This window comes from Erpetoichthys calabaricus, chromosome 2, assembly GCF_900747795.2.
Source record: "Erpetoichthys calabaricus chromosome 2, fErpCal1.3, whole genome shotgun sequence".
Classification (NCBI taxonomy): domain Eukaryota; kingdom Metazoa; phylum Chordata; class Cladistia; order Polypteriformes; family Polypteridae; genus Erpetoichthys; species Erpetoichthys calabaricus.
In genome coordinates this window covers 174,438,975-174,496,610 of record NC_041395.2, presented here as the reverse complement: position 1 = coordinate 174,496,610, position 57,636 = coordinate 174,438,975, and the positions used below count along the sequence as shown (strand labels likewise).

The 57,636-nt window shown below is 36.4% G+C and overlaps 3 protein-coding genes across 7 annotated transcripts in view; all 3 read left to right on the top strand.

The window, feature by feature from the left end:
• The first annotated feature begins 1,764 nt into the window (after positions 1-1,764).
• On the top strand, positions 1,765-8,263 carry LOC127526638 (coiled-coil domain-containing protein 42 like-2-like). The gene is made up of 10 exons (XM_051922568.1): positions 1,765-1,787; positions 3,843-3,962; positions 4,196-4,301; positions 4,592-4,684; positions 6,121-6,225; positions 6,406-6,606; positions 6,688-6,902; positions 7,420-7,591; positions 7,957-8,121; positions 8,210-8,263. Exons 1-10 carry the CDS (start codon positions 1,765-1,767, stop codon positions 8,261-8,263), a joined length of 1,254 nt encoding a protein of 417 aa, XP_051778528.1.
• Positions 8,264-17,242: 8,979 nt separating this feature from the next.
• LOC127526818 (protein FAM227A-like) lies at positions 17,243-44,205 on the top strand. Of its 3 annotated transcripts, none has more exons than XM_051923640.1 (12): positions 17,243-17,538; positions 23,229-23,362; positions 25,423-25,508; positions 26,503-26,602; positions 31,837-31,940; positions 32,638-32,784; positions 33,268-33,366; positions 34,989-35,093; positions 37,233-37,362; positions 42,088-42,201; positions 42,340-42,422; positions 43,568-44,205. In XM_051923640.1, the coding sequence occupies exons 1-12, from the start codon at positions 17,480-17,482 to the stop codon at positions 43,724-43,726; spliced, it is 1,320 nt and encodes a 439-aa protein (XP_051779600.1). In that variant the 5' UTR covers positions 17,243-17,479; the 3' UTR covers positions 43,727-44,205. The 3 variants fall into 3 exon arrangements, with proteins under 3 accessions (XP_051779600.1, XP_051779601.1, XP_051779602.1); XM_051923641.1 differs by having other exon boundaries at positions 17,454-17,534; positions 43,568-44,204; XM_051923642.1 differs by lacking the exon at positions 17,243-17,538 and adding an exon at positions 17,794-17,853 and having other exon boundaries at positions 43,568-44,204.
• A 7,628-nt stretch (positions 44,206-51,833) lies between these two features.
• wdr33 (WD repeat domain 33) overlaps positions 51,834-57,636 on the top strand; it is a 197,542-nt gene continuing 191,739 nt past the window's right edge. For 2 of the 3 annotated variants that reach the window (XM_028793092.2, XM_028793089.2), the window contains exon 1: positions 51,834-52,043. The gene's annotated coding sequence lies outside the window, so the exon portion shown is untranslated. The remainder of the gene's footprint in view (positions 52,044-57,636) is intronic. The other variant, XM_028793093.2, reaches the window with a different exon arrangement.

Sequence of the window (57,636 nt, the reverse complement as noted above, 5' to 3'; positions counted from 1 at the left end):
TTCTCACCTCAGCTTCCATTTTAAGTCTTCTTTTATAGTATTCATTTTGTCTCTATTTCTTCCATTGATCATTCTTTTCTTTCCTTTCCTTTAAAGCTTAGTTCATTCTGTGAAATCCTCCTAACTGATACATCATTAAATTCCTTTCCAGTTTTTGTTAAGCCCACCAAAAGCAGTTTGTAACATTTCACAGCTCTTTTTCAATTCCTGGCCTTCTTCATCATCTGGTACAACAAGCCCATTTGGTATAAGGTCTGAATAGGCCCTGTAATGGACTGGTGCCCTGATAGTCTCAGTGCTGCCATGAGATTCTCTGAGCCACCATGGCCCTGAAATGGACCAGTCAAATTTGAGAATGTTATGTTGCAATGTAATCAATAAATGTAACTGCTGTTGTATTAGTACAGTTGTTTCTGCAGTGTACACAGTCATTAAACACTTCTGAATGAAGATGACTTTATTAGTGTTAGTTGTCTAAGTCCCTACTACAGTGTAAGGGTCAATTTGTTTCTATGTGTTTCTATAGGGTTAACATGAGCAATCATGTCAAGGCAAAGGGCTACTCCACTTTGCAATGAAAGGGTTGGTAAAATTCAATCTTAATACATTAGACACAGAAACACGGTAAACATGAAGTGGCTTTGAATAAAAAAATATAAATTTTTATATAACATAAAGCAACAGCAGTGCCAATAAAAACACACTTGACTATAAAAGTCTGAGGTGTTATGTACCACCATCAACCCCATCCCCCTTCCAGACCCTTCCAGTTCACCTGCCCATAACTACATCTATGAATCTTTTTGCATGCTACTTAATTGGGAGATTCATTTCCTGATGGTACAGGTTGCCTCCTGTCTCTGGTGTACATTTTTAGGGACTGTAAGCAAACAATGTTTTTCTGGACATATTTCTAATAAGTAATATTTGTCACTAAACCAACCAGTATTGGTTCATGTGTTGCTCCTGTCACATTCAGGATATACCCTGGCCCCAGCTACATTAGACTGCATTAAGTAAGTTTGAACATGTTCTGTTAAAAATTATATCATTGTTTTTATGTATCTCAAAAATAAGCAAAAAACATGAGTTATTCTCTACCCTTGCCAAAAGTCAAGGATTTTTGATTTTTCACTGTGATGAGTTGAGTAGCTTCAACATTGAAGGACAGTTCTAATTTTCAATGCCTAATTTCCATTAGTACTTTGAATAAAATGACACTCTCAGACTCCAAGTCAGCGTCACATTAAGGGAAAGAACCTTTCTCAGCAAGATTGTGTGAGTGACAAGAAACAACCCTGGACTGAGTTCCAGTCCTGACAAATAAAATTAAAAATAAATTTTAAAAGTATAAAAATATGATACCGTTAATGATAAAGTGTACTACAATACAACACAATACACAAAACCAAATAGCATAAATATTAAAATGTTGACTGTCTTTTTATTTTAATTATCCAGTAGGTTGGAAAAGGGAAACTAAACAACTTTTTGGATAAATAGCCTTCAAACCATATAAAGAACGGTTAGAGAACACACCCTTCCATACCTGCTGATGGAAACCTACAGTATATGGGCAAAATATTGTTACTCCCCTCCATTTTTATTATTTTCACCTTGGCAATAATCTTTTATTTGTTTTTTTTTTCTTTTTGCAGATGCACATTGATGCATATCTTCATCAACTTCATAACCATATTAATATATAAACTAAATCCAAAACAAGCTCAATATCATGTGTTGCCTGAAGTATGAGTGTCCGACATGGTGAAGAATTCAATAAATAGGTACAGGGAAGTATGAAAAATCAAACAAGATACTGTATAACAGATAACAGCCATGATTCTTATGATATGTACAGTGGATGGTGTAAGAATACAGCGCATCTTTATTTTCCAAAATATTTTCGCAAACATTCTAGCAGCCAATCCACCTTGCCACTGCTACTGACTGTACTTTCGCCATAACTTTGATTAGCTTACTTTTAGGAATTCAGACCCTTTAAACGTTTCTTAACCTAAACAAATAAAGAGGTGCAAAATGAGCTGAGATATAACTTAGGATTCTCAAGTTCAGTGTCTGGAAGGCCACCAGTTACTTTTCAAACAGTTCTGTAATTAGCATCCATCTCTTTTTAATTAATACATTTTAATGAAGAGTTTTATGGCTTGTCAGTGCTCTTGCTCTGCTACACCATTTCCAAAAATGTTGATTTTAATTTTTTGAGAGGACCACCAACGTGTTGTGGACTAGAACTGATCGATATTTCTTAGATCTTAATTTTTACTTCCAAATATTTTATTGGAGATATTTCATAATGAACATATAAGTGGAAACTGATAACATGTTGGCTATCTGCATCTCACTATTGTTAAGGAATAAAGAAAGAAGGGGTCTGAATTTTAAAAAGCAAGTCAATTAAAATGAAGGCAAAATAAGTCTGTTCTATTAGCAGCAGTGGTTAGTTACTAATTGAGAAAGTGTCTAGAAGAAATGTGTACCCGTTGCAGCCCTCAAAGGGTCTGAATTTTGACATCCATGAACTAGCATTTTGTATCGCAGACCTCATTACCTCACAGTTTTGCTGAATGTAAAATGGAACTAGAAAATTATGATCAAGTATAGTATCTGATCATCAATGATCTACTTGATAATGTCTGCATCCATTGCCATTGCAAAACAGGTAACACACTGTGATTGTTTGCTTCACATCCATATTCATCACTGGATGATAACTGTCCAGTGCACTTAAACAGTAGACATCAAAAAAACTTTAAGCAAAAAGAGACAACATTACAGTAAAATGGATTGTTGTTATATACCACTTGTATTACTGATAATGTTACCAAATGTCAGAAGAATCCCTGATTATGTAAGTAGTATGCATTTTAATATGGAAACCAAGTTTACTTTAACACAACAGTTAGTGATGCCTCCTCTCAACTCCTGGAGAACTGCTGCTAATCTCTGAATGCTCTATCTGTGTGGAGTTTGCACCTGCTTCAAGCGGGTTTTCACCAGTCTTCCGCCTACTGTATTAGGTGTGGGTGGCACTACAGTAGTACTGCTGCCTCATAACAAGGAGGTTGAAATTCATGTCCCGGGTGCTCCCTGCAAGGAGTTTGCAGGTTTTCTTCTTGTCTGTGTGGGTTTCCTCCAGGTGCTCTGGCTTCCTTCCATTGTCCAAAGACATGCAGGTTAGGGGAATTGGCGATGTTAGATTGAACCTAGTGTATGTTGGATAAAGTGGGTTTGGAAGATGCAATAGGTGTTAATTAAATATTGGGTTCATTGATGACACTTTATATTGTCACAGTGTAGCCCTGCACATGAATGTGTCCATAGATGAAAAAATAGCCATTCTCTCAATGTACAGAGCAAAACTGAAATATGGATTTGCCACTCAAACATGTTCATTTGATGCTTTACCCACAGTGTTGATGTGGGGGACTATCCTTCATTACCGAGCTGCACAAGACATTGAGGATTGTGCACATGTTGTTTATGTTAAAAATGGGGAGGGTTTACCTGGCAATAATTTTCAGGTCTCAGATCATTTCATTCTGCAAATAAAGTTAGTTGTATATGGAACACTTCCCTCAAAGAAGAGAATGTTGATTAACTAAACATTGTTATGCCATATATAGGGGTGAGTGTGTCTGCACAGCATGCGCTCTCAGTACGAGAATTCTGTCTCCTTTGTCCTTCACTCATCTAAAATGGATGTCTTAATGCAAAGTCTCCTGAATCTGTGACCGTTGAGTAACACCAATGTTCCACAAACAGTGCTCTCAACTTTGTTCATTACACTTAATTCCTTGTTTTTCTCGTCTCTTTTTCAGGACTCTGCAACGTGCTTCTGGTTTGACAAACTACTGGTGGTTTAGCCCTGAAGAGATGGCTCTAGATGTGGCTGAATCTCTCAGGACATTCTATAGGGAAAATTTGCAGAATGAGCTGCGGTGAGTAGGACTAGATACATGGGCAATAAACAGTAGATTGGTTGAATGTATTCTTTTGTAATATAATGAACTCAATGTGTAAACTAGGCGGTGCCAGTTTTACATTGTATAAAAGAGTTTTGAGGTGATAACATGATAAATATGCTGCAATAAAACTATATCATTGGGGCAGCTTTCATGTACAGTACCATACATGCTGATCTCTGATGGTTTGATGGTTCTGTTTATTTCAGGAAGTCAGCAATTACAAATGATGGCTCTTTGGACCCAGTGTTTAAGCTTTTACAGAAAAAAGAGGAGGTGGCTGAAGCACAGCACAGCTTAAAAGAGCATAAAGAGGTAAACCAATGCGAAAGGACAATCACAGAAAACACTGACTGCTGTAAAATACCTTGCACATGCATTTCTACTTTCAGCTAATGCCTGACCTATTTGTGTTTTGTGTATAATATAGTAATAGAAACTGTGTAATAGAGAACCTGTTTGGGATTGAGGCTGGTAGTTCACACAACAAGAGAGGAGTCAGGCTGTAACATGCCCTGGAGGACTATGAATTGGCCATGAGACAATGGGCCACCGCTAGCAGGAGGTGTTATATCTGATATATGGTTGCTACTTATTATAAACAGGTGACAAGTGGTGGGTCTGACCATTTAAATGGCTGTTGCAGTTCAGAACAGCAGGGATATCTGGTTCTGCAAGGGGGAGTTCTGTCCCTCAGAGTAATAGACATCATTTCCTACCCAAGAAGGTGTTAGGGAATTTAACCCATAAGTGGCCTTAAGCTAGACGATAAAAGCCTCTTCTTGGTATAAATCCAGTGTGTGGAGTTGGGAGGAAAGTTTCAAGAGGCACTCACATGACACAAGGAAAATAAACCAGGGAAAAGAGAGGAAAGGAAGGAAGGAACATGCAGGAAGAGACTGAATTGCAGGGCATTAACAGATAGACAATTGAGAAACCAGCTTATACAAAAGACATCCACAAGCCAAAATAGGTAGGCCTAGAAATGCTGCCAAGTTTTGCTTCTTTGTTGAATTATTGTTTGCTTTGTACATTCCAGTCCACTAATACCTTGTAACCTTGTATTTACTATTCTTAATATAATATTATAAATTTTTAATAAACACCTCTTTTTTGTTACCATGGTCTCTTTTGACATTATTTGGGTTGGGGATGGTTCTAGTGCATCCACTATTGGTCACAACTGGTTTGAACCGGTGGTGTTCTATAAAAATATTTGGGTTGGGGATGGCTCCAGAGGACCCATTACTAGTCATAACTAGTTTGAACTGGTGGTGTTCTACCTGTATCATTTTATTTCTATAGACTCCTAAAACATGATTTATTTGGTGTGGCCAAATAATGTAGTGCCTTATGTATATTTGGAAAGGCTATTTCACTATCCCTTCCTCTAGCAAGTTAGGCAGTAGTACCCTGGGGACCTTTAAAAACTCACATTGATCTTATTTTGGATGAATTAAAATGACATGTGCTGCTGTTAAATGGCAGGTCTAGTCCAATCTGCATATGCAGCATATAGTGCCTAATGCTGCTGCCTCATGGATTCAGTTTCATGGGTTTAAATGTCCTGCCCAGTCATTGGTATTTACTTGGTATGTAGGATTAATTGGTGATTCTAGATTTCACCTGTATGAGTGTAGGTGTATTTATGACTGGACCCTGTAATTATCTGGTGGTCTGTCTAGAATTGGGTCCTGCCTTTTACCTAATGCCGGCAGGAAAGGCTTTAGACCCTTGTGACTATGAACTGGACTTCAAGTGAGTATAATGCTATTTTGCCACAATTTGACTGCATCAAACATTCATTACACAACTAGTGGAGCAAAGCTTCTCTTTTTCCTGTTCATGTGAGAGTATTGATCCTATGAACCTATTTGTATTAAAATGCTTTGCTGCTTATTGTATACAGAATATAGTGATAATGCACTGTAAGCAAGTTTTGACTTGGCTATTATTCACATGTTTAGCATCTTACAAAGGCAGGGCTGTAGTGCTCCATATATTCTCAACATGCCATCTCAAACTGGCAGATTCTGGCTTTCCCATAAATGTATGATACAATTATTTATCCTTACCTAGGAACAGTGCATTGTATTCTCTGTTGCTTCAAGTTAAACTGTCTGCTCCTCTCTAGAAATTTCGAGTGACACGCAAAGAGCTTCGAAAGAGAAGAGAAGAGCTACAGGAGAAGAAGAGGCACTTCCAGGAGAAGTGTCACAGCTTTGATGAGTTCTTGAAGGTGATCTAGTAACAGAGAGTGAGTGGGTGCCTCACAGACACAGCCCCAGAAGCATCTATGCTTTTCAAAAGATCTATAAAGCTCATCTCCCTTTCTTTCTGTCTGCCCCAATGGTCTCTTTTTCTCTCTCTCTGTGTTCTTCTAATGCCTTTTCTTTTTCGCTATCCCTCTCACCAATAGAAAAATGAGGAAATGCGTCAATGTGCCCTGCAGAGAGCATCTAAAGAGCGGGAGTTGATTGACCAAATGGAGCTACACCTGGCAGATCTACAGAACAAATCTGCTTCCTTACAAAGAGTGAAGATGCGGCTGGAGCAACATGTTGAAAAACACTCCATCTACCTGAAGTACCTGGAAGCAGTGGTGCTGGCCTCCAGAAAGGTGAGTAACACACTTCCGTTCAGAGCACTGATGGAATATTCCCACCTGTGCCATTTCATAACTCCTGAGTTCTTATTCTAGTTTCAGACAGTCAATGAGGTCATAGAGAAGCACACAAGTTTGGCAGCCATCAGGAATGAGCTATTGCAGGAGGCAGAGCAGAACCAGAGAGAACTGGAATGGGCCAGAGGGCAGCTTGAGTCAGATAAGGAGAAGAAAAGCATCATAATGGATTTGAAAAATGAGCTGGTCCAACTGCAGAAGGAGCTGGGTCAGGCCAGAGCAAATGTGCAACAGTGGGTAGGGTGCTACCATACAAAAAAACGAGCAGGCACAAAATTCTGTTTCATGCAGACTGTCCTTTGGTTTATAGTAAAGAAATGTTTAAATGAGCACACAGCTGCTAACCCAGACTGACACTGCTTACATGTCCTCTCAGATCTTCCAATATATTTAGACAGCAAATTGGGGTAAACCCACAATCAGTACATGCTGCACAGCAAACTGATGCCTTTCCCAGCCCTGTGTTTGCTACTTGTCATCTTCTAAAGTTTGATCCATCCTCAAAGAAAATTAGTTCATCTGTTCGCTCTAAACTTGAGATTGATGTATTATTTGATTTAGGCCTTCTAATTAGCATGAACAGAATAATTATATTATATTGCTATCACATTTAACAGTCACACTCTGGGCAGAGGGTAGAAAACTGATTTGCACTGCTTCCTTACTACTCCATTGGCCAAGGTTTAATTTCTGGCCTGGTAACTGTGTGGAAATTTCATGTTTTCATGGGTTTTTTTCTTGGTAATTCAGTTTCCTTCCTTATGAGAAAGACTTGCATCTTAAGTTAATAGACAAGTCCAAAATGACCGTGAGTGAACTTAAATGTCTGCACAAGTGTGCCTTGCCATGGACTGGCATCTCATTAAAGAGTGGCTCCTGCCTCACATCCAATGTTATTAGAACTGGCTTAATTTCCAAGCAGGTAAGAATTATGACATTTTCCAAATGAAAGGAGGCCATTTGGTCCACAAAAGTCTTCCTTAAATAATATCTAACATTTCATAATGTCTCATGGGACCAGATTTTATAAACCATCACTTAGCAGTTTGTTGTATTTTCTTCTCATCCTGGCCTCCATATGTCAGCCTCTACAATCGTATTTAGCTTTTCAGAAGTATTTTAAAATATTAATAATGTTAGTATGGTAAATGCTAGCTGTTATTCTAAAGTGAGTTTTTCAATAAGACTACAGTGGCACAGATTAGAGGGTGTTTAAGGGTTAATTTCTCAATAATTTTAGAAGGTATTTATTTACACAAATAACATTCTGGATTTGGTCTAAAACAGGAAACACAATGGGCTCGTGTCCAAAACAGTGCAGCAAGCCGGACCCTCATGCTAGGCACCATCAGAATGGCGACCCTCAACATGTACCGGACTATCTGTAGAGAGGCTAATGTTCCCAACAACATATCTGTTCCTGCAGATGACACCCTAGCACAGCTGGACACGGTACAGGGGCCATCCCCACCTACTTTATATCATATCTCTTTGAAAATGCTTCAGTACTTACAGTCGCTTTTTTGCTTCTAAATCTTAGATTCAAAGGTTTCTCTTGGAGCTGGCAGCCATTTGTGAGACTGTAAAGATCTAGAGCCAGACGAAGGGTTGAATTTCCATCCTGTGACAGAAGAGCAGATGACAGAAGTATCTGGACATATAAAGAGTGACCATGTGGGTATACTCTTGTACATGCATAAACAAAGGTATACATGTGTTGGATGTTTATGTGCACATGTAAATATCCAAAATATGTATGCTCTTGTAGTTACATGCCTGTTCTTTTCAGGTGTATGCATATGTGTAAATATGATTTGTATTCTCCAAATTCCTGTTTTTTTTCATAAAATCAAACAAAGATGTTTAGAACTTTCTAAATATAAATTGGATTGTGTGTGCGTGTTTTTTCCTAAGCTGTTTTACGATGATGGCATACTGTTAATTTTTCACATTCTTAAAAATTTCCATTTCTCTAAATATTTGTATACTGTTAATTTATCACATTCTTAATAATTTCCCTATCTCTCAATATTTGTTACTAAACTACTATAAATCTTTTAAGTTAAAGTCAAATATTTACCTTTTACCAAAAGCCACCTGTCTTTAAGTTGTAAGGCCCCTATCATTCTTGGGGTGTTATTTAAAACTCAAACCCTTCTAATTCCTTTCAAGTCGGGGATAGCCATGTGTGGCCTGGTATGTTTTGTGCAGTTTTGCTCTCCATATTGCAAAAAACATATGGCTGCACAGGATAAAGCTCAGAGATAAACTGCTAGATGTACAGCAGTACTACGGGGTATGTGCCACAAGTGCAGTATAAGGAAATATTAAATGAGTTATAACTTTTTTATTTAAAACAAATAAACATTAAGAGATATAATAGAAGTGTTTAAAATTGTAAAGGGAATTAGTAGGGCAGCTGTCAGCTATTACTTTAAAATGAATTCTTCAATTAAAACACAAAGAACACAGATACTAGCTGGCAAAGGTATTTCTCTAGAATAGGTTAAGTAGAAGATGGTAGTACTTTAATGATCTTCAAATCTGGACTAAATAAAAAGAGACTGACAAGCTAAATTATGTTTTAGCACTAGTATCTGATACCTGGCCAACATGAATATAGTCAAGCAGCTCTACAGGCCAACACTTTTAATGGTTAATTGTACTCCGTGCTAAAACTTTCATGGACCTTTAGCTTTGGTGACATTTAGCTTCTGATTATTAAATTTCAAGTGAAGGGTTTCTGATAATCTTGGAATATTTACAAAGTACTGACTCATAAGAATTTTCACCATGGGTCTCCTGCCATACCTTTCCAGAAAAAAGCTTTGAAGTCCTAAAAGGAATGTTTGGGGGTAACAAGTTGTATTTATTATACTTAGTCTACCCCAAATTGAACAGAAAACCCTAGGTTGTAGTTTATAGTATGAATTCAGTTTTCTCTGTCAATTAGAATGACTGTTACCATAAGATTGAGCACACATTACAAATAAACTGCTATTCAGGTTATGCATTTTTTATTTCACACATGCATCTGCTGTCCACTTATTCACCTCATTTATCAACTAATTATATATGTACAGTATTTTCTAAATTAATTTCATGTTCTTGCAAAAGTACATGCAAAGCTTCTTAATGCAGCTATGAAATGTGATCCCCTCCTAATGGTTCATGCTTCATGCTATATACGCCTGAGGCTGAAGGTGCACAAAGGTCATCCTCACCAAATGTTCAAACCACTTGGCTTGCTCCTCTTAATCTGGAGTAGAAATGACTGTTCTCTGAACTTATCCCTGTATCACTGGCTGCATTTACTTACAATGTTATCTTTACACTCAAACCTCATTACAATTGACAGGAATAGGGAAAAATATTTAAATCTCATGCTTACATGCAGAATGGAGAGAAAGACGTTTATTACATAATAGAAGCTGATAATGACCAGCACTGTACAACGGCAAACAATGTGAACAACATCCATGTAAAAAAGAAAAAATCTCATATAACTCGTATTGCATAATCCATGTGTCTGTTATCCCGTTTTTGAATACTTCCAGAATTATCAGATGAATTATAAATGGTAAATACAAATACTCCCTGGAAGGACTTTTTGAACTGAAGATTGGACTCTTGACCAATGAATGATGTGGTGGGCCTTCAACACATTGCTGTTGTACAGCATTGATTTCTAATGTATAATGAACTTCTTTCTCTCCATTCTGAATGAATACATATACATATTTTTTATTTTGGCCAACATAAAAAAAATTATCACCTTTGGGTAGAACATTCAGAAAATCACAAACACAGTTTTGGCAATGATGATCTTCATGTCGATCATATCACAGCTGATTGCACACATGGTAACATAACATCAACCAGCACCCCCTACAATGGACTAGCACTCAGTCCAGATGGTGATCCTCCTTAGCACCCAATGATTGTTGACATACGCTCCAGCTTCTGCCCAACCCTGCCCTGAAGAAGGTAAGGTCAGGTCAGGTTGGGGAGCATGCACTGGTACAGCGTATTGCAGCACCCACCACACAACGAAACAGCTCGAGATCCTGGTTGGCAAACCACCAGGCAAGCACGCAGTCCAGTCCCACCCTCCAGAAATGACCCTCTATCTGCCGCAGCCAGGTGTTACGTGGGCGTCAAATGTAATTAAATGTGTTAATACACTGCATTAAATACCTGCTTTTTAACAGCACCTTAAAATGTCATGTACTTAAAAATAGAGCACAAATAGACTTATGGTGGCTCAATAATTTTCATACACAGAAGATTCCAATTCAGACGATGTAAAAGGACATCGATTGATGTGTTGTTAATAGCTGTGGAAAGTGTTTATTTATTTTTTAAATAACAAATGGGATCCCATAAAAATAAAAACTCCAATAATAACCTAACAAGGATTTATTGCAGCAAATACAATTGTCTGTCTGATTCTTAGTAACAATACAGCAGCACTCATTTTATCAAATTAAAGACCAACGCATACTGCATGAAAAATAAAGTGAAATTACCAAAAGGGGCGGCACGGTGGCGCAATGGTAGCGCTGCTGCCTCGCAGTTAGGAGACCTGGGTTTGTTTCCCAGGTCCTCCTTGCGTGGAGTTTGCATGTTCTCCCTGTATCTGCGTGGGTTTCCTCCGGGTACTCCGGTTTCCTCCCACAGTCCAAAGACATGCAGGTTAGGTGGATTGGCAGGAAGCACCTGGACTCTAAAGACTTGGACCTTCGTCCTTTTGCATAGATATCGGGAGCACCACACACCCCTTTCCAGCTACCTCATGACCCCCCATGCTCTCCCAATCCGTCTACTGACTTCATAGGAATTGTCACCAGAGACATGAATGTCACTGCCAAGGTAAGTAAACCTCTTGACATGGTCGACACTCCCTCCGCAGACAGACACACTGCTGATGGCTGTGCCCAAGAGTTCATTAAAGACCTGGATCTTTGGTTTTTATCCAAGACCTTTTGCAAAGTCAAGGAACATGGAGCCACGTTCACCACAGTCACCAGACCCATGGGGACCGAAACAATTATCCTCATAGCCAGCCCTGTCAGTGCCAGTGGTTGCATTGAGTCATCCATGACCAGAGGAGCGTCACCTCGCGGGCACCCATCAACCACAGAGTGAATTTGCATATAAAATGTCTCCCTTACCTCGGTCGGAGCATACACTGAGACAACAGACAAGGCACCCAGAAAGTGCCATAATCTGAGTCTCATTATATGCTCATTGAAAGGAGTGACATTGGACACCATCAGAAGAAGGCAATCCGCTACAGCAACAGCTATTCCCTGAGCATGACAGCCATCAGAGCGACCAGACCAGTAATAGGTGTAACCACCTAGAGAGATCTGGCCAGTCCCAGGTCAGCGTACCTTAGAGAGTGCTGCCACTGAAATGCAGTATGTACACAACTCCTCCGACAGCAGACAAAGTTGATCAACATGCCAGAGAGACAAGAGCGGCATTCGGGGGTGACAAGTGGGGTGACCTCCCCAGGCCCCGTGCCAGGTCCACGTGTCCCATTCAAGCGGATTTGTCAATTTATTTTCTCCAGTATATACTATGTATATTTGCGATGCTTCTAAGAGGAACCCTTTTAAAATACATGTACGTCTTTGAAAACATTCCATAGTCCAAATATTAATGCACAAAATCATGTGTCGCTAATGATAACTGGCTGACATGACATCAGCGTGAGTTATGACTATGACATCCTGCATATCGAGACTCAGAATATACTGTACTTGCAATTTGGGTACTTTTCTAGAAGAAGCCCTGCTAATTTCCATATGACACCGCATTGCATTTTGCACTGTCGTGGTATTGTCATGAATTATGAATTGCACTTTTTTTTTTTTTCTTTTTATTAATTTTTATTGTAATCATTCCATACAAATAGATCAATTTATAACCAAACAAAATTGAAGACAAATCAAACCCCACCCCTGAGAAGGAGAGCTTAGCCAAAGGAGAATTGGTTAGGGCTTTTTAATAAAGCAACAATAAACAAAAGAAAGGGAGAAATAAATATATAGGTAAATAAGAAATGGAGAAGGGAATTAAATGCGGTAATAGTTATTTCTCTTATTCTAAAATAATATTGATTAGATCCTACCAGGTTTTGAAAAAAATTTTGTACAGATCCTCTAACTGAGAATTTTATTTTTTCCAATTTCAAATAATATAAAACATCGGTTTCCCACTGACTTATCAGAAGAGAGTTAGGATTCTTCCAATTTAACAAAATAAGTCTGTGTGCCAAAAGTGTAGTGAATGCAATCACCGTTTGCTTGTCCTTCTCCACTTCAAGTCCGTCTGGAAGAACACCGAACACAGCTGTTAATCGGTTAGGAGGAATTGTGATACTAAGGCTGTCTGTAAGGCACTTAAAATTTTTGGTCCAAAATGATGTTAGCTTGGTGCAGGCCCAGAACATGTGACCCAGTGAGGCAGGAGCTTGGTTGCAGTGTTCGCAGGTTGGATCTTGCCCTGGAAACATTTTGGACAGTTTTAAGCAAGACAGATGAGATATAATTTGTAGTTGAATAATTCTGTGCTTTGCGCATATGGAGCTCGAGTGAATTCTCTGCTTTGCTACCTTCCACTCCTTTTATGATATATTGATTAAGAAATCTTCTTCCCAATGTCCTCTTGAATCTTTGAAAGGTAGGGACTCTAATAGGATTTCATATAGTGTGGAAATGGTGTTTAATTCCTTGAAGTTGAGCAGTATTTTTTCCAGCATTGTGGAGGGTGTGAGGTGGGGAAAATCGGGCAATTTCTGTTTAGCAAAATTTCTAATTTGAAGATAGTGAAAGAAATGTGTAGCTGGGAGGTTGAATTTTGAACGTAATTGTTCAAAAGATGCAAATATGTTGTCTATATAAAGATCTCTGAGCATTTTAATCCCAAAACTTTTCCAGGTATTAAAAACTGGATATGTTTGCGAGGGTTGAAAGAGGTGGTTCTCTTGCAGAGGTGCCACAGATAAAAGATTTTCCATCTTAAAATGCTTTCTAAGTTGGTTCCATATTCTGAGTGAGTAAAGCACAATTGGGTTATTAGTATATTTGTGATAACTTGCATTTATTGGAGAGCAGAGCAGGGAGTATAAAGAAGTACTACAGGATTTTACTTCTATTGCGTACCAGGCCTGTGTATGTTCATATATTTGTGTCCAGGTTTTTATGGCTTGTATGTTTGCTGCCCAGTAATACAACTGAAAATTAGGTAAAGCCATGCCACCTTCTGCCTGAGGTCTTCGGATTCGTGGGTGTTTTGAGTTCCAAATGAATGAGGTTATTGTTGAATCTAACTGTTTAAAAAACGATTTATTGATATATATTGGAATGTTTTGAAATAAAAAAATAAAAAAAGAAGTTTAGGAAGGATATTCATCTTAACAACGTTAATTCTTCCGGCTAGAGTGAGATGAAGGGTTGACCTATGCAAGTCTTGCTTAATTTTTTCCATACAGACAGCAAAATTTTGTTGATAAAGAGCTTTATGTTTACTTGTGATATTTACCCCTAGGTATTTAAACTGATCTGCTATGGTAAAAGGTAGGGTTTCCAATCTAATATTATATGCTTGTGAATTCACTGGAAAGAGTATACTTTTATTCAGATAAATTTTTAGACCAGATATCTTTTGAAATTCTGTTAGTGCTGTTAAAACAGCAGGGACAGTGTTTTCTGGGTCTGATATATATAAAACCATATCATCTGCATATAGAGAAATTTTCTGTTCCAGTCCTTCTCTGACAATCCCCTTTATCTGAAAAGAATTTCGGCAGTGAACCGCCAGTGGTTCAATGGCAATTGCAAAGAGCAGTGGCAACAAGGGACATCCTTGTCTGGTACCACGTTCTAGCTTAAAGTAGTCTGAGCAAATGTTATTAACACAAACTGAAGCTTCTGGATTGGTATACAGTAGTTTGATCCATGCACAAATATTCGGGCCAAACCCAAATTTCTCCAATGCAGTGAAAAGGTAGTTCCATTCAACTATATCAAATGCTTATTCTTCGTATAATGATAGTAATATCTCTGGGGTGTTTGATTTTGCTGGTGAATATATAACATTAAACAAACGTCGAAGATTGGAAGATAGGTGTCGGCCTTTAATAAATCCAGTTTGATCCTGTGATATAACCGAGGGCAGCACTTTCTCCATCCTTCTAGCTAAAATTTTTGAGAGTATCTTAACATCATTATTCAGGAGTGAAATTGGTCTATATGATGCACATTGTAACAAGTCCTTATTTTGTTTAGGAATGACGGTGATTAATGCTTGACGAAATGTTTGAGGTAGTATTTGGTTGTCTCTAGCTTCTGTAAATGTTGCCAATAAGAGGGGAGCTAGCTGAGTGGAGAATTTCTTATAAAATTCTATGGGGTAACCATCAGGGCCTGCTGATTTCCCGCTTTGAAGTGACTTTATAGCATCTAGTAATTCTGTTAGCGTCAGAGGTTTATTCAGTTCCTCAGCACTTAAAGCATCTATTTGTGGTGTCTGTAATGTATCCAGAAATGCATTAGATTGTGTGTTATCTTCTTTGAGCTCAGTAGAATATAAGGATTTATAATAATCTTTAAATGCGTGCATTATATTTTTATGGTCAATAATTTCTTCTCCATTCGTGTTGGTGATTACTGGTATTGCATTGCGAACTTCTTGTTTGTGAATTTGTTCAGCTAAAAGCTTATTAGCTTTTTCTCCGTGTTCATAGTAATGATGTCTACACTTATAAATAAGTTGTTCAGTTTCTTTAGTTGTTAAGATATTAAGTTCTGTATGCAGGGCCTGCCATTTCCTGTGGAGAGCTTGGCTTGTTCTTCATCTATTCTAGTAATTTCGCTTCTTAGCTCTGACACTTTCTTGGTTTCTAATTTATTTCTGTGGGAAAGATATGAAATAATCTGTCCTCTTAAGAAGGCCTTTAGAGTTTCCCAGAGTGTTCCTGCAGAAACCTCTGTGGGCGTGTTTGTCTCTAGGAAGAAGCTGATTTGTTTGGATATAAATTCTGTGCAGTTCTCGTCTGGCAATAGAAGAGGGTTAAGGCGCCATCTACGAGGTGAGTGTGAGGGGCTTAATGATTTTAGCTCCAAGACTAAAGGGGCATTGTCGGAGATAACAATTGTGTCGTATTTGCATGATTTAATCGTAGGCAGGAATTGCACTTTTTTAATAGATTATTTCATTATATTTTGATAAAGTCCACGTGTTATCTTACACACATTTAGCTGAATACTGTAATGAGAAAATCTGATGTATGTTAACATTATTTTTATTAAATTCATGCGCAAGTTTATACAATCCACACATACCGGTAACAGCATTTGACGTAACCGGCCCCATGTGGGGTTGGTTAGCCCTAGGCCCCACACACCCCTAAGGCTGCCTCTGTGGAGAGACAAGACATTCCACAATTCCACACACCTACCCGGGTGGGCCCCTTCAAATTGGGACCCATGTGTTGCTGTGCAGCGGGCGATGCCGCAGCACCACACCAGTTCTCATCCTCAACAGGCCTGACCCTATTGGCTCACGGTTTTGACTCTAACGGGAATGGGGCTCCTGAGGGCTTTCCCCCATCTCCTCTATAATGCAAGCAGCCTTCTTATGGGCGTAGTAGCAGAAAGGAGTCCTACATGTCCAGTTTTCAGCATCCACTTTGAATGAGCTTGACTTAATGCCAACAGTACTGGCATAACCCTTACTCTGCACAAACATGGACTGAAAGGTAAACAGGTTAGACTCCAGTAACTCCCTCATTAAGACGTAATATTAATTCCCTTAATATCTCTTGCATTCCTTCTATGAAAGTAACAAAGCACTGTCTCATAGCAAGGACTCAGCCTCTAATTTAGCATCGTGAGCAGGACATTTCTATTGAAATAGTGGGGTATATTTGTTTTCCACCAGTCCCACTGTTCAAAAGCATATTATTTTTCCCATATATTCTATACAAAGTTTTAGAGACATGTTACCCAAAGCACACCAGTTGGAGGTTGAGCATGGCAAATACCATTGGCGTGAACAAATATTCTGTGGGGCGTAGGTGCGACAAGACACTTCAATTTTTTCTTCTCATATAACCACATAGGCTACTGAGGTAACTTAAGATACTTGTGAACATCCTTTTACCAAGCATAGGGCTTCTCTCCGATATATAAGAAAGAATGTGTTAAATGTAAAGATCGGTTGATTTCAAATGCAATATCTTTAGTCGAGATTTGGGAGTATATACTGTATTTCCTAATTTTTGCATATTCTGCACAGGTGAAGCCACATTCGACACGAGCTTTCAATTCCGTTCCCGTGCTGCATTAGATTTGCTTATATAATACGTAGCCTATCTTTTATTACATTTTAAGGTTACGTCTTTTTACGTCCATTAATTTGCTTACACAATGTACTGAAAACATTGCATGAACTGTGGATTATGCGTACGCGAACCAACTAATTGAGGGATGTTTGTCCCTTACGGTGTCCCGTATACAACTGTAGTGGAACGTTCTTTCCCAGGGAGAGGTTGTATGAGCGCTTTTACAGTACACTATATATTGACTTGACTTCCACTGAGAAGTTTTATTAACATCTCAAATTACATTTTAAATTTTCTAGAAGCAAAACTGAGCAAAGAAATCTACGTTTTATTACAGTACTATAGCCGCCCATGTTTTAGCATTCCACAAGAGGCCCACACCACCCCAACCTTCCCTCAATTCTGGTGGTCAAGGTAACCGAGGACGCTGCGCGCGTTTAGACAGACACTTTGCCGATGACACAAAGTTCCGAGTGCAGAGTCGTAGTTCAGGTGGAGACGCTTTATAACAGTAGGTAGGATTGAACTTGGGTAGCTTCGAACTTTTACACCCCGGCATATAATTTTTTTCTTTTCTTGCATGCATTAACTTTTAAGAATCCCATGTAGTACAAGGGTGTTGTACCATGTTAGCCATTATGAATGTAGTGAAAAGTCAAGCAAAATGACACCTTTTATTGGCTAACTAAAAAGAGTACAATATGCAAGCTTTCGAGGCAACTCAGGCCCCTTCTTCAGGCAAGATGTAATCATTTAAATTCTTGTAATCACAAGAATCCCATGTAAAGTGTCCAAGAGGGCGTCAGATCGAATCCCAGTGTAATCTCGTGGTACGAAATAATTTTCTTGTTTTACGATTGTAAAATTTCTTATGGTGTTCATTAATGGGCCTGTAAAATGTTTATGAACAGTTTCATTGAGAAATAAATTATATTGATTGGATCAAAATTGTTGCTTAAACAAGTAAGCGCTATTGTTTTGTATTGTTAATTAAGCCAGGAGAGCCATAGCTTAGTTTTGTGGCTGAACTTAATACTTTAAACGAATGATAATGCTTCTTGTATATGCACACAGTATATGCCTTAAACTTTTAGCACATTCTATAATTCTGCAGTTTTATCATTTCTTTGCTGATTCATTGTTCTCTGACTTGATATGTTAAAGTCATTATCTTCTTCTTCTTCTTCTTTTGGGTGCTCCCATTAGGGGTCTTCTTCCATATATATGTTAAAATCATTATATATTATGTAAATTGTCTATGATTTCTGTTTTCTACTCCTGGCCTTTTGGAAAATTGAACGCCAGACTGTATATTGACCTGTTTTTACCAATTTCTTTGGACGTCAAATTATTTTTTTTTCAAGTGTAATCTTATTTAGTTTTTCCTATTCCTTGGAACAAAACAAGTTGGAAATTTTACACGTGGCGTAAAATTCAGGCGCATTCAAGGAGCAAGTTAACTGGTGTGAAAGTTTGAGCATTTGTACCTTTTTTGGTTAGTTACTTAAGGAGTCGGTTATCAAAATTATGTTTATTAAATATTTTTGTAACATTGAATTATATTAAAAAATGACTGTGAAATTATAACACAAACATATGTTAATGGAATGCATTAAATATGTTTTTAGCAGTGCTTTACAGTGCCATGTAGTGTACAAATAGGCTTATGATTACTCAATAACTTTCATATACAGAAGATTCAAGTGAAAGCTATGTGAAAATGGCATGGAGTGATGTGGTATAGGTGTGAATGTTCTGTGACTAACTGTATTTTTTTTAATAACCAAAGTGGTCTCAAAAAGATAAAAAAAAATTAAAATGTAAAACACTTTACAGCATGATTTTTTTGAAATATCTAAATAAAAATTGAAGAATAAGTGTGCCCTATTTCAACAAAATTTGTCCTCAGGGGGCTGAGTTGTGTTATATAGACAGATATGGATATCGCAATAGGTATTACTTGCATTATATGTGTGCACCCTAAAAAAGCACTGTGAAAATGTTTAATTGACTATTTTTGTGTGTATATTAAAACAAAATCTATTTACTCATCCATTACCTGTACCAGCTTTGTCTAATTTGTGGTCACTGGGACCAGAGCCTATCCCAGAGGTATAAAACATCTTATATATAAACGTCTACACGTGGAAGTGTGTGTCTGTCTGTCTGTCCAGCCCGGAAGTACGAGGCTACAGCATGTAGCTGAAAGAGCCAGCGAGGTAGTCCCAAGTTAACGAGTAGGAAGAAGAAGGAAGTATGAGGCTACAACATGAAGCTGAAAGAAAGTGATTCCTTTGCCAAAGTGAAACTGCCAAGGAAAGACAAACGAGAGAGAAACTCGCTTAGCCACTGATAGACAAAGGGGGTGAGAACATCTGCAAAACAAAACCGCAGACTCTGCTTTCAATGTTTTTTCTGACAATTTCAATAGTTTCTAGGAGCAAGCATGGGCTTACACAGCTAGTTTTATATAATGTACTAGCTAAGCCACCTGTCTAAGATAGAGATAATAAGTAATCAATGTAGACCTCTGCAATAATGTTTGCGGTGCACCAATTATTGGAATGTCTTTTGAAATGCATGTAGGAATAAAATGTATTGCATTTGTCATTCCAACAAATGGCATATCCCAAACATTTGTAGAATGCTTGTGATGTGCCATCAGCTGGAATGACAAATGCAATGATTATGTCTCTGTATAAGCCATTTGGTATTGGACTTGTAAAAGTAGTTTTAATGTTTGTGATATGACATCTCTTGGAATTACAAGTGCAGTACAGTTTATTACTACAAAAGTTTGTGTTTCACCATATATTGCAGTGACGGAGACACAGCAACCAAACAAACATACAGCTATACAGACACACAGGCACTTAAACTTTTATTAAGGTAGATAAAGCACTTTTCACATGCTCAAAGCACTCTAGAAGTGGAGTATAAATGTTAACAAGTACTTTACAACTAGAGTATATGCAGATTATGTTTAAGGACGAACAGGGAGTCAACATGAGGTGAACTGTCAGACTTGTGGTTCAAAATTCAATGCTTTTCCATTTTTGTCTCTTTGGGAGACCAGACAAAAGCAAGGCCAGGGACTAAAGTTATTTTTTCTCCTTTACTGACATGTCAGAGATTATTGTTTACTTTTTACTTAATTGGCTTTTGGCACTCAAGCAGATTCCAGGACTTATTTCTGCCTCTTTCTGACTAGAGCAGCCCTCTCTGTCTTTACCTCCTTTGACCTGAGAAAGTAAGGTGCCTTACACAAGTGGTAAAGCCCAGATTTAGATTTAGGTGAATTATTTGCACCACAGCTAGTAAAATATAGTCAGAAACATTAGCTCAACACTGTACCAAAAAAACAACCTAATGATATTTTTGAATTATATATATACATATCATTTTTATACATTGTAATAAAACATATTTGCACCAAAATTGTATTTGCAAGAAAACGGACACATGATATCAATATGACTTTTTGTGCAACTAATTAGATTTGTATATTCATTATGCCTACGACTGTTAGTTAAAGTTTAAATAAATAACTAAATGAGGGTAATGGGTGCCCTTTCGTTGTTTTTTTCTTCTGTATTGGGTGGTCAGCACATGTGGGTCATATGGATGATGTGACAAAGGATGATGCTAGTTGACTCTCATGCCAATTCAAAAGGATCTGGTAGAACCAGATCAGCAGCACTATAGGTGAACAAGCTTATAATGGCTGTGGTATCTACAGTACATCAGTATTTTTCATCATATAAAAAGAGTTCAAACTTTCCATGAATTGCCTCTGATTATGGCATGACAACTTCCAGAAGCAGAACTACATTTAAAACCTCCATTAAAATCACTGAAGAGAAAGTCATAATAATAAATATTGTGAGAAATATTATAATTTAACAACATTGTTCATTCATGTTTGCACTTGTATTTGTAGGGATCTTTTGTATATATTGTATGAATGTTGCATGCTGTTTATACTTTTTAGCATGTCTTTTGTTAGAACTGTATTATTCTCTAACTGTTCTGAGGAGATATGCAAGTATGAATTTCATTGCACTATTTACACATGACAATAAACTTGAATTTTGATTTGACTCATCTCACTTGAGCTCCCTGGATTACCACAGAGTGGTATTGGGTCAGCTTTACCAATGAGTCCTGATATTTTAGTGATGGGTAATGAATATGATAACATTAATACAGACATTTTTGTGTGATAGAAATTGTGACATAGTGGCTAAGGCACCTGCCTTTAATATGCTGGATTGCTAGTATAATGTTCACCACTGATTTGCTATGTGATTAGGAGTAACTCACTCAACCTGCTTTGTGTTTATTTATAAATTCCAATAGATAATTACATTATGCCTTTGTACTTGTAGAAAGCTTTAGGGAAATGTTTAGGATATAAAAGAGCTCTATAGAATAAAGACTACAAAGTGGGCAGCATTATCAAATGGTACATCACCCACATGGAGGGTCTTGTTTTGGGCATCATCTCCCATATTAGCCAATAGCCTTTGCCATTTTCTAATGGCAGTTTAACCATGTAATGATAGTCTGAGAAGATCTTGTCACCATGTTCAGCACATTTTCATGTCAATACAAGTCTACACATAAATGCTGTTTCCCAGGAGTCTATATTATGTCAACACCCTATTTGTGTTTGACAATGCATTCTCATATGTGAGAGATTATGGGTGGCTGCATACTGTTTACTCCACACCTTCTCTGGGTAATAGTCTCCCCTATGGAGATGTCTTGCAGTGCTATGTTTAATGTTCCTGCGAACAAAATCTGTATTTCCAATTTTGAGGGTTTTACATTTTCTACGTCTAACCCAATTCCAATAAGTCATTACTTTCCTGTGGTTTGTAATATTTTTTACTCGCATGTTACGTGTTCTGTTTGACATTTTAATGCAAATTGAACCTCTTAATTCTGGACAAAGATATTTTGTGTTATAATAAGGAACACTCTCATCCTGCAAAGAATTTTAATTGTGGCATGAGTATGTAAAGAAGGTTTTCATTAGAAAAACATACCATGCTGTCTTTAAATATATTTTTAATATGTAGGGAAGCTTGCCTCAGTACTCTGACAAAAACATACAGATACAATTTTTAATCCTCTGATCTACGGATGATTCATGTAGCATATCCTCCCTCCAAGAATCCAGACTCCCAGCATTCTAACACTCATTTACAGTCCAGCCTGAGCATGTTGTATCATTGCTTCCACTTTTCAAAGGCAAAGTGCTTAGCTCACTGCCCCATAACATTTCCAAAAATTTCCCAATGTCTCTGCTTTGAGTGACTGTTTTTACTCAAAAGGGGCAAGTGAATTTAATAAGCTTGCTTGAACCTTTTCATTAACCTGAGGGCGCCTTTAGGTCTTAATTCTTGTAGAACTGTATGTAATAAGATACAGTACGTCTCTCCAGTGCTATTTAGTTATCCACACACTGTATTTTGGTTGTTCCTGGTTAATAACTGGCATTTCACATGCAGGTAATTAGGTAAAATGCATGCTCATATTAATGATAAATTAAGTATGTTATTTTGTTCCTGCCAACCACTGTGGTTACATAATTTAATTTCAGTGTTGAAATTCCAATAAATGTACTTAGTTTGGAAAGTCAATGTTTTAATTAGAAGGAGGTAAAAGTTAAAGAATTCTGTTACTTTTTTTTGTACATGAAATGGAATTCATACACCTATGTCCTGGTGCAGATGTGTTAGGTCTTCTAACGTATTAATTTTGAGGCTTTGGGTTTACTGTTTACATATATAGGTTTCTTTTTTTTAAATGTATTACTGTATTTTAATTTAGACACGGAAATGGTGTTTAATTATTTATATGTATTGATTTGGTTTCTTATTTGTTATCCTACAATAATGTCTGTGTATGGTTCTTTCTTACCAAAACTGCAATTCTGGAAGCAAATGAAAATCACAAAGACAAATAACTGTAATGTTTGTATTTATTATGCATAAGCATAATAAAATATATTAAAAATCAACTCTCTCCTTTCATTTTAACAATGTCATTTTTCTGTAAATGTTAGCTTATGTTGTACTGTGCATGAAATGTGTTTTGGGATGGTGTCCACATTGAAAAATGTTTGGGCTAATATAATAGAGTTCAAACTTTGTTTCCTTCTTTATAGTTCAAACTTTGTTTCCTTCTTTTGTGCAAGGATTTTCAAAACCATGGATAATATTAATGGTGTCTGTTCCCCAATTGAAATGTTTGAAGAAGATACTGATCAAAGTACATCTAGTTCTCAGAAGAGGTGGTCACATTCACTGGACAAGATTCAGCCAATTCCTGGTATGGTTGTTTACCTGCTGATTAATGCAGTCAGTATATTGTAATATTAAATAATAAGTCATCTTTCCATTTTTTTGCTGGTAGAATGATGGAAAGGTGAACATAATATCTTTGTAAAACCCAATTTTCAATTCAGTAAAGCATAATGTTCCCATTGTCAGCAGAGTTGGCTTGGCTACTGACTAGTTTTTTAGAGATAATTTAACCTATTTGCTGCTAAAAGAAATAATGGAATGGCCTTCTGGGTGGCTTTTCAACCTACAGGTGACACATGGAATGGCATTTGAATGGCAGTATTTGGTATTTGTATTCTCATTTTTCACCTTCAAGTTTTAACTAAGCCTAACGTATGTACTCTGTTCATGTTTTCTTCCACACCCCAAAGGCAACTATGTTAGCTTACCTCGTGATGTATGCATAGGTGTAGTTGTATGTGTTGGTTTGTTGCACAAAGGACTTGCTCCACATCTATTGCCTGTTCATGCCTTACTCCCCATGCTGATAGGATAGGATCTGTCTCTCTGCAACCATAAGTAAATTTGTTTAAGTAAATTCATGTAATTGAAGGATAGTTATATGTAAATATTACAGTTAAATTTAATTGTTATCATTAATTAATGAATTATAAAGTAAAAATTATTCAGTAGGAATGAGCTACAGCTTTCCTGCGACCTTGCTCAGGATACGTTTGTTTGGGAAAATATAGGTGGATAGATTATTCAATTAGAAAAGCCACATTCATTCTTTCCAGTATTCATCTGTCTGGCTTTTTCCACAAGTATTATGCAGTCCTTTTTTGAAATCTTATGTAATCATAACATTCTTAGACCCGCTTTACTTAGTTAAGGATGTTGGGGGGCAGAACAAGCACTGGGGGCAGAACAAGCACTGGGTGCGAGGCAGGGGGCAACCATGGGAAAGGAGTCATTCCTACTCAGTGCCCCCCAGCACACATACAGACACACACACACACACACACACACACACACACACACGCACACACACACAAACTTACTTTGGAATCATCAGTTAACCTAACCAGTATGTCTTTGGCATGTGGGAGAAAAACCAGAATATCTAGTAGAAAATTCATGCAGGCAGGGTGAGAATGTGCAAACTTCACACATTGATTGAGTCTGTGATATGAAAACCAGAGACTGAATTTGTGGTACAGCAGCTCTACCCATTGTGTCACCTCATCTGTATAATCATAATTCTAGTCAAAGTGCACTTTCACATCATCTACTTTTTTATTAGCACTACTGAAATTACTTCAGGTAAATATTGCAGGTTGACCACAAGGTTTCACTTTGTTTGTTCTTTGGAGTTAATATTGCTCTTTGCAGTACATTTTAGGACAGCCTAAACAGAAAGTGTAGAAAGAGAGGTGAGGCTGAGATTAATTTCTGGAGACAGCCTTGCAGGGCTCGGAAAAGACTACTGTGGCTTCCTTGAAAGAACACTTTAGACATACATACCAAAGTGATAGAAAATGTGTCTGCAGTCAACTCTTTTTATATTGAGCCAGATAAAGCAATAGACTTGAAACCTGAAACTGTAGTAACTGGCATCTGACAGCACCACCTGCTGGTGAACCCCACAATTCATAATCTGGCGATTGTCTTCTTGAGCAAAAAAACAAGAAGCATAGACACTACTAACAAAAATTGGAGTCCTCCCCAGGAACTTTTTACAGCCTGAATGTGCTTGGATTCATTGCAATTCTGAAAAATGCCTAAACAGGCATATAGCAGAAGCATACCGTTATGAGTCTAATAGTTGCTTTAATATTGTTATTGATAACTTAATTTTTAATTAGTGATAAAGTAACAATCAAACTAATTTTCCCCTCCACTAGTAAAAGTCTTAAGAAAACTGTTCTTTGTGTGGACTAAGATATACTGAGTGAGTGAGTTTTTGTGGTCTTCTCAGTGGATTCATCAGGCAGTGTGCAGGAAAGCAGATAAGACACATTCATTTTTATTTTTACATCATTCAATCCTTTTTGTGATTATAATTTATCAAGACCTTTCTACACTATTTTTTTTTCCTCTGAAAAGCATGTTTGATTGGTTCCATTGAGAAAGTAAATGAAAAAATGGCAGATCCAGAGCTGAAGCTTCATCTCTACTGTAGGCCTGTTGGGGTAAGTCATTGCAGAATACTGTTACAAAGTACAGTAAACAGTAAAACATTCAGAGTTGCTGTATTTTCACATGCACACTATCAAACACTAATTTTGGTGTGGGTGATCAAACAGTAGTTTGAAAAGTTTTAATTGCCAATAAACAGCTTCTTGCAAAATGCTTTTAGCTAGTAATACATTTTTAAAATGAAGTTATAGCTTTAGATGGGCATCATGATGGATTTCAGTGAGCAAAAAAAGATTTTTTCTGATATTAGCTAACTTAGGCTTTTTAGTTAACTTGTCACTCCCACGTGAGCACTGTTAATTATTGTTGTGTACTGAGCAATTACTTGTCATCTCATAACAAATGAATGTGAAGATTCTAAAAACAATCCCTGCAGAACATTAAGTTTATTAAAGTTCCAGTCACAGCATAGCAAACTTAATACAGACAGCATAGATAATCTATAGAATTAATACAACTGATCACTTGCAAATGTTACTTTGAATGGTCAAAGTCAAATTATCTTATATGTACATATTAGGTTATTGCTCTCAGACTGCTTCTGTTAGCAATGTAATAATGAGCCATACAAAAGTACAAAAAACAAGTGATATTTGTGATAAAATAATCACATGGGCAATGTGGATGAAAAAATGGCACCCAGGTGCAGAATATGGAAACCTAGCAACAGAGGTAACATCAGCACCAGAACAACTTGGGTAAAACCAATGGCACCTGTAAAATATAGGTCTGGCACCATACTACTACATGGTGCTGTACTATACATAAATACTGTTTTCATATCTTTAAAGTTATAAAAATAGGCAGTGTAATTTTGTTTAAAAAATCTTTTGTAATTAATGGCCAAGTTTTTGTGTCATGACAAAGAATATTAAAATGAATTTATTGTGATATGGATGTGAGAAGTAAGTTTTATCTTCAGTGTTTACTGAAGAATTCTATTTACTGCATAGCATTTAATAAGAAGCTTGCACCCTGGTTTTACAGGTGAGTCTGTATGGAGATAACAGTGGGACATTGCTGAAAACCGTGAATGTAAATAGCAATATAACTCATGAGGATAAACTTCGTGAACCTAACAGAAAAGGTATGAGTATCTGTTTACTTTACTGTGAATTGATTAATGGTTTGTTTTGTAATCCACAGTAATAATAATTGAAATAAACAGTTTTATTATTATATGTTATATTTATGCATTAATGATGAAATATCTTAGGCAACTCTAGAAAATCATTTTTAAAGCTAGTAAGAATAGTACAGGTTTGGTTCCCAAACCTCTACTGGTAAATAAACCTGCTCTTCTATGACTCTGTTAAATTCCACCAACAGTTTTTATGATTTCTGGGGTTCAAATAAATGAGGTATCCTAAATTGTCCCTAGTGCTTGGTGTGTGGCTTAGTGTGTGCCCTGTGGTGGGCTGGCACCCTACCTGGGGTTTGTTTCCTGCCTTGCGCCCTGTGTTGGCTGTGATTGGCTCCACCAGAACCCCGTGACCCTGTAGTTAGGATATAGCAGGTTGGATAATGGATGGATGGATGGAAATAAATGGGGTAATGACTGGTGCTCTGGGGCTGCATTCTAGTTTTAGTGGTGTAAGATATCTGCTCACAATTGTTAGATAGGTGACTACTGAGAAATATATTTATTTTGACTCAATATGCTATACCTTCGGGAAATCAACTTATTAGCAAGAATGTAATATTTTAGCACAATAATAAACCTGAACACACTGCAAATACAATTAAAACCTACTTGGAATTGTAATAAAGGCACAGATTAAATGGCATCCTAGCTAGGATGCTCTTTTACCTGGCCAGTAGACCATAAAGAATGGACAGCCTGGTGTGATATGAGCGCGTGTCAGCTGCCATACAGTGGGTGGTTGCTCCATCCAGGATTGGTTCTTGGCTTGTGCTCAGTGCTCCTAGGATGTTCACAGGCTCCCCACACAAAAGTCAGGCCAGACATAATAAATTGTACAAAACAGAATCAGCTATTCTAAGTATGTTCACAAGGATTTACATTGTCTTTGTTGAACAATATTATTTCTGAACTTTCTAATGATGTCACGTGTAGCATACAGTGTACCATCAGTTTGCCATTAACCTATTCTCTGGCATTTAATTCACATTTCTGGAAGAAAGTTATTATGTTCCACAGTGTAAAGCAAGATGGATTTTGTTTTTGTATGGTGGATAAAAAAATTAGCTATAGTCTACACGCCTTACCTGATATAATGTATTACTGATATTTATTTAACATGTAAACCAGCAAATGATTACCCAAATTTACTTTGACTAGAAGACTGCTAACTATCAAGTCTTCTTAGATACAGCATTTATAGTATCTGACCTTTTTATAATTTCCATCATGGCCTGAACCGGAACAGTCAGTTGTAAACTAGATTGCAGTAAAAACTTAAACAGACGTAGTTTAGTGTTTTTTCTATTTATAGTATTGCATTGGTTTATGGTTTTTAATGTTTCATATAAAATAACTTTACTGGGTAGCAATGACTACCCAGTGGCTCCTTAGTTTGACCTCTAGATAATTTTTTGTCTGCTGTGCTCCTTGTTCTGCATTAGAGCATCATAGTAAATGCCTGACTTGTACAAGACACACCACTGATCCTTTATGTACCTATCTTCTGCATAGTAGAAAATCAATATTAAGATTCTTTTCTCAGAGCAGTGTCAAAATTAAGTCAGCTGTGTAGATACATTGTAAGATACGGATCATAGGGAGTAATACACAGCGTTTTGGGGCTCTTAGAGACATTCTTATCACAGTTAGCCAGGGATTAGTGGCTGGTTGTGAGTAGCATTCCAAGACATGGGCTAAAATGTATGCTAACATCTAAGCAATACACTGTGCTTTGAAAAACATATTTACCCACTTCTTGATACCTCCTAGTTTGTATATTTGTTACAATAAATGGGTTTGAATCTTTAAAAGCCAAATATAGGGAAACAGAGTAAACATATAACACTATTGTCAAATTGTTACTTAAGGTATTTAAATAAAAATTGCCCAACACCTGTATTGCCCATGTGAAAAGGAAAGTGCCCCTTAGTTACTAAGTTGTTAGACTCATCACAGCCAGACCTGATTGCAGTCATCTGACTCTTATTATGAGAGGAAAGTAGTCACAATAACGTTTCTAGAAGAACACTATGCCTTAATCAAAGAAAATTCCAGAAAAGGTGGAGGAAAAAGTTCAAAAAAGCTCACAGTTCTGAAACTAATCAATCAGGAAAGAGATGCAAAGCCATTTCTAAGGTCTGGGACACCATATCACAGGAAAAGCAATTATCTCTAAATGGAGAACATTTATAGCAGTGGTGATTCTTTCCAGAAAAGACCAGCCTGCCAAAATTAACTCAAGAGTATAATGATGACTATTTGAAGGAGTAGTGGAAGATCTCTGAAGAACATTCCAAAAACTGCATGTGTCTTTCCCCTCAGCTACGGTTAACATTCATGAATCAATGATCAAAAAAAGCGAGAGTAAAAGTGGGATTCATGGGAAAGTAGCAAAGTGGGAAAGTAGCAAAGTAGAAACCTCTACAATCCAAGAGTAACATTAGTTCTTGTCTTGCATTTGCAAAGAAAGACCTGGATAATCTCAAGAATTTGGGAATAATGTTCTATAGACAGATGAGTCAAAGGTTCAGCTGTTTGGACAATACAGGTCCCAATGTGCCAGGTGTAAAGCTAATAAAGCATTTCACAGTAAGAACATAATATCTTCAATAAAAATGGGAGTGGTAGTGTGATGGTGTGTGGATGGTTTTCTGCCTCAGGACCTGAAAGGCTTTATTAAAAAAACCTGGAATTCTACACTTTACCAGCATATCCTTAAGGACAGTGTCTGGTCCGTGACATGAAGCTGAAGTGACATTAGGGTATACAGTGGAAAAATGACCCAAAACACAAAATCAGATCTACAACTGAATGCTCAAAATAAAAAAAAAATTAAAGGTTTGGAGATACCTAGTCATAAGTCTGACTTGAACAGATTAGAGATGCTGTGGCGGGACCTGAAACAAGCAGTTCATACTTGCAAACCAGCAGTGTACATGAATTAAAGCAGTTGTGCAATTGAGATGGGTTAAAATTTCTCAACAGCAATATGAAAAAATGATGTCAAATTATAGATAGCATCTAGTAGGGAGTATTGAAGCTATGGGGGAAATTACTTCTTCACATGGGTGAATAAAGAAACTAATAATTTCAAAACTTTACTGTGTGTTCACTTAAATTCCCTTTCTCCAATACTGTATTTTATCTAAAGGTCTGAGGACATTCATCATGTAAAATATACTACAAAATCAGAATATTGGAAAGGGGCAAAAAACATTTTCACAGCACATCATAATTGAGTCTTACATTACACATAATTCTTCCATGAGGGGGTGCCTGAATAAAAAAATCACATATTGAAGCCATCATTGTAGAACTAATTCCAGATCAAAACTACTAAAAATATTGTTTGTGAAACATCCACTTAACTAGGACATAAATTAGTCATTGATGTAACAAGCAGACAAAGTGTAGATGTAGTCTGTGTAAACTGGAATTTTACCTTTCTCTTTTCCATTGCCAGTTATTATTGTGTTAATTTAGTCAGTAATTTATTTTCTCAACTCACCTTTTTCCAGATCAGGTTTGAATTAAGTCAGAGCCTGACCCTAACTAACTTTTTTTGTCAAGGTTTACAGAAAGTGCTTTGAGAACCTATTCTGATGACAAAAAGTCTTTGGATTTATGTATATATTATATTATTTGGTGATATTTTTTGTATTTGTGTTTTGTCGCATATTATTTTGCATTTTATTTTCAACATACTCAATTTGTAAATGAGTAAGGTAGACCTATTGATGGAAGTATGCTACATACGAATATGTTACATAAAAATAAACTGAATTGAAGTTGTTCCTGTTATTCATGTAACTTGAAGTAATTTTGACAGTTGCCATTTTTGTATGTATTTTTAAACATTCCGATTAAAGAAGGCATCATTTATTTCTGTGAGCAATATACTGTATGGTTCTTAGTTTTCTTAATATAATGAGAATAAATGCAAAACAATAATTATAAAAGCAAACAATAGTGATATCTTAGATTATGTAATATCTAACAAAGCTATATCTGAGCATATAGTGTTAATTAACAAATGCAGAAAGCGCGGAATGCTAAATAAAGTGCTACTTCCCAAAATTACAACAAACTGTTTGTGGAATAAGCGCATAATCAAAACAAAATGGGAAATGTATGGTCTCCAACAGCTTAGACTGTTTTTTTCTTGGTTCCATTGTTAGAATACATATTTAAGACTGCCTATGTTATACTTACAGTCTGCTTTTGAAAATGACTGAACGCATGCAAATATTTCAATTTTACATTCACAAACCTTTTTGATTCTAATACTTTTTAATATTTAAGCCATTTTACTTTATCTTAACATCCAGATATCCTTTTTTAACTCATTCACCTTAAGTTGAGGATTACAGGGGCTCAGAACCTATTCCAGCAGCTTTGGGCATGTAGATTCCCCAGTAAAATAGGCATCTTTTGCATTCTTTTAAGTGAAGAGATTATGACACCAGCTTGGACCATAATTTATTTACAAAGCACCAGCAGCAACCATATATTGTTGCACTGTCAAAACTTGGCTCAGAATACCTATCCCAAAACAGAACATTTATAGAGTAGATAAGCAGGGTATTACAGTATATACATGTGTACATCAAATAGTTAGAATTATATTGCTGTTACATTCCTGAAATTGTGAGAGACTTTTTAAATAAACATTGACATATCAAAAGGTTGATATATCCTAATAGACAGTTTCCTTACATTATCCGTTACCACTTTGCAGGAAACCTTTATAGCTGTTTACTGGTAAACAGGTTATGGAATGCTTTTCTGTATCTATGTTTTACATGTTAAATTTTATTGTTTTATTACCGCATTGTCCTTCCACAGGTACAAGACCAATACACTTGTACTTCTGCCCACACTTACTTAGATTGGGACAAATTAGTCACATGTGAACCTTAATTCAAATAAGTGCAACTGTGACTTCTCTGGAATGTATTTAAATATTTATAATTTTGTGAAAAGTAAGCTACACTTTTTGTTGAATATATGTTACCTTTTTGGTTTGAACGTATTCAAAGGCTATTACTAATTATGTGTGGTATATCTTTTACAAAATAAAAAAAGCACTAACATATAGATATTTGCTGACTATCTGTTATCTTCATTGCTGATTCTAAAATCTTTGTCATTTAAATTTCTTCACTTCTTTATTTCAGCAAGTGATTTAAGTCATCTTCTACAGTCAAACATTAGTCTTCCAGAACATGGGACAAAGGCAGACACAGAGGAGGCGAAAAGAAGCAGTCATCATATGTCAATGGTTGGAACCTTCTTTATAATGAACAGTACACTGGGGAAGCAGCACTGTAGCTTAGATTGTAGCTTAGTTCTTTGCTTTATGGCTAAAGAATGGCAGAATTCACTCCATCTGGAGAATGTCATTGTGGCTAAAAAGTTATTATTTTATTGCAGTCACATCATTTTTTTCAACCTTCTTATCCAGTTCATTGTGAAGGCAACATTATGCACAAGGAGTAAAACAACCTTGAACAACACACTAGCTTATTCAATTCACACTTAGGCATACATATACATCAGGCCACTTTAGAGTTGCCAGTTAACAAACATTGGTGTTCAGAAGTGGAAGGTAGTTCAGAGCATGCAAAAGGAAAACCCACACAGATTTGAGGAAAACATGCAAATTCCACAAATACATTTCCGAGGCTGGGAATTGAACCTAGGACTCTGGAGCTGTGCGGCAGCAGCTCTTATTACTGCTCCTGTAATCAAACAATTCCTTGAACTCATAACTAAAATTTCTGCTCTTTCCTTACAATTGCATTTATTTTACTGAGATCTTAAGGAAAAAACTGCCATTACTCTATCCATATTCTTTCCTAAAAGGAAAACCATTTATGGTTTGGTCTTTTGTTTACAAGTTACTTTGCAAAATATTTTCAGGTCGAAATACTGGAGCAGAAGATAATGTTTCTTTTTTTTTCTTCTTAATTTTTTAGACAACAGATGAAAAGCCAAAACTGGTGGAGCTACAACAGTATCCTGGTTTTAGTGAAACAGAGCCTACACCTCTCCCAACTGGTGTTCACATTGATGAAGTTATTGAGCGGGTAGTAGCAGCCCAAACTTGGCCAAAAAAAAAAAAGGTCAGAACAATAAACCAGATGTTTTAGAAAATGAAAGTAAAGTTTGCTTCTTAGACTGTCACAGGAAATGCTAGTTTTTATGCTAACCGGGTTTTTGATTAAATTTTTAAACATTGTGAATTCTTAAATATAACTTCACATGTTCATTCTATCTATCTATCTATCTATCTATCTATCTATCTATCTATCTATCTATCTATCTATCTATCTGTCTGTCTGTCTGTCTGTCTGTCTGTCTGTCTGTCTGTCTGTCTGTCTGTCTGTCAACTACGAAAATTTGTTGTTTAAGCCATTGTTTTTTAAGCCACTGTGAAGGGCAACTTACAGTATATTTCTCCTGTATAGAGTAACATTTGTCAGTTAAAGGTGTAACATAAAAACAGAAAGTGCTACATTAGACTAAAATAAATGGTGACATAATTTGATTACATCCTCTAATTAATAATAACAATTGCATGTCCCCTTTTCTGCACTTTATCGTAGCTCAAATACCTGGAAGAGTTCAAAAAGCTGCTCACTAGCCAAGCTTCCCATTGTATTCTTCTTGACTCTTTCTGGTGGGTGTTTCTACATAACTACCAGGTAAGTAAGACATAGCAACTTCTCTGTGTTGAGTGGTGCAGTTACTAATAGGGATGCACCGATACCACTTTTTTGGAAAACGAGTACGAGTACGAGTACTTGCATTTCAGTACTCGCCGATACCGAGTACTTGCCGATACCGAGTACTTAATAAAAACATGATTTAAATTTACAGGTAACAGCTTTAGTCATATAATTTAACAAAAAAAAACAAGAAACTCTCGTCTATCCACTGGGAGGTTAGGCTAATTAGCGACACGGGGCTAACACTGCTTGTCCAAATATCCGTGGTGAAACTAAACGCAGAGGAGGCTTGCAGTAGGCTGTGGATATGTTTTTTCACGGAGTCGTGTAGTTTAGGCAGCTCCGTGTCAGTCATGTAGCGGCGGCTTGGGACATCATATCTGGGCTCCAGAACATGGAGGAGACGCAGGAATCCCACATTTTCTACCTCCAAGAGTGGCTGGTCACTCAATGCAATGTACTCGATAATTGGACATTTTCTCTCGTCTTGCAAGAGTTTGCTGCAGCGTGGGTTGTGTTGGTTTAGAAGCATGGGTAAACTCTTTGTACTCGTTGTCGTGTTGGGATTTTAGGTGCTTGATTAAATTACTTGTGTTAAATGCGCTACCTTTTGAGCCTCCTCTGGACAATTTCGCTGAGCACAATTTGCAGTCCGCCTTTGTTTTGTCGTCTTCATTCACTTTGAAATAGTTCCACACGGCTGACATGTCTCGCCTCGCCTTCTCCCCGCTCTGAGCTGCAGCCGGGGCCTGGGGGCGGGCACTCGGCGCCTGTGATTAACCCCTTACACGGCGCTCAAACATAGACATTTCTCAGACCGTGGTATCGGTCCCCGGTATCGGGGGACTTTTAACGAGTACGAGTACTTTAGAAAATGTGGTATCGAGGCCGATACCAGATACCCGTTTCGGTATCGGTGCATCCCTAGTTACTAACCATCATAGTTTTTACAATTTTTAAATCAAAGCACACAACTGTAAGACAATGTGTAACTGAAGTGTCAAAGACCCGCTGGAAGTACTGTAGTAGTAGCAGAGGAGTAAATGAAGAGAAAACTGATAGTCCTTATAAACAATGCTTTATATCCTCTCTCTGACATGCTAACAATGAGTACTTTCAGCCAATGAATTATTCAGCAGTATAATGTCAACAAATGTTACTGGAGCTCCCTTATACCAAGAGCAATATGCATTTATAATATCTCACTGTGACTGTGGATGCTCTTTTTTGTCTTTAGCCAAGTGCAAAGTTTTCTTTCTTTTTAGTAATTATTGTATTTGCTTATTATATTTACATTATGTATGTATTGTATGTATTTATTGATAAAAGGGCAAACCCCCTTCCCCCAAGACAAATTAAATTCTATCTAATCTACTAAAGATATACGCTGCATTAGAAAGAGGTTTACTGTATTTATTTTAACAATTACCTGGGACTACTCTCACACAATTTAACAAAAAATAAACTAAATGAAGTTAGTTAATTTCATTGCCTCTAACATTACTGCTTATGGCTCAGGTCTTCATCTGGTGACATTAGTGGCTTTATCTATAATCTCGCTCTCTTTTTCCACCATGTTTTATGCTTTGTATTTTTAGCCCAATGAAGAGACTGCAAAGAAACTGTTTTCAAGAATTTCAGAGAACTATGTCAACCTGTTGGTGCACTCTCGGTCCTTTACACATGGTGATGTTTTCCTCAAGGTAAAATGCAAAAATAGGCCTATGGATAATACAGTAAGGGTCTGATGAATTTAGACTTACTTATGACAGATTTGAAGGGTATGACTTGCCCAGATGCCATTGTTGCATTGTAGGATTATATAGGAAGGCAATTAAACTGGAAATTAGATGAAATCTGGATATTAACTGATTAAGTTGCTGCTACTAACTTTATAAAAGTCGTTCCTTAAAGTAGTTCTTTTAAGGAGTAACAGCTTAGCTTGGGCAATATTGGTGATCTAAAACATTATTTGGTTGGGAATTCTGAAGTGACACAGGGATTCTGCAGTTAGTGAAGATGTGGATCAATGAGTGTCATAATGTAGCACATTGCTGCTGGAGGCTTTGAATGACCATTCAAAGGTAGAGAAGCTGGAGGTGCCAGCATAAGTTAAGAACTTCAATTCACAATCCACTAACACAGTCATTATCTTTTGATTTTCCTGTGACATAATATATCTGGTGTTCTTCTTTACCCTGTCTGTATGAGAGTCATTCCAGCTTCCCTATTAATAAAGTGGTCTTATTTTAGTAACAAATATGATGCTTAATCCTTATCTAAAGATGTTGAGATATCATTGATTTTCAATTTAAGGTGATTTTCATGGTTTTTACAGTAGGTAAAAAATTCTCAACAAGTTTGGATAAGCCATAACATTAGAAATAAACTAGATGAAATAGAAACAGTCAGTCAGTCAGTCATTCTCCAACCCGCTATATCCTAACACAGGGTCGTGGGGTTCTGCTGGAGCCAATCCCAGCCAGCACAGGGTGCAAGGCAGGAACTAATCCCAGGCAGGGCGCCAAACCACCGCAGGACACACACACACCCACACACTAGGGACAATTTAAGATCGCCAATGCGCCTAACCTGCATGTTTTTGGACTGTGGGAAGAAACCGGAGCACCTGGAGGAAACCCACGCAGACATGGGGAGAACATGCAAACACCACGCAGGGAGGACCTAGGAAGCAAACCCGGGTCCCCTTACTGCGAGGCAGTAGCGCTACCACTGTGGCACTGTGCCGCCCTGAAATAGAAACAGACTAGATAAAAATAGTTTTGTAAATGTAACCTTACAGTACAATGAGTTTATTTATTTTGACCAATGTTCATAAAGTATATGTTACTTCATTTCTTGCAGGTGTAAAGCGTAAAGTGTTGTTATTCTAGATTTAATAAAGACAGAATAAAAATAAGCTGTTCAGAGACCAGCAGTAAATGGCCACTGATTTTAATTGTTAGAAACTAAAACTTGCTGAAAAACAGAATACATACAAACGTTTAACTATCCAATCAAGGTGCTAATGCCATCAAATCATTGTTTCAGTGTTTCCTAGGGTAGGCCATTTTCAATCAGCAAATAATTACAAGATAATACAAGCATCATTTAAGTCCTGGGAGTTTAATATTGGGCAGAATGGTGGTGCAATGCTTAATATAACTGCCTTACACATCTTGCATGCTGTTTGCTATCTTCTGTGGAGTTTGTATATTCTCCATGTGTCTTCCTGTAGGTACTCTGTGTTTCTCCCACAGGTCAAAGACATTTGTGTTTGGTTAACTGTAAATTTTAAATTTGCCCAGTGAAATGTGAGAGGGCTCCGCAATGGACTGCCTCCACACCCCTAGCACTTCTGAATTTAATTTTGCTTATTTGGCTAAGAGAAGGGACAAGGCTTAGAGTTAATAAAATAGATGTAATAAAAAAGTGTTTCAAAAATCTTATAAATAACAATAAAGACATAAAACAGCAGTGCAGAGGCTCTTCTATGTGACTTGGAGTAGATAATGACAACCAAGACTTAAGATTAAAATTATGCATCAACAAAAGCAGTATTTATAAATGCCTTCAATAATGGTCATAAATCATTCTCAGAAGACATGAGCATCACAAGTGCCCCTCTGCCAACTCATATGTATAAATTATGCCATAAGTGCCATCTATGTAGGAGCTTGGGGGTAACTGTGGGTGCTCATTTGCCATTACTATGGGGGGGGGGGGGTTGTTTATGAAGAGTTGGTGCCCATGAATTATGTTGTAATTTGCAGATTAGAAAATACTGTACTGTTACATTTTGGTTGGTCATAATGTCTCATTCCTTTGTGTCTTTCCTACAGGGGTTTGCATACACATTGAGCCAAGCCCTCTATTGCTGTTTCTGTCACTGCTTCCCACAATCCTGGCGCCAGTTTTGTAGCAAAGATTTCCTTTTTCATTTGTGTGATATTTCATTTCAGTGGACAACCGGTGAGAAACACTCATACATGATCTTTTATATCATTAAGGTGATACTGGAGTGTTAGACTTGTTTCTGTTCAGTAAATTAGAATTTATTTGAGAAACGTTTATTATTTTTCAATTTTTGTGTGTGAGGTGGCAGCTGGTAAAAAAACAAAAAAAAAAAGACTTGCAATAAATTCCAATATCTGGAGGCAATTTACATCATATTTCACGAATGTCTGGCAAAAAAATGAAGCTTGGACTCCCAGGTAAATTAGTGCCAAGGTTTGGCTTTAAATCAGGTGTGCTGTTGGAAGAATTTAACAGCATAGCACAGCTGGGAGGTTTAGGATCAGGAACGAAAACCTGTTTTTTCTTTTTCTATCCTTCAGGATATTAGTAAGTTTTTGGAACTACTTACTTTTTATTGTAAAAACGTTTACTCTGTTATTATTTAGACTAATGCTATATAGGGTTTTCATGGACAAATATTTTCTGCTGAGATAACTAGCTTTAAAACTAATTTTCATAGTATAGTACTTTATATATTATAGTACTTATTTTACATTTATTATTTGTTTAATTCATTTTATGCTTTTATTTTATTTTTACTTATGAATTTTTTTTTTTTTTTATTTTGTAACTGCACTGCTAGCATAGTGGGTTAAATGTATTTATTTTTTAATCAATGTAATTCTTGAATTAGTTTTATTTATATTGTATAACGTAACTAAATGCACTTGCATGTTAATAATAATAATAATAATAATAATAATACATTTCATTAATACAGTGGTGTGAAAAACTATTTGCCCCCTTCCTGATTTCTTATTCTTTTGCATGTTTGTCACACAAAATGTTTCTGATCATCAAACACATTTAACCATTAGTCAAATATAACACAAGTAAACACAAAATGCAGTTTGTAAATGGTGGTTTTTATTATTTAGGGAGAAAAAAAAATCCAAACCTACATTGCCCTGTGTGAAAAAGTAATTGCCCCCTGAACCTAATAACTGGTTGGGCCACCCTTAGCAGCAATAACTGCAATCAAGCGTTTGCGATAACTTGCAATGAGTCTTTTACAGCGCTCTGGAGGAATTTTGGCCCACTCATCTTTGCAAAATTGTTGTAATTCAGCTTTATTTGAGGGTTTTCTAGCATGAACCGCCTTTTTAAGGTTATGCCATAGTATCTCAATTGGATTCAGGTCAGGACTTTGACTAGGCCACTCCAAAGTCTTCATTTTGTTTTTCTTCAGCCATTCAGAGGTGGATTTGCTGGTGTGTTTTGGGTCATTGTCCTGTTGCAGCACCCAAGATCGCTTCAGCTTGAGTTGACGAACAGATGGCCGGACATTCTCCTTCAAGATTTTTTGGTAGACAGTAGAATTCATGGTTCCATCTATCACAGCAAGCCTTCCAGGTCCTGAAGCAGCAAAACAACCCCAGACCATCACACTACCACCACCATATTTTACTGTTGGTATGATGTTCTTTTTCTGAAATGCTGTGTTCCTTTTACGCCAGATGTAACGGGACATTTGCCTTCCAAAAAGTTCAACTTTTGACTCATCAGTCCACAAGGTATTTTCCCAAAAGTCTTGGCAATCATTGAGATGTTTCTTAGCAAAATTGAGACGAGCCCTAATGTTCTTTTTGCTTAACAGTGGTTTGCGTCTTGGAAATCTGCCATGCAGGGCGTTTTTGCCCAGTCTCTTTCTTATGGTGGAGTCGTGAACACTGACCTTAATTGAGGCAAGTGAGGCCTGCAGTTCTTTAGACGTTGTCCTGTGGTCTTTTGTGACCTCTCGGATGAGTCGTCTCTGCGCTCTTGGGGTAATTTTGGTCGGCCGGCCACTCCTGGGAAGGTTCACCACTGTTCCATGTTTTTGCCATTTGTGGATAATGGCTCTCACTGTGGTTCGCTGGAGTCCCAAAGCTTTAGAAATGGCTTTATAACCTTTACCAGACTGATAGATCTCAATTACTTCTGTTCTCATTTGTTCCTGAATTTCTTTGGATCTTGGCATGATGTCTAGCTTTTGAGGTGCTTTTGGTCTACTTCTCTGTGTCAGGCAGCTCCTATTTAAGTGATTTCTTGATTGAAACAGGTGTGGCAGTAATCAGGCCTGGGGGTGGCTACGGAAATTGAACTCAGGTGTGATACACCACAGTTAGGTTATTTTTTAATAAGGGGGCAATTACTTTTTCACACAGGGCCATGTAGGTTTGGATTTTTTTTCTCCCTAAATAATAAAAACCATCATTTAAAAACTGCATTTTGTGTTTACTTGTGTTATATTTGACTAATGGTTAAATGTGTTTGATGATCAGAAACATTTTGTGTGACAAACATGCAAAAGAATAAGAAATCAGGAAGGGGGCAAATAGTTTTTCACACCACTGTATACTGTAGCACTTTTTTGTAATGTTTTCATTATATCTGTTTCATTTTTATTTAATGACAGTTTAACTTTTGCTCTTTATGAATTATTTTATATGAATATTTTAAATTTTATGTATTTTCTCTATAATGGCTGCAGTGTGTTCCAATATATGTGTTTATCTTTTGACTCACAAAGTCACTTTTTAACATTACTGCTGCAGTGTTGCATTTAAGGTTTTCATCATTTAGGTCCTGCAATTAGTAAGCATTTTTCTAAATTTGTGATTTTTTAAAATTCAGTTCCTAATGTCATTGTTTACATTTTAGAATAAGTTTAGTTTCTTTTTTTGTTGCAACACAGTGGTCATTACTGCTGCATTATAGTTCAATTTGCAGCTGGTTGGGTGGATGGATTTTTACTTTTAGTATGGAGATAAATTCAAACATTCTCTATCAAATTCAGATTCTGACTCTTTGATGTTCAGAGAAAAGTTGATTTTAGCATGGTGTCTGTCGAAACCCAAATACAGAGATAACTTTCAAAAAACAAGTTGCATTTGTCTTGTTGCAAGCTCCAGGCCTATTGTTTTTGGTCTAGTTTGGTCCAGAACTTATTTCAGTATGTTTCAGAAACTGTTTGACCTATGCCAAACAATACTGTAGAAATTGTTTTTAATTTTTGAAAACTTCTTCATTTAGTCATGGGTCCAGAACAACTAATTTGCAAAATTTTTGCATGAGTAGTTTTTGAGATACATAATTTATTTAAATATACATGGAGGTACATGCAAGTGCGCATACCTACCCTCACACTCTGAAAGAAAATGAAGGTAGTTAATGGCTTGTTTGACATACCAAAGCACATGCTGGATGATGAAGAGAAAGAAATGAACACACACAAGCACACGTAGATCTGTAAAGGTCAATGTGCGTAGAGGCATTAAGTCACCCCTTACCAATCTATCTGTGCAGCTTGTTTACCTTATTCCACTAAATATGTTTAGTTTCAAATTAAATATTATTGAAGTTGTTCACTTGATTAAATTTCCCGGATATTTTTACTCTACATTTATTTGTGTACATGATGAATATTAAATATGTTAATGTACTTGATTCACATTATTGTACAGTAATTGCTTATATAGTATTGTAAAATATCTTCTGTTGAGTGATTTCCTATACTATCACTAAAGTGAGATCTACATGGAAGTACCATATGGACCATTCCATTCCAATTTTTCAATCCCATTTCTTATGTCATTAGTTTGTTATATTTATGATGTTTGTTCTAACACATTTTTTATTTGTATTTGTTTTTATTTGTTAATTTGTATTATTTGTCATTTGCAGTTTTACTTTCCTAATATGTATCTATCTTTTAATCTATCGTATTTTTTATATATATTCTCATGTTCACAGCAGTTGTACAGTATTACATTTTTGTTTTTCTGCTTTTCCACTTAGTTTTAACTATATGATTTATTTTTCATTACATTTAGAAGTGTAATTTTTGACAAAGTTTGTATTTTCTTTTGCCTTAATTAATACCTCTGATGGCCATGCAAGATACGGTAATCAATTTTGACTTGCTTTTGTATATATACTATGTTATTTTTCATGATCTCTTTTTTGCTCTTCATTTACCCTTTTATACTATCTTAAGTTCCGTTTAAACTGTTGCTTTACTTAGGGATGCTTTTTAAATTTCCTAAATAAAATGAGTAAAAAATAAAAAAATATGAGACAAGTAAAGTAATTAAAGTTATGTGCATGTACAGTTTCAAACCAAAGTGGCAAGAAAGTATACCTTAAATGGAGCTAATAGTTTATTTTCTGATGCTCTGTGATTTATGTGTACTCAGTGAAATGTTTTTGATTTTTTTTTTTTACTTGTAAGGTACATTCAACTGCACTCATTTTATTGTGATGCTCAAAACATTTACTTCAACTGAATTATTTGTTTTTACACCATAGTCTGGAAAGCTTTTGTTACTAATTCACTTTACTAATGTGTTCTACAGATCTACAGATTATTTGTCAGCAGACTAATAACCTGCCATTAAAATATGATAACAGGTTTTTGAATGTATTTCTCAGTATTCACATAGGCTGATAATGTATTCAAATTCGATAATAAACTTTAACACTTTCACCTCCAGTATGTGCTAAGAAAATGTAAAGACAATTTCAACAGATAACTGAGAGAAAGCAGTTCAACATTTCTTGCCTAAAAGCAAATGTTTACACTAAAGATATGAAATAAAAATACTAAGAAATTCTTAAATAAATATTTTGACATCCTGAAGAAATGTTTATTGTTTGAAGAAACAGACTATTACTAATATTATTGACATTATTTTCCAGGGATCCATCCTTCTCCTGGTGTTAGCAACGGCTGGAATTTACAAGCTTTAGAGCCTGCGAGTGTCCTTAAGGAGAGGATGCTTCCAGGTAGTGACACAAGCAGAAGAAAGCCTGGTGAGTGCTTCACTTGACAAGACTTGTCACATACTAAAGGAAAACATTACAGGTCATATACTCTGCTGCCTCATATTACTACTATAAATTTGATTTCACAAATGACAACCCTCAAAGAAAGGCTTTTTTACCTTTCAGGCCATATTAGAATGAAGACCAATTCGAATGTAAGTGTTCTGCACTATCATAATGAAGAAAAAACATCTAAAAGCATCACAGAGGTAAGCTGTAGCATAAAATAAGGAGGAAAGTCTCCATAAGCAGGCAGTGTCTAAACCAGTAACTCACACAACAGTTTCAAAATAGAGGCAATTTAACAAAAATGCCTTCCGTACTGAGAGAGCAAATTTATTGTGTTTGTTTAGAAAGTTATATATAAATCTCGAGTATTTTAAATTAAATAATAATTTTAGAAAGGGGTGTACTGTTGTCTTAACTACCAATATAAAAAAAATCAGTTGTCACTATTATTTTTTTCCATTTGATTTTGCTCCACCCTGTTTAAATCCTATTACCAATCACTGTACCAATTTCTCTTTTTTATTTTAAGTAAGCATTTAGTTGAAAATGTAAACAGAAGTAAGAATGATAAAGTGTCTTTCAGATGAATAAATTGTGTGTTTTTCAAAAAAACTTTAAGAAAAAATAAAATAAAAATAAAACATCAGTAATATTAGTATAAATGTTGTGGTTTAGTATAAACAACCTGTGAATTTTTGTATATCATTAGGAGGGTAAAACACACACCTGTTTATTTCAGCTTTAATAAGCTGAAAACAAGCTGTTCCAACCAAGGCTAGAACTGGTCTTTGTTTTTGTAAAAGCTAGTAGTAGTCAATAGGTGAAGGTTACTTCTCAGAAAGAAATATGAGCAGCCAATACTTGGTAACTTGCTACTGAAAGTATTTACTTTAATTTCATATTTATAGCAATTGCCACCGGAATATGTTGTGCCTTGTAGGGCATATCTATTAATAATTATATATCTATCATTTACAAAGCTTGCTTAATCTAGTGTGCAGGGCACACTTGTACACAAAACTCTTAAACTCACACACTCACTTGCAAAGGGCTAGTTTAGAGTTGACAATTTAATCTAATATGCTCATCTTTGGTATGCACCTAAAAAAGAACATACATACAGGAGGAAAAAAAGGCAAACTGTGGTTAGGCATAGCTTTGGCCAAAATGTCAGCAGGTTACTTAGTACAGTGCCACTGTATTGTCCAAAATGTATATATATAAATGTATATTTATATAAAAATTATCTTCTAAAACAATAATGATGTTTTTTTACTGATGGTGCAGAACATATAGCGTACAGTATACTGCTTAAAACATATTTCAACAATATATTTTTCCTTAGCCTTGGTCGATGTTCCCTGTCACAAAATTCCAAAGAAGCACTTTTAATATATGGGGTCATAGCCCACTGATGCAGCACTACCTAAGAAGCCAGAAGGCAGATATGAAGGCTGGCATGGATGTCCTCTTGCAAAGAACAGAGATTGTGCAATATCCTTAAAATGCTATATAACCCAGGTTGTGAAGGATTAAAGCCATATGTTTGTTATGTGTATGGGTGTGGGAAACAAGTTAGCAGTTTATCTTGACTGCTCATGGTATGAAATCCATAAGCCCAGGAATTATTTTTTTCCAGTATAATGTAGTAACTAAGATGAAAAACAGTTTAGTGTGTTCTATAGTGAAGCCAGTGTGCTCCCTTGCAAGCTAAAAGCAAAACAGAACCACCAGAATGCAGAAAATGAATCATTATAGTGTTAGAGGGACACAGACTGGGAATGATTATAGGAAGGAAATCACATATTTAGTGCATGCTAATTGTGTTATTTAGTAAAGGTGACCATAAAGTATATCAAATCAAAAAAAAGTATTTAACCAGGGGAACACTAAGTAACAGAAGTTTTCCAACAGGAGGAAGCCAGATCAATTAGTCAGTCTTTGTTTTGTACACGATTTAACAGAGCACAGCATAAGAAGATGTTTTACAAAACAAATAGGTAAATTTCAAAGTATTAAATTTTGAGGCGCTAGTACTGTAAATTAATAGTATGAGTTCATAGTACAGATGGGCATCAGTACAGTAGGTATGGAAGAAGCAATAAAGTACAGTCAATTAGAATTTAATAAAGAAAGATTACCTTTTTAGTGTAATTTAATTTCTCTACAAATGTATATAGAGAATAAGTTTAAAATAGTAGTAGTCATGAAGATGAGTAAGTCTTCATGGAGCATAAGCTTAATGAGTGAAGTAGTGGAGAAGGTGGACATTAAAGCCTTAAGGTGCTTGACAGGTTGGAATGACAAAAACAAATATGAAAGTTAATCTAGTGTGTTGAAATTAACTCCAATATCAGAGTTTTTAAGATAATGTGACGTCAAATGTGAATCTGATGTATAATTGGATCATTTGTTTTAATTTGTTTTAAATCAGAACTGTGGCAACCATATTGTATTGATACTTCAAGCAGGCTGTGAATTGTAGAAATCCTGTTGAGAACTGAGGAAAGTTGGAAATTATATTTTAGAGGAGAGCAAGTATCAAATTCTGCAATTGTTCCTTGGGTGATTGAAGGAAAGATGGCCTTACCTCTGCAGAAATGTTATTTTCAAAACTCAGTTTTGTCAAAAATGACTACAGTGGATATTCAAAACAGCTTACAGGAACAGAAATGTAAGATGAAAGGCCCAAGCTTTTTAGCTCTTATCAGTTGGAAGATATTAGACATAAATGTCATGATATTACAGAGGAATGCTGTGATCATGTCTATGATGTGTATGGTAATCATTCAGGAGTACTCTTTATGCAGAGTTGACTAATTTATAAATACTGTATTAGTGCAACAGTTGGTTGTGTTGGCAAATCAAGTATCCCAGTAACAACATCTACATATTGAAAATAATTGGACTAAGCATTGTTTATTGAGACAGAACGGAAAGATGGAAGCTACAAGAGAGTTTAATTTGCCACCTAACAAAATAGCTGTATTTATCCAAAAAAAAAGGAGGTGCACATTAGGGATAAGCATCTTCTAGGATGTCCAGTACTCTTTTCATCAGTCACTTCAGGAGAGATTTATGGTCATTAGTATCTGAAGGCAGCTGTAGAATCAAGCTGTGGGAGATCTATCATTGGACACAAGAAAGAGATTGTTTGCAGTGTGTGCAAAGGTGATTTCAATTTCTAGCCTATAATGCATGTAGCCTTTGACTATTTTTTGGTGCCATATCAACCTGAAAGTACCCACTTCTTAATTCAAGATATCTTAAACATTATAGACCTGCAATAATTCTAGCTGTAGTCATGTATTTAGCTTCTGCATCCTGCTAGGCAACCTGTGTAAAATGTAATGTCCTCTAATTGACAAGAGCCACCTTATTGTTAGTAATCGCTGCATAGAATATGATATTTCCCATATAGAGTCACCTCACTTATTATGCATTTCCAGGCAGACTAGTAGTTGTTGGGCACTAGCATTTTGTGATCTGTGATTGTTGAAAAAACAATAAAGTGGGTGAGTTGCTTACATGGAATATTTGTGCTTTTACCTAAGCTAAAGTAATTAGTACTGTGGAATTTCTTAACATGCAGTCTATACAGGAAAGTTACAATGATGTCTCCTTGTATGACACAGCTGAGTTTGGAGTAGGAAGGACAGCTTAAATGTCTTGGTTTTTTGGCTGAGCAGCAGGCAAATGACAGGTAGGTTTTTGGACCTTTGGAGGGAGTGCTTTCCACTATAACTTTCTTTTGCTTATAATAAAGTAAAAGATATTCTTCATAAGTTAATTATGTCTGTATAGGGCTGGGTTTTGGGCAACCCATTACAATGTACAATCAAAAATTTTATGTGAAAAAATATTTCCTTGACACTTTACATCACAGATTATTCCTTCACAAAAACTGTCAGGCAGAGTGAGCACTCTCAGGCTTCTGAAGAGAAGTGGATGAGTGAAAGACCAGTCCTTTGACAGTTCCTGGCATACACAGAAAATTTTGCCACAAGAGAGCTGCTCCCTGTACTTAAACCCTTCCTGAAACCCTTCTGTTTCAAATCTGCAGATATGTGTAGAATATTTAAACAGATACCTATTCAGTTACAGGCCTTCTATTGACATACCCAAGGCCTGATTTGCATCAGAAGAGCAAAGACTTGCTCTTTGTAACAGAACCATCAACAATTATATACAAATAAAGCTACTTGTTATTTTCCTATATCTATCTCCCTGTCTATTATTATATGCTGAGAAAATGTTTTGTACAGTTACTTACTGTATTCCTGAAATAAAAGAACTATTAGGACACAATCACTCAAACACTCAGTTTCACAACATTTCACTGAGATATGTCATTTTATATACATAGTCTTGGTCTTAAATAATCTCCTCCTTAAATTAGAAACTTTTTGGACATATACATTTTAATATAAATTTTATATTTAAATATAAACGGAATTCAAAATACAGTAGCTGTATAGCCTGAATGAATCACATGACTTTTCTTGTTTCCCCTTAATGGGCCTTCCTGATATCCCCAGTGTATTAGTGTTTTCTGCTTTGGTAATGCATTATGTTACGTTCAGCTATAACTCAATGCCCTGTTAAAACATTGGTGTGAAAACAGTGCTACGTCATATAAATAGTAGTACCCTAATGGAAATTAACTGTTTTGATCGTTTCCTAAGTGTTACATGAACTACACCTCAACATCTCACATTCACTTGTTTTCACCTTTGAAACGCATGGTGCTACACTGAAGCAGAGTATTACTCAAAGTTCCTTGGTTTCACTGAGGTAAAACCAATGCCAAACTATATGAATAGTAGTTTCCCATCAGATTTTCACTGAGTAGAGCAGTTTCAAACTGCTGAACTAGCTGTCACACTACTTTGCGCTTTCAGTGTGTTCTGCTCTTGCAACTATCATTTGGTTTTCTAACTTATGGCCTATAGGCACATGCTCAGGTAAGATGCTGTTTGTTTCCGGTTCTTTAGTCTTTCGCTTGTAATTTATAATTACATTATTATTGATATTTGACTTTTTTTCTGCATGAGCTATTTTAGATAAATTTAGAATTTTGATTTAAGCCTTATTGTCAATGTTCATTTTTCTCCACTCCCTTGGGTTGTTCATGTAACCTCATACCCTCATTTAATTGTCATTTTTTTCTTTTACTTAGCCATGTTTCACCTGTCTACTTTCAATTACATAAATTATTTTGTTTGTGAAATTTATTTTATATGAACAAGTACAGTATTTAGTTTCTGTCAATTTTTTTTCTTCTTTCTATGTTTACGTGTTATCATCCATCTGTATACTGTAAATAAAATAGACTTTCTGTCTTTATGTTCCCTATACAATTCTACATGCTTTCACTGATATGGACCAAATTTGGTCTCTAGAACCATGTGGACAAGATAGACTACTTTGGAACCCAAAAATTTGACTCTGGGGGTCCCAGTGTTTTTTTTTTTCCCTGTGTGCTGCAGGTCGCACATCTGAATAGACTGAAGGCAGACTAGCAGATGAAGTAACCAGAGCTTAACATTAGTTACCCAGGTAACACCACATGCTGCATCTATTTACTATAAAAAGGATTGTGAGCTTTTGCGGGGAGAGGTTGGGTGAGGCTTGATTGAGAGTGGAAGAGCAGCACAACACAAAGGAGAATCAAAGGTGGGATGTTTAAGTCCTGCTTTTGTTGGCTTTTCCTCATAATTTAGGCACTACAAACTGTCCACCTTAAACTAAGACCATGAGTCAGACATGACAGCTTTCATGGTTACAATCCAGCAAAGACTTAACACAATCCTGGAATCCAATCAGACTCGAAAAAAACATATTCTCAAAACATAATGTGCTGCTTCTATCCACTGTAATATAAAAAAGAATATATTACAATTTTGCAGGGGGGTGTTGGGTGCAGCTTAATTGAGAGTGGAAGTGCAGTGCAACACGAAGGAAAATCAAAGGACAGTTACTTAACTCCAGCTTTGTCTCTTTTCTTCATAATTTAAACACTACGAACTGTCCACCTTGAACTAAGGGGACGAGTCAGACATGGTAATGTTCATGGTTACAATCTAGCAAGGAGTTACTGCAATTCTGTAATCAAATTGGACCCAAAAATAACAAATTCTCGAATTACAAGAGCAGAGACATTGATCAAAAGGCAGTGTGGATGACAGATGGTATAATGTGAAATAACAAGTGGGTCATCATTTAAAAAGCACAAACCTTTGTTTTCTCCAACCTGTTCTGCAAATATACCTTGGCAACACTTCGGCTAGTATATGAATATTTCTTAACTTTATTAGAAAATATTGTTCATTGTCCTGAAGTAGAGGGTGTTGCCTTTGAATTATTTGAAGTCTGTGGACACACCAATTGAAGACATTTCTTCAAAACTTGAAACTGGGAGTCTGTGGACATTTCCTTTGACTCTGATTTACTCATGTTGAACATTACACTCTGTACAGGTATTTATATTCAGGATTATATTATGTTCATCATTATTTAATGACTTGTTTTTTTGCCTTTTTTTCAATTTTTCTACTTTTCATATTTGTCTAATTCAAAGTTTATGACACAGCTATTGGGTGACTATACCCATTTCTTTTTAGCATTATTGAATTTTAGCATTTTGTTTTCATTGATTGTGTTAATTTTCTTTTTTTGGTTTTATGTGACCTACACACACAATTATATTTTTTTTTATCAACTATCCAATTTTTTGTTTATATATTTATTTTTCCTTTTTTTTGTTATATATACTTTTTCATTTGCTTGATTATATAATTAATTATAAAATAATCAGGAAAGCCCCATTTCAGATTTCAAGCTCATCATATGGTCTTCATAATCAAAAGAAAAGCAACAAGTATAAAATTCCACTTTCAGGGCTATAGGTACACAGCAAATTGAGTAGTGTTAAATTAACACTAAGTGTAAAATATCAACTTTTCCAGTATACATAGGACTACATACCTGAAAGTGTAACATCAATATATTTGAAATAGTTACATTTTTCACACTACCAAAGTGCAATTTTTTCAAAAATTTATATGAGAGATATACCGCAATGTAAGGCAACATTCTTTAACCCACTTAATCCAGTTCATGGTCAAGGGGAACTGGAGTCTGTCCTGGTGGCCCCAGAGGATGCACCAGTTCTTTGCAGAGCCTACTCATGGCTAATTTGAAATCACAACTGCACCTAACCAGTACACCACAGGCAATGTGAAGCAGGAACCCATACAAGCACAGGGAAAATATGCAAACTCCACACAGGCAACAGCAAGATGCAAGATTAAAACCTAGGTTCCTGGATCCGTGAAGCATCAATATTCCAGCCTGCATTACCATGTAGAAGAAATAACAGTCTCTAATTTTAAAATAGATTACTTGTAGTGTTTGGAAATTACAGTAGTTAGTGTGACATCGATAGTTGTATGACCTACTGTAAATGTTACACTGTCTGGTGTACAAATTACATTTCTTACCAGTCACCTGAATTACCTGTTAAATCATTAAGATGCATTAGCACAGTGGACAAAATACAGTATGTAGTTCACTGCACATATGTTTTTGTAAACTATACAATCACCAAAACAAACAGTGTACTGGGTGACTCTACAGGAGTATGTCTTGAGCAAATCTTTAAACATTTACCTTACTTAAAAAGTCTAAAGTGTCCCAAAGGAATTGAATGCATTATAAACACACTACCTCCACCACCACATAAGAAAGCTAACATTTCAGTCAACAACCAAAAGAAGGTACTCATTCCCAGTGGTGTAAATTTCACTAGAAAAGTATTATTTTATTTAGGTCAACTTTAATTAAGTTAAGTTTATTGTGTGTACACTTAACAGTGAAATTTTTATTGCATATCTCCACAGAATAACTGACAAACATAAAATAAAATAATACATAAATAAAAAGTATACATAGTATGCAACACATAATTATATGGGCAGTGTGGTATATTGGAAAAGTCTTTTGGACTTCAAACCCTAAGGTTGTGGGTTTAAATCACGCTACTGGGACTATGTGATCATAAGCAAGCCACTTCACCTGCCTGTGCCATAACTAAAAAAAAAACAAATATAACCTATTGTATCTTAAATGTTGTAAGTTGTCTTGGATAAAGGCATCAGCCAAATAAATGTAAATATATAGAAAGAAAATTTACAACTTATGGTTTCTCTGAACATGCTGTAAATGCCAGTGTTCCTATACTGTTTGCTTGAAAGATGGCTGAGGTATGTAATTCTCCATTAGTATGCAGCGAGTGTTGTATATATCCTGAATTGAAAGCAGTTGGATGCTGGTAATGTTCTGTGCTGCTTTCAACAGCCTCTACAGTGCTTTATCATCTTGAGCCAGGCAGATTCTCTGTACCAGGATGTTATGCAACAATGAGGATGGACTCTACTGTGTATCTGTGGAAGCATGAGAGAACAGACAGAGAAATGCAGGCTGTCTTCAGTTGTCTAAGCAAGTAGTTGGGCTGATAATAATTTTTTGTTTTTTGTTTTCAAGAGACAAAATGTGTTGTGCCCACTTCAGCTCATCAGTTACGATTACTCGAAGAAATTTAAAGCTGCTCAGTCTTTCAAGAACATTCCATCTAATGTAGCTGTCAATGTGAGCTGCTTTTAGCTTTTTAAAGTCTATGACCAAATCCTTGGTTTCACTGAGATAAAATATTCTGATTGTTGTCTTGGCACCATTTTTTCAGTAGATAGACCTATTTTCTAACCTGTCTCATTAGCGCTGGTGGTAAGACTTATTCAGGTGGTGTTATTAGCACAAGACTGGGATTTTAACTCTGGGCAATTTTCTATGTACCTAGTGGATAGATGAAGAAGATACCTCAGACATCCAATCAATAAAGCTCCAAAGCAACAAAGTGAAAACTTTTTTTTGAACTATACTATTCTAGCTAAAATGCCACTGGTTTTAGTTACTTTTACAACTATATTTTTTGTAAAATAAATAATAAAATGAGTGTATTTATGAAATAAAAAATGTATGCAAGTGACTGCTATTTTATCAAGGGAAATACGTGGTTGGAACTTTTTTTTCTAAGAAATTATATTTGTCATAAAAAGGTATTACAATCTATACATAATAACTGATGTGCTGTATGCTTTTAATTTTGTAATAATATTTGTAGGTATTACGTATATTCATCTTTTATGTTGGATTTAATACTTTATTTAAAAAGTTTTATTGTAATAAAAATAATCTGATTACTTTACTTTGTCAACACGTTATTTTTATATTACACAAAAAATACACTGGTGCAACATACATGAAATTTAGTGATCCGAAAAGGTAACATTTTTCTGGAAATGTAATGCATATTAGTGGCTCGCTTTCTTAATTGAAATAGTTAGCTTCCTTCTAAGCTAAAACAAAAGCTGCCTACAATAACGGGTAACAATTTAAATACACATTTACAATGATACAAAAAACCTCAGCTCGCCAAGCATGAAGAAAAACACATTTTGGCGATGCCAGTCACGTGGTGTCTCACACAAGGGCACATAACGATGTCTAAATTCTTCTCGCGACGTTTCCTTGGTAGCGACGTTGCGTACACCGTGAGGCCGCGCAGGGACGTCAGAACGGAGGCGCGTAGCTTGAGGAAGATGGCGTTGGAGGCCTGTCGATGACAGCAAGGAAACCGCGGAGTAAAAGAGACTTTTACTTGTTTCCCGCGTGAGAAATACAACTAGAGCGGAACGTTGTATGTTGATTCGGAGGCCGTCCTAAGGCAGTCCTTCCGCTTAAAGTTACCGACATAAGGACAGGTGAGTAAAGCTGCTTATAGTCTGTTTACAGGCCTAGTCGCCATTATTTTTTTTAATGCGGTCGACACATTTAAAGACAACCTTTTTTCGGCTAATTTGACGTGATGGTTTAATTAGCGACTGTTGTAAAAGCATCGCATTGAGTGGTATTAGGAAGAAGTAGTGTCGTTGAGACACAGGACAATTTAACCTGTTGACGTTGAGCGAAAACGTATTTACATTTAGCGGCAGGGTGTTCCGCGCTCTAAGGCGGGCTTTATTTTGTCGAGTGCGCGTAAGTGTGAGCAGCTTGTTCAGGCGGTGATGTTGAGAAAGACTTGGGTCTTGTTGGTTGTACAAAGAAATGCGTCCTGTTTGCATTTCTGTTCTGAGTTTGATTGACACAACTAGAGGAACAAACATTACTCAATGTAATTTATCGAGTCTGTTTTCTTATGTAGACTTAAATCACATTTCTATGGTTTAGTGTAACCACGTGTTACAGTGATGTTGCTTTTCATCTCTGACCCAATACTGGTTGGTTTAATTCAAAATATCGTTGTAGACTGTCTTTTAGCATTAAAAAATTATTTACATTACATTTAGCCCTTCAACCACTAGTGCCAGTTAAACTTCATTACCTAAACGTTTTTGTTCTGCAATCATTAAATATGGTAATACATTAATGATCTAGGAACGCATGGGCATTCGTATTCCTTGATACTGCAGGTTTTGTATTCAAAAACATGGTATATTAAAAAGAGTTGTCCGCATATATGTTAAAATCAAAAATGGTGATGCACAGTTTTAGTAATAATGGCTGCTAACGTGAAAAAAATCGCCTTAACAGTATATTTTTCCAATTCCCCTTTGCACCACTAAAGATACAGTCTTAATCTCTAGATGAACTTTTTTTAGTCATTTATTCCACAGTGAATTGGGTAGGACTTTATGAAGGAAGGATTTCTGAAGACAGCTAAGATTAATAAAGTAACACAATCAGTTTTTGGTTTTTCCACCTGATCAGTGTTGGAGTTCCTTGACTTGTGAGCCATCGTAAAACTCTGATATTACCTAGAAAATAACACATACCAAAGCTGTATCCGAACATAAGAGTCTTGTGTTGAGGCTACCTGAGAAATCAGCGTTTTCCTTTTAAGACATTTAAAGGAATACTCCACATAAAAAATGTTTTTTCTGTTTGTAATTTACCCCATGTAGTTTGTAGTGGTGGTTGTGAAAATATTTTAATCTTTCTTTCATTAGGAATGGGAGAAAGCGGTTTATGATGTGGTGAGACATATTGATCAGTTCTGTCCAGCGGCAAGTGATGTAGAAAATGTCTATGGGGAAAAAAAGAGTTCTGACATAATTCATGTCTCATAATCCGCATGTCTAATATCCATTTGTATGCTCAAAACAGCAAAATTAGTGAATTTTTCTACTAAGATATGAATTCTTGTCTCCGAAAAATGCGGCATGGGTGATAACCAGGAAAGATGCCACTCCCATACTACTGTGGATTATATAACATGAGTTATATGAGATATAGTTTTTTCTTTGCATGGCCGTTTTTCACATCAGTTGCCATTGGACAGAAAGGATCCATTGCATCATAAACCGCCTCAGTGGTGACTGGCGAAAAAAATTTAGGTGAGGGTGTGGCTTTTGCAGGGACAAACTGAAGCAGCACTTATCTATTATATAGTGCCTTCCATATCTATCTATCATATAGTGCCTTGCACATCTATTTATTATATTGTGTCTTTCATATCTATCTGGCCATTCCACATGCTCCCTATCATAATGTCAATGCACATCTTGACCTGTCCAGTACCAGACCAATAGGACAAATCCAGGCTAAATGTATTATACCCTTTCCACCTTGCTGCCTAATCAGATGCCAGCTTTTCCATTTCTGCTGTGCTCCAGATCTTCTGTCCATGACATCCACGGTTCCCCTGTTTTTCTAATAACTTGCCTTATAGACGGAAGGAACAGGTGCACCGACACTCAAATTGTATACTCCATCTGCCACTAAATTGCCAAATCCTGTACCTGCTTGTCTAGTTCCCCGTTCTGCCAAAACCCACACCATAATGTCTGTACCCCTTCTTCCATAATCTTCCAATAATGTGGACTTCTGTCTGTCCTATAACCCCCATCCATAGCACAAGTTCAAATCAGATCTTACTCTGCTTTTACTATCAGGATACCTATATTTCCTTGAACATAAATATTACCCTTCTTTCCTTCTGGCCTGAAAATTTCACTGTGTCTGCCTAACAATTAGATGCATACTATTGTCTAGAGCAGTTTTTCCCAACCTTGTTTTCCGTAGTGGTATATTTTGTGTTACCAAAATCATCCCAAGGTACATCACTATTCTACCAACTACAAACATATATGCATTTCATCTGTTCTGGGCAGGATGTGTTGATTTTGGTCACCTCTTCATTGTGCTTTATAATGCCAATCCTGCAGCCTTCATCTAGCTGTTCAGCAGTACTAAGCCTGCCAAAAACATTTAGCTTCATACTATTGACTAGGTGACTGCAGCTACTTTTATCCTTGAATTCATTCGTCAGGGCAGTCCAGTCCAAGCTCCTTATCTTCTTTTTTTCTCTAAGTGAATGGTTTATGAAGGGTGTTTCATCAAAGAAATAGCTGAATTTTCTTTAATTTCTGAAGTTCTGCTTGATGTTGCCACCAGAGTCATGCTCATTCATCTGTACTTGCATAACATTAAAGGCGGGTGTGAACTGTAAACCATTGACATGCGTTGTCAATTGTCCAATCACAGATAAAAAAACCTAATACAACACCAATTCACTGCCATTAAATGTGAGAGGAGAGCTATGTCTCTGGAAAAGTCTGAAAACAACCAATTAAAGGGCAGCCTCAGGTAACCTGCTTTCCAAAAGATCAAGGGTTTACATACACTCTTTTGGCTGGCGTCCATCACTCTGGAAATGTAGGTATTCACACCATTTTTTTTTTAAATTCATGCAGAAATTAAACAAATACAATTCAGAACCAATATTTAATGGATGTTGACATGCGCTGACACTGCACGTTGCGCAAATAAACAAATTTACTTCCTGATTATTTCACATTACCTAGTTGATTTAATTTGAGTTTTTTAAATATTTTTGGGGTTGGGGGGGGTGGGGTTTTTGTTTTGGCGGTGCCCTGCATTACAAGCTGCCAGTGTGCTGCATGAAAACATGAGATTAAAAATTTTCCTCTGCCATCACTACAAATAAACATGGTTGTGTGGTAGTATCTAAGGTATAATTTGGGAGTATTCCTAGAAGGTTGAGAATGGTGTAAAGTTGCAGCAGTCTCTTCTAGTTGTAAGATCTCTGCATAAGGCAAACCTTTATAGGATGGTGGTGAAAAAGAAACTAATTAAAAAGCATTGCTGCAACAAGCGGCCTCTGAATTCTTTTGTTAGCCTAGTATACATCTTGAATTAATGTAAAGATAATTTCTTTACACATATTGTGTATTGCTGTTATACAGTTAGGTCCATAAATATTTGGACAGAGACAACTTTTTCTAATTTTGGTTCTGTACATTACCACAATGAATTTTAAATGAAACAACTCCGATGCAGTTGAAGTGCAGACTTTCAGCTTTAATTCAGTGGGGTGAACAAAACGATTGCATAAAAATGTGAGGCAACTAAAGCATTTTTTTAACACAATCCCTTCATTTCAGAGGCTCAAAAGTAATCGGACAAATTAAATAACTAGAAATAAAATGTTCATTTCTAATACTTGGTTACCCTTTGCTGGCAATGACAGCCTGAAGTCTTGAACTCATGGACATCACCAGATGCAGGGTTTCCTCCTTTTTAATGCTCTGCCAGGCCTTTACTGCAGCGGCTTTCAGTTCGAAGTTTCGTCTTCAACAAGTGAAATGCATGCTCAATTTTGGGTTAAGATCAGGTGACTGACTTGGCCATTCAAGAACTTTCCACTTCTTTGCTTTAATAAACTCCTGGGTTGCTTTGGCTGTATGTTTTGGGTCATTGTCCATCTGTATCATGAAACGCCGCCCAATCAATTTGACTGCATTTAGCTGTATTTGAGCAGACAGTTTGTCTCTGAACACCTCAGAATTCATTCGGCTGCTTCTGTCCTGTGTCACATCATCAATAAACACTTTTGTCCCAGTGCCACTGGCAGCCATGCATGCCCAAGCCATCACACTGCCTGCACTGTTTTTTACAGATAATGTTGTATGCTTTGGATAATGAGCTGTTCCACGCCTTCTCCATACTTTTTTCTTGCCATCATTCTGGTAGAGGTTGATCTTGGTTTCATCTGTCCAAAGAATGTTTTTCCAGAACTGTGCTGGCTTTTTAGATGTTTTTTTTTTTTAGCAAAGTCCAATCTAGCCTTTCTATTCTTGAGGCTTATGAGTGGCTTGCACCTTGCAGTGCACCCTCTGTATTTACTTTCATGCAGTCTTCTCTTTATGGTAGACTTGGATATCGATACACCTACCCCCTGGAGGGTGCTGTTCACTTGGTTGGCTGTTGTGAAGGGGTTTCTCTTCACCATGGAAATGATTCTGCGATCATCCACCACTGTTGTCTTCCGTGGACGCCCAGGTCTTTTTGCGTTGCTTAGTTCACCAGTGCTTGCTTTCTTTCTCAGGATGTACCAAACTGTAGATTTTGCCACTCATAATATTGTAGCAATTTCTCGGATGGGTTTTTTCTTTTTTCGCAGCTTAAGGATGGCTTCTTTCACCTGCATGGAGAGCTCCTTTAACCACATGTTGTCTTTTCACAGCAAAATCTTCCACATGCAAGCACCACACCTCAAATCAACTCCAGGCCTTTTTATCAGCTTAATTGATAATGACATAACGACCCATTAAATAGGCTTTGAGTCAATTGTCCAATTACCTTTGAGCCCCTGAAATGAAGGGATTGTGTTAAAAAATGCTTTAGTTGCCTCACATTTTTATGCAATCGTTTTGTTCACCCCACTGAATTAAAGCTGAAAGTCTGCACTTCAACTACATCTGAGTTGTTTCATTTAAAATTCATTGTGGTAATGTACAGAACCAAAATTAGAAAAAAGTTGTCTGTGTCCAAATATTTATGGACCTAACTGTATATTATTACTTTATAAAATTGTATACTTCTTCAAGTTAAAAAAGGTTCCAGTGTTATGCTTCTGGAAAGAAAAGTGCTTCAGTATTTTTTAGTGAAAGTAATTACTTTTCAGTCAGCTAAGAATATAAAAATAACACATGAATTAAAAACTAAATTTCTTCTTGTAGAAATAATTCAACGATTTAGAACCATACCCCACATATTTCTGTGAATATGTAAGCTTTTATCAATGGCAAACTATATGCTAGGCTTATTGCAAAAAAGTCTGCATGTGCAGTCAGCCCAGATTCTTGTTATCTTAATGGAGACACTTTACATTGTTTCTTTTGTTTTTCTGTTTTTGTATTTTTCCACCTGGCACTTCTTGGAATATTATTGCACGGGTGTCTTTCCAGAGTCATGTTCCTGCTTGGCATACATTCACCTCGGTATCTATAATAATAAAAGGCAAAGCCCTCACTGACTGACTGACTGACTCAC

What these genes read in the sequence shown, in the direction of transcription:
- LOC127526638 (XM_051922568.1), top strand. Translation starts at nt 1,765, where the DNA reads ATGGTGAAGAATTCAATAAATAG. An exon ending in TGGTGCTGGCCTCCAGAAAG is followed by an intron (nt 6,607 to 6,687) that starts GTGAGTAACACA and finishes TTCTTATTCTAG; the next exon opens with TTTCAGACAGTCAATGAGGT. An exon ending in CCCTAGCACAGCTGGACACG is followed by an intron (nt 8,122 to 8,209) that starts GTACAGGGGCCA and finishes TCTAAATCTTAG; the next exon opens with ATTCAAAGGTTTCTCTTGGA.
- LOC127526818 (XM_051923640.1), top strand. Translation starts at nt 17,480, where the DNA reads ATGACACAAAGTTCCGAGTGCAGAGTCGTAGTTCAGGTGGAGACGCTT. An exon ending in CAAGATTCAGCCAATTCCTG is followed by an intron (nt 23,363 to 25,422) that starts GTATGGTTGTTT and finishes TCCTCTGAAAAG; the next exon opens with CATGTTTGATTGGTTCCATT. An exon ending in CTTGGCCAAAAAAAAAAAAG is followed by an intron (nt 32,785 to 33,267) that starts GTCAGAACAATA and finishes ACTTTATCGTAG; the next exon opens with CTCAAATACCTGGAAGAGTT.